A 72,089-nucleotide genomic window follows, 5' to 3' on the forward strand; every position below is an offset into this window, starting at 1 on the left:
CTACCTTTTTATTATTACTAATTTTTTTATAAATATAAAATTAATATCTACATTCTTGAAAATGACATATTAAATAGAAGGGAAAAACAAATATTAGCAGAAAATAATAAAATTATAATCATAGATACAACATGGAATTATCGGAAAGTAAAAAAATAAAAAAAAACTAATTATCCCATAGTTGGATTAAAATTCAAATTATTAGTAAGACTTAAGTTTATTGAAACTAATTATTTGCAAATACTGAAAATTGAAAGAAATAAAAATAAAAACTTGAGTACTAAATCATATTTCTAAAAATTTAAACAATTTAACATTAACTAACCTTGTTTTAATTCATCATGTCCTAATACTTGTTTGCAAACTAATTCATGTTATAACTGAAATTAACTACATGATTCGGATTAACTTATCGTTGATGAAAAACCTTCTGCATAAGGAACTTAGTTAATTTTTTGCCAAACTGATTCAATAACGCCATTTTTACGTTATTTCTTCTATTTTTTTATTAAACAGTTTTAATTAATAATCAGGCTTAAATATATTTCCTAATAATCTGGTAAAGGCGTTATTTAATATGTCGCTATAATATGCCTAGTTATGCCGATGACAGTGATTTACAGAATAATAATACATGAATAACCTAAATACAATACAAAAATTAAATTAAACTAAATTAAAAATTTAACACTCCATTCTTCATTTCAGCTTACAAAATGCCAAAATTACAGTTGTGTACCTGATATTGTCAATATAAGAAGAAGAAAGTCAGCAACGTAATACGTAACACAGCAACAGCAACAATAACCAGCAATAACCAGTCAACGAAAATCCCAGTGACAGCTTTGAAACCAAGGGAAATTTTCAGATTTTTGAAAGGCTATTTAATCTTCAACCCTTAATTTCTACACCTGTATACCAGAATATTTATCAGATGTGTACTACTTTCTCTTCTAATTTTCAACTTTTTTTTTATTTTTTCTCTTTGTATGTTTTTCTTTTCTTGAGAGTTTGAATGTTTTTTCGGAATAAATGTTCAGCTCCTTTTTTTTTTTTTCTCTTTTTTTTTTCTCTGTCTGTATTTCTTCTTATGTTCAAGACTTCACATATATATATCCCATCCCATAAATCAATTCAAATCAATCCCTTTCTCTACCAAACCCATTATCTTCCCACTCATCCCCATTACATTAAATAAATATATCACACCACCCCATTATATTTTGTCCCCCATGCTTTATTTAAAATAATGCAAGATTCCCCTTTAATTTAAATCTTGTCCCCCCTTTATATTAAATAATCATATCACAACCCACCCCATTTCATTTTGTCCCCCATGCTTCAAATAAACAATTTCAAAATGTACAATTCCTAAACTACCCCTTCCAACCTTACTGAAATTACCAAACTACCCCTGATCGTATTACAAATTTACCAAACTACCCATCAGCTATAACACATCATTTAATCAAACATAACCAAAATATAGTCAATATGATCAATTTCTAACAATGTTCAAACAACAATATGAACATGGATGAACATCATAACAACAATATCACATGAACATGATTTTAACAACATTTCAACAACAAATCATATGAACATAAATTGAACAACCAAGAACAACCAAAATTTGATTGAACAATATTTTTGGCAACAACAAACCTATTTTTCGGATTTAAACAACAACAACAATCAAACAAGTATATTCAGATTCTTAAATTCAATAATATTGAACTTAACATCAACTCTAACAACATTACAACAAACAATTCTTATATTAAACTTTAAACAAGATTATGAGAACAATTCAAGCAATAATCATAAATGGTAAACAAGAAATCAAACTATATAAAATTCGGATTCAAGATCATCCAAACAAAGTAGGAACATGAATGAATCTACTTTAACAACAATAACAAACAAGCTTTATTCAACTTCGAATTAAACTTAAACAAAACAAATAAACATATTCAAATTACTAATCTTCAAATAATCAATTAATCTTTTTTAAATTAAATCCAACAAAATTATAACAAATATGCATGATCCAAAAATTAAAACCAAAACATAACTTCACATTAAATCACTGAATTAAAAACGAACTTCAAACAAGATGAAACACGAATTAAATCTATATTAACAACAATCAACGGATTTAAACGATTTAAGCTAACACTTTTCTATATTAAAACTAAATCTTCTCAAACTGAAAAAATAATTTAATTGAATCTTCAATTCAAATCTATCAACAATATAATTAAACTAACCATTTTTATCTAAAAATAAATATGAAAAATGAAACAAACTTATACTAATTTCAAATCTGAAAATATCAAACAAATTATGGATGAAAATAAACTTAGAACAACTAACCGTAAATGACCAATGACGAACATCGAACGAACTCTAAACGAAACCAACGAAACTTGGACATAAACGGACTTGAAGACGACGAAGCAACAAGCATCAGTGAAAGATGAAGAAAACGCAGCAGCGACGAGCAAGCTCGTCCATGGTCAGCCGCGATGGAGCAGCTGCGAAGAAGAAAACGGGCAGCAGTGGCAGCAGCAGCGGCAACACGGCATCGGCAGCAGCAATCCGGCAGCGAAGGCAGCAACACGTCGCGGACAGCCATGGACGACGACATGGTCGACGTCGAAGCTCGTCCATGGCTGTGTTCGTTTGGTCATTTGATTGAAACAGAAGCAGCAGCATCGACAGCAGCACGATGGAGGGAGTAGCTGCGACAACCGGCGACGAAGAGAAGACGCAGTCGCGACAGCAGCCATGGCAACGAGCGGAGCTGTAGCGGCGACAAGGCATCGACTGCGTAGTTGTCCAGGAACTAAAGCACGGCCATGGCAATCACTGAAGCAGCAGATGTGTCGAGAAAAGGGTGCAGCAACAGTAAAAAAACGACGCGACACGGCGAGAAGGATGAAGTCGCGTTGGTGGTTTTTGAGGTCGTTCATGGTTTCTGAGGTTGTTCATGGGAGGGCAGCTTGGAGACGACATGTGTGTGTGTGCAGTGAGGAGGATGGAAGGGAAGCCATTGATGCTAGGGAGAAACTTGGAGAAGAAGAAGCAAAGGTGGGGGGGCGGATGACTTAGGTCTTTTAGGGTTTTCTTCTCTTATTTTTTTTTTGTTTTGTTTTTGTTTTGTAAAAATGAAAGACAAATGGGGTTTGAGTCTTTTGGGTTATGGACTGGGTCGACCCAGTTCGAAATGGACTGGGTCGTAGGGAAGATTGGGCCATTTTTTGGGCTTGTGGCTTGAAATTGAAGAAGAGGCCTAATTCCGACTTTCTTTATATTTTTGCTTTCTTTTCTTCTTTTATTTCTCTAAAACTAAATTATAAAAATACTTAAACTATTATTAAGAATTAAATTAAGTTATAAAAGCGCAAATTAACTCCCAATAACAATTAACGCACAATTAAGTATTAATTAAGCATAAAATTGTATATTTGGACATTAAATGCTAAAAATGCAAACGATGCTTATTTTTTGTAATTTTTAAATTTTTGTAAAACAAATTTAATTACTAACAACTATAGAATTAAATCCTACATGCAAAATGCGACATATTTTTGTATTTTTTATTAATTTATCAAATAAACACGCACAGACAAATACAAATAATTATTCAAAATGTCACAAAATATCACAAAATGGCACACCAAGAAAAATCATTTTATTTTTGAATTTTTTGGGAGTAATTCTCATATAGGGCAAAAATCACGTGCTTACATTTGTCCTTTGGCATAACAAGATCTATATATTCCTGAGCAGCTGCAATCGGCTGGGCTGGAGGTTCCCCCGGTATCTGAAGTCCCTGAACAACCTGCTCAGGTGTACGAGCGGCGGGAGTCTGAGTGCCTCCCCCGGCCTGAGAAGTAGCTACGACTATAGTAATTGAGACCTCCTGAGCCAGGACAGTGCACACTGATAGAATCTGAGTTAGGGCCTCCTGAAGGCCTGGGATAATAATAGGCACAGCTGGTGCCTAAGCTGGTTCTGCTGGAGCATCCACAACTGGGACCTGATCATGAACTGGGGTAGCTGGTGGATCTGCAGGTGCTGACCTAACTTTGTGCGGGCTACACCTCTGCCCCTACCACGGCCTCGATCGTGACCTCGGCCTCTCGCGGCCCCAATTGGTGGTACTGGTGGTTGTCCATTCTGATCGGTAGCATGTGTCCTCACCATCTGTAAGAGAATAGAATAACAGAAGTTTAGTTACCAGAATCAACAGATTTGCACGACAAGAATTCAAGAATGTGAAATTTTCCTAAAGGTTCTGTAGCCTCTCGAAGATAAGTACATAAGTCTCTCTACCGATCCGCAAGACTCTACTAAACCCGCTCATGACCCATGAGACCTATGTAACCTAGACTCTGATACCAACTTGTCACGACCCAAATCTGCCATGTTGTGATGGCGCCTAACGTGAAACTAGGCAAGCCGACTCTTTACCAAAACAACCCATTAATCCAAAATAAATATTTCTTAAAGCTATTAATTAATAAAACTTCATAAGATAAGTCTGAATAACAAGGTGTGGAATGATAAGCCCGACATCGGGATGTTACAAATCATGAGCATATACTAAGAAATAGTCCGACAAAAACTAAGACTAATACAGTCTGGGAAAAACTAGTAATAATAGTTAAAGGAAGATAGGAGGGAGAAGAGCAGGGCTGCGATCGCCATGCAGCTACCCTGCTAACTCTACAAATCCACGACAGATGAATATCGACAATCACTAGCACATCCAGCAACCCCTGGATCTGCGCACAAGGTGTAGGGAGTAATGTGAGTATGCCAACTTAGTAAGTAATAAAGGTAAATAAAGACTGAGCAATAGAAAACACATAAAATCCATGTCATGAAATCTCATTAAGTACAATATGCTTTCTAATCAGTATATGAGTCAAATCATCTCGTTTAAAATCCAGTTTCGGTAAAAATCATTGAAGATATTTTTCAACAATTTCAATAGAGGTTTTATGCAATTTAGAATAAAAGTGATGAAAATCATAAACAACCCCTCGGGCAAGCATGAATCATAACCGCCCCTTGGGCATAACATCACTCAGAATCAGCCCCTCGGGCAACCCTCACAATCATTCATAAACAGCCCTTCGGGCACCACATGAATCAAGAATAGCCCCTCGAGCAAAACATCATATCACTCTCTCAAGGTACTCGTGCTCACTGGGGGAGTTCAGACTCCGGAGGGGCTCCTACAGCCCAAGCGCTATAGCAAGCCACCTCGTGGCATAAATCAATCCGGCCCCCGGCCTCTCATAATCATAGATTAGTAGCATTATTTTGTGTCGCGCAGCTCGATCCCATAATATCCTCATAACATAGGCCCTCTGCCTCACTCAGTCAGAAACCTCTCAAGCCACTCGGACTATCAGTAAAATAGGGTGCTCAACCCAAAATATCATTTATGGGGTAATAAAGACTGAGTTATGAAATCAGTAAACATAGCATGACTGAGTATAGATTTTAGATCAAAACGGTGAGAGGATAATAAGAAAAGGCCCCTAAGGGTCCAAACAACTTTGGCACGAGGTTCAAATATGACATTCAGCCCAAATTTATAGGAATTTTTCTAAAACACAGAAATATCATATAGTTTCAGTCAAATACGCAACTTAATAGTTGCTACGAGGCGTACCAAGTCACAATCCCCAACGGTGCATGCCCACACGTTTGTCACCTAACTTGTGCATCACCTCACAATTGTAAAATGATACAAAATTCGAGGTTTCATACCCTCAGGACTAGATTTACAATCATTACTTACCTCAAACCGGTTAAATCCCTACTCCGCGATGCCCTTGCCTCTGGAATCGTCCTCCAAACATCCTGAATCTAACCAAAAGCAATACAATGTGATCAACATAGGCCAAGGGGTCAATTCCTTATGAAAAACTATCAATTTATACCAAAATCCCGAAATTCACCCAAACCCGGCCCCCGAGCCCAAGTCTCGAAATCCGACATGATACGATAAAATACAGTTTAGAAACACATAGGGAAGAAAAAATGGGGAAACAGGGCTATAATTCACGAAACGACCGGCCGACTCGTTATATCCTCCCCCTCTTGAACAAACGTTCGTTATCGAACGAGTTTAGAAACATACCTGAAGCCTCAAATAGGTGTGGATATCTACTCTGCATCTCCCACTCGGTCTCCCAAGTAGCCTCATCCACGGGCCGACCTCTCCACTGTGCTTTTACTAATGCTATATCCTTTGATCTCAACTTTCGAACCTGCCGCTCCAAAATAGCCACTGGTTCCACATGATAAGTCAAATCACCATCTAACTGAACCGTGATGAAATCCAAAACATGAAACGGATCGCCAACATACTTTCAGAGCATAGAAATATGAAATAACGGATGCACCCCCGACAAGCTAGGTGGCAAAGCAAGCTTATAAGCCACTTCCCCAATCCTCCGAATCACCTCGAAAGGCCTAATGAACCGAGGGCTCAACTACCCTTCTTCCCAAATCTCATAACACCCTTCATGGGTGAAAACTTTAGTAGAACCTTCTGCCCAACCATGTAAGACACATCACGAACCTTTCTGTCAGTATAACTTTTTTATCTTGGCTGAGCTGTACGAAGTCGCTCCTGAATCACCTTTACCTATCCAAGCATCCTATACCAAGTCTGTACCCTAAATCCTAGCCTCGCCTGGCTCAAACCAACCTACTGTAGATCTACACCGTCTCCCATATACAGCCTCATATGGAGCCATCTGAATACTCAACTGATAACTGTTGTTATATGGAAACTCCGCGAGCAGTAGAAACTGGTTCCATGAACCCCCAAAGTCAATAACACAAGCCTGCAACATGTACTCCAATATTTGAATAGTGCGCTCGGACTGTCCGTCCGTCTGAAGGTGAAAATCTATGCTCATCTCATCCTGAGTACCCAGCTTTCGCTGCACAACCCTCCAAAACTGCAATGTAAACTGAGTACCTCTATCTGAAATGATGGAAACTGGGACACCATGCAGACGAACAATCTCTCGGATATAAGTCTTAGCTAACCGCTCTGAAGAATAGGTAGTACACACAAGAATGAAGTGTGCGGACTTGGTCAGCCGATCCACAATCACCCAAATAACATCAAACTTCCTCAAGGTCCGTGGGAGTCCAACTACGAAATCCATGGTGATCCGCTCCCATTTCCACTCTGGAATATCTATCTGCTGAAGCAAGCCACCCGGTCTCTGATGCTTATATTTCACCTGGTGACAATTGAGGCACCGAGCCACAAACCCCACAATATCTTTCTTCATTCTTCTCCACCAATAGTGCTATCTTAAATCTTGGTACTTCTTCGCGACACCCGGATGGATGGAATACCACGAGCTATGAGCCTCCTCCAGAATCAACTCTAGAAGCCCATCTACGTTGGTCACACTTATCCGGCCCTGCATCCTCAATACCTCGTCATCACTAATAGTCACATCTCTGGCATCGTCGTGCTGAACTTTGTCCTTAAGTACAAGCAAATGAGGATCATTATACCAGCGCTCTCTGATATGATCAAACAAGGAAGACCGAGAAACCACACAAGCTAAGATCTGTCTGGGCTCTGAATTATCCAACCTCACAAACCGATTGGCCAAGGCTTAAATATCAACTACAAGAGGTCTTTCTCCAACAGGAATATACGCCAAACTGCCCATACTCACCGCCTTCCTACTCAAGGCATCGACCACTATATTGTCCTTTCTCGGATGGTACAAAATAGTTATATCATAGTCCTTTAGCAGCTCTAATGATAAGTAAACACCTCACAAGACACACCATAGAGATAATGCCTCCAAATCTTCAATGCGTAAACAATGGCAACCAACTCCAAATCGTGAACAGGGTAGTTTTTCTCATGGGGCTTCAACTGACGAGAAGCATAAGCAATCACTCTACCCTCTTGCATCAACACACACCCAACACCAACCCGAGAAGCATCAAAGTATACCATATAAGAATCTGAAGTTGATTGCAAGACTAACACTAGAGCTGTGATCAAGGCAGTCTTGAGCTTCTGAAAGCTCGCCTCACACTCATCCGACCACCTGAAAGGAGCACTCTTTTGGGTCAATTTGGTCAAAAGTGATGCAATAGATGAAAATCCTTGAACGAACTGACGGTAATATCCCACTAAACCAAGAAAGCTACGAATCTTTGTGGTTGAGGACGGTCTGGGCCAAATCTGAACCGCCTCTATCTTCTTCGGATCAACCTGAATACCCTCACTGGACACCACATGCCCCAAGAACGCCACCAAACTGAGCCAAAACTCACACCTCCCTCAACTGCTGAAATACAACTCTCAAATGCTCGGCGTGCTCCTCCTAACTACGCGAGTACACCAGAATATCATCAATGAATACAATAACAAACGAGCCGAGATAAGACTGAAACATGTTGTTCATCAAATGCATGAACATTGCTGGGGAATTGGTTTACCCAAAAGACATCACAAGGAACTCATAATGACCATATCGGGTCCTTAAAGCTGTTTTAAGAATGTTCGAGTCCCTGATCTTCAACTGGTGATACCCTGACCTGATATCAATCTTAGAGAACACTCTCGCTCCCTGAAGCTGGTCAAATAAATCATCAATACGAGACAAATGATACGTCTTCTTGATTGTGACTTTATTCAACTGCCTATAATCAATGCACATCCTCATAGTGTCATTCTTTTTCTTTATAAATAGAACAGGCACACCCATGGCGACACACTAGGCCGAATAAACCCCTTATCAAGGAGTTCCTGAAGTTGCTCCTTCAACTCCTTTAACTTCGCCGGTGCCATACAATACGGTGGAATAGAAATGGCTGAGTGCCTAGCACCAAATCAATACCAAAGTCAATATCCATATCCTGCGGCATGCCCGACAGGTCTGCAGGAAACACATCCGGAAAATCCCTCACTATCGGAACTGAATCAAATAGTAGGAGTCTATGTACTAACATCTCTCACAAAGGCCAAATAAGAAAGGCAACCCTTCCCAACCATCCGCTGGTCCTTCAAAAATAAAATCACTATACAAGGAACATAATCCGTCAAACCTCGCCACTCAATCTGTGGTACCTCCGGCATAGCCAACGTCAGTGTCTTAGCGTGATAGTTCAGAATAGCACGACACGGAGACAACCAATCCATACCCAATATCACATCAAAATCAATTATACTAAGCAACAAAAGGTCCACTTGGGTCTCCAAACCCTTAATAGTCACCACACACGATCGATATAAGCGGTCCACAACAACAGTATCACCCACCGGAGTCGATACACGAACAAATAAAACAAGAGATTCACAGGACGTATCCAAATAATGAGCAAAATATGATGACACATATGTTACACCTCCTTTTTTACTACACCCCCGAAAGGGTGTATAAGGGAATTTTTCCAATTAAAGGACAATCGAAATGAGATTTATTGTTAAAAGATTCAGAGTTGCCACTTGGGAGATTTATAGTGTCCCAAGTCACCTGTTCCAATCCCGAATCGAGAAAAAGATTGACTCTGTTTAACAATCCGCGAACCAGAAATCCGGGTAAGGAATTCTGTTAACCCGAGAGAAGGTGTTAGGCACTCCCGAGTTCTGTGGTTCTAGCACGGTCGCTCAACTGTTATATTCGGCTTAATTATCTGATTTTAGATATTTTGGAACCTATGTGCATTTTTACTTTAACTGCTTTTATTCATTTTTAAAGAAAATTGCAACGTTATTAAAACACGTCTCGAACCTCGTCACATAAATGCACCCGTGGTTTTTGACACATTTTATCTAACGTTGTTGAGATTTGAATTTGGGTCACATAAATGCGCACCCGAGTTTAGGAAAGTAAATTATTAATACAACGCACCTAAAACAACTACGCATTTGCAACTTTGCGAGAGCCATGGAAATTCTACTAAATGGCATGCCTCGATTTCTAAGGACTAAAATATTAATTAAGCGAGGGCCACACATTTTAAGATTTTGCTTGGCTTGGTGCACCCCAAATTTAATAGTTTAATTAGTTAACACTAAATGTAGTTTAAAGATTCCATGTAAACTAACTAAAATAGCTTGTGTGAGGGAAAGCCCATTCATTACACAAAAGGGTTGAGCCAATGCAGGAGAACTGATGGTCCAGCGAAAGCAATGGCCCAGATCTTGTTCGAGGGACTTTCAGAATTGAGCCTCATAATTGGGCCCAAGTTCGAGGCCCTACAGCTGCTGAGCACCAAGCTCAACATTGACTCATTTCACTGCATGAGCAAGCTTGAAGTCGTAGAGAATTCAACAGGACAACAACGAGACCAATACATATGCACGTAGCTTTGGGACAAACTTGTCGATAGCCCATTACGTGACATCCAATAAGGATTTAACCTTGAAGTCAATTATGAGTTCCAATTTTAATAACCAATAGTAGGTAGCAGAATTTAACAGTTTCAACATCATACAGACACGGCTAATCACATTACTTTTGCACAGAAATTACATTAGCAGATAAATTACTAACCCAGACTCCTAAAAGGAAACTTCAAACAAACAACTAAAATTCAGAATAGTAATACGGAATACTGCATATGCAAATGCCTACTAGGAGTGTCCTTGAAAGTCCCTTTATACATATACCCCAATTCAAACCCATAAAATCCAAGTGATTGAGCCATAACTTGTTCCATGTTTCAAACCAAAACTAATTCTAGAACAAAGAGCTTAGCAAGTATTCTCAACACTAAGATAATTACAAATATAGTTATACTCTATTCAACCATAAACAGACTCGACCAAGCTATTCCTGGAATAAATAATACGCATCATGCATGAAATTAAAAAAGATAGAAGTGAGAGTTCAATAGCAACCATCATCCAATTTGTCCATATTTTAGATTTAAGCTTCAAACTACATTTAAATGGTGTCCATAGTGTTTGAGAATACCTGGAAAGCAAAATGGCAGAAAAAGGAAAAAGGTCAGTGATAGCAGGACAGTGACAACAGTAGCACTGGAACAGTAAACTCTCAGTAGTTCAAGATCGGTTTTAAAAAAACCAAAATCAGACCATCTTCAACCCAGATAAGTACTTGTGATCTCTTAGGAATTAAAGCTCAACAGGGAAGCTAAGAAAACTGGGAATCAGGACTCCTAACACAAATTCAGCTCAGAATCAGCTTTCAGAAACCAAATTAAACCAAACTCATCCCCATATGAATCAAAGATTGCTTCAGATATTCAAAAACCTCAAGAATTATGGAAAGAAATCCAATGGAGCAATAGTTTCTATGAAATCCTTAGCCATTTGTCTTTTCTAGATTTTCTGGTTTTTTTTTTCAAAATCTTAACTCTTGGAGTTTATGAAATAGTAAAATTATGCAGCTTCTATATTTCTGGATTTCTAGATCTCAAACTCCGCCTTGAAAGGCAAGAAAATCTGCCTTTATAGGCAAGACACTAGGGCAGCCTAAAGAAATCAGATTTTTCATTTTGACCCTTTTCATATTTTCCTTTTTGCTACTTAGTCCTTCATTTTCTGACTTGCTAACCAAGTAAGTATATTATGCACCTTCTGAGAAGCTTCTTAGGTGGTTATGGCAAGATTTCCCTAAGTATTTTACCCAAACCACCCTTAATTACCCCTGAAATTTCTCTTAAGTCTCAGATGGGTTATGGGTCAAGTTGACCCTGGGCTGACCCATTAGAATGAACCCCATTTTCTCTGGTCTTTGGTTTAATCATCAATCAAATCCAGTCCATTAAAGCCCAAACAAAAAAATTCAGACCAACAAAAAGGGGGACAAACTAAACGGACTTCAAGAATGAAAATAGAACAAAGGGAAAGAGATTTAAAATTCAACATGAGAATTGAAACAACAATCAGAAACTTAACACGTCTTAAATAACAACAAACATGGAAAAATGAGCAAAACAAACAAGCAAAGGAGAAAACTAGCACGGCACGTCATGAATATCAAATAACTAATGAAAGTAAAAGAAAACCTAAATTCAGAGCTTGAACTTTACCTAATTTCATCAGAAGAAAACTTATTGGAGAGGGGAAGAAGAAAGAGAATAGAACCAGATGGTAAGACAATGGGAATACACAAAAAAAGGTGAAGGAAACTTACCGACATAAACTAAAAAACCAGTGGAAACCAGGGATATGACCAAAATAATATTGATCCCTCATTCTTTGTCAAGAACAAAAGATCAATATTGGTTCCGCCAAGTCCGGACTTCAAAGCTCGAAGAGAAAACGGACCCCAAAATCATGCATGTGAACAGGCTTAACAAAACGATTTTGAACTTTAGGAGCCAAACCCGGATTCAATATTCGAAGAGCTTGAAGGTGATTCGAGAGTCAAGAGTTTGAGATTGGGGAAGAGGAGACTATGGGGATTCTGGGGTGTTAGTTTGGTGTGATTTGGGAAAGATTAGATTTTTGGTCTAGTTTTCAATTTAAGATTCAAGACGAACCAGTGGGATTCGAAGGATATAGGTTAGGGATTTGGAAAAAGGAGATGAAGGAGGTCTTGGGGTGTAAGTTTGGAGGCGGTTTGCGGTGGCGCCTCCACTGGCGGTGGAGGATTTGGGGGCAGCTAGCTAGGGTTAGAGGTTGAAGACAATAAGTATAGAGAGAGGGGGTTCTGAAGGGGGTTGGGCTATTTTCGGACAGCTTTATAGTCTAGGGGGCGCAGTTCTCGACCGTCCGATCAAGGAACATCGACGGCCATGATCAAGCTTAGCTAAACGGTGTCGTTTTGATCATGGGGGAGGGGGGATTAGGGCGGGTCCGGGCCAAAAAATTGGGCGGGTTTCAGGGCAAGAATGTTTGGGCCTGGGGTTTGCAGCCCAAGCCAGCCTCTTTATTTGTTTTCTTTTCCTTTCTTTCTTTTTTTCTCTTTTTTCTTTCAATTTTCTTTTAGCTTCCTTTTAAATCAAAATTAAAAATAATCCTAAATTAATCATTAATCAAATTATCCTATTACATTAATTAACTCTAAATAACATTTACCACAAATAATTAACAACCAAATTCAAAGAAAAACTACCAAAATTCGAAATTAAAAATTAAAAGTGCATAATAAACTATATTTTTGTATTTTTCGTTAATTAAATAAAATAAAATGCCACGAAAATCCACAAAAGTGCAAACACCGAAAGAAATTATTTTGTTTTGAATTTCTGGGAGTAATTAATATAGGGCAAAAATCACGTGCTCACAACATACGAAAAAGTGGAACCAGGATCAAATAGTACAGAGGCATCCCTGTGGCAAACTAAGACAATACTTGTGATCACGGCATCTGAAGCAATAACATTTGGTCTGGCTAGGAGTGCATAGAAACGGTCCTGAACGCCACCTGATCGACCTCCCCCTCTGGGGCGGCCCCTAGCTGATTGTCCTCCACCCCTAGCTAACTAAGTGGGTGGTGAAGTAACGGGTGTTAAAGTCGATGCTGACTCCTCTGCTGAGGCGGACTCCTATGACGACGAGCATAGTGCCTCCACATATGCACCAACTCTCCACACTCATAACAACCCCTAGTGCTGGTGACGGGGACTAAAGGGAACCCCTAGCACCGAGATGGCTAGTAGAAGAACCTGACATGGAGGAGCCCTGAACTGATGGAGCACAAGACAAACTCTAGGCTGGGAGGGCACTAAGTAATGAATGTCCCTGGTGAGAACCATGGCCCGATGATGCACCACGGTGAACTGGGCGAGCTGACTGAGCATGTCGAATGGACGACCTCTGCTGTGCTGAAACTCACCCCCATGTGGAGCACCACTGAATCCACCTTGACCACGAGGCCTCTTGGCCTCCCTCTCCTGACCATGAACTATCTTAATTTGTCGAGCAATGTCGACAACCTCATCAAAAGTGGCACCATACACCCTTTCTCTGGTCATAAGCAACCGAAGCTGAAACCCAAGGCCATCTATAAACCTCATGATCCTCTCTCAGTCTGTGAGAACCAACCAGACCATATGAAGAGCCCACTTGAAGAACCACATCTCATACTGTGTAACAGATATATCACTATGGCAAAGCCACTTGAACTGCCTGTGCAGTTCCTCTCTGCGAGACTCAAGTACGAACTTCTCCAAAAAGAGAATGGAGAATTGCTGCCAAGTAAGGGGCGCTGCGCTAACCGGCCTACGCCTCTCCTAAGTATCCCACCAACTAAGTGCAGCCCCAGAGAACTGGAAAGTAGTGAATGAGACCCTACTGGTCTCCAGAATACCTGTGGTCTGAAGCATCCTCTAACACTTGTCCAAGAAACCATGTGCATCCTCACCCTCAGCACCACTAAACGAGGGAGGCTGGAGTCTCCCAGACCTCTCCAATCTGCACTGCTCGTCCTCTGGCATAATAGGAGCTACATAGTCCTGAGCAGTTGCAACCGGCTAGTTGGAGGTGCCCCCGGTGTCTGAAGTCCCTGAACAACCCGCTCAGGTGTGCGAGCGGCGGGAGTCTGAGTGCCTCCCCCGGCCTGAGAAGTAGTCGCGGCTGTAGTAATTGAGACCGCCTGAGCCAGGCCAGTGCACACTGATAGAATCAGAGCTAGAGCCTCCTGAAGGCCTGAGATAACAATAGGCATAGACGGTGCCTAAGCTGGTCCTACTAGAGCATCCACAACTGGGACCTGATTATGAACTGGGGTAGCTGGTGGATCTGCAGGTGCTGCCCTAGCTGCTGTGCGGGCTATACCCCCGCCCCTACCACGGCCTAGACCGCGACCTCGGCCTCTCGAAACCCCAATTGGTGGTACTGGTGGTCGTCCGTCCTGACCGGTAGCACGTGTCCTCACCATCTGTGAGAGAATAGAATAACAGAAGTTTAGTTACCATAATCAACAGATTCGCACGACAAGAATGTGAAGTTTTCCTAAAGGTTCTGCAGCCTCTCGAAGATAAGTATAGACGTCTCCGTACCGATTCGCAAGGCTCTACTAAACCCGCTTATGACCCGTGAGACCTATGTAACCTAGGCTCTGATATCAACTTGTCATGACCCAAATATGCCTTGTTATGATGGCGCCTAACGTGGAGCTAGGCAACCTACTCTTTAACCAAAACAACCCGTTAATCCAAAATAAAGATTTCTTAAAGCTATTAATTAATAAAACTTTATAATATAAGTCTGAGTAACAAGGTGTGGAATGATAAGCCCAACATCGGGATGTCACAAATTATGAGCATATACTAAGAAACCGTCTGATAAAAACTAAAACTAATACAGTCTAGGAAAAACTACTAATAATAGTTAAAGGAAGATAGGAGGGAGAAGAGCAGGGCTGTGATCGCCATGCAACTACCTTGCTAACTCTACAAATCCGCGACGGATGAAAATCGACAATCACTAGCACGTCCAGCAACCCCTGGATCTGCACATAAGGTGTAGGGAGTAATGTGAGTACGCCAACTCAATAAGTAATAATGGTAAATAAAGACTGAGCAATAGAAAATACATAAAATGCTTTTCATTAAATCTCATTAAGTACAACATACTTTCTAATCAGTATATGAGTCAAATCATCTCGTTTAAAATCCAGTTTCGGTAAAAATCATTTGAAGATATTTTTCTACAGTTTCAACAGAGGTTTTATGCAATTTAGAATAAAAGTGATGAAAATCATAAACAGCCCCTCGGGAAAGCATGAATCATAAACCGCCCATCGGGCATAATATCACTCAGAATCAGCCCCTCGGGCAACCCTCACAATCATTCGTAAACAGCCCCTCGGGCATAACATGAATGAAAAACAGCCCCTCGGGCAAAACATCATATCACTCACTCAGGGTACTCACACTCACTGGGGGAGTACAGACTCCGGAGGGGCTCCTACAACCCAAGTGCAATAGCAAGCCACCTCGTGGCATAAATCACTTAGGCCCTCGACCTCTTATAATCATAGATTAATAGCATCATGTTGCGGCGTGCAGCTCGATCCCATAAAATCCTCACAACATAGGCCCTCTGCCTCACTCAACCAGAAACCTCTCAAGCCACTCGGGCTATCAGTAAAACATGGTGCTCATCCCAAAATACCAGTTTATGCATAAAAAACGGGATGATAAAGACTGAGTTATGAAATTAGTAAACATAGCATGACTGAGTATAGATTTTAGATCAAAACAGTGAGAGGATAATAGGAAAAGGCCCTTAAGGGTCTAAACAGCTTTGGCACGAGACTCAAATATGGCATTCAGCCCAAATTTATAGGTATTCTTTCTAAATCATAGAAATATCATATAGTTTCAGTCAAATACACAACTTAATAGTTGCTACGGGGCGCACCAAGTCACAATCCCCAACGGTACATGCCCACACGCTCGTCACCTAACATGTGCATCACCTCACAATAGTAAAACGATACAAAATTTGGGGTTTCATACCCTCAGGACTAGATTTACAATCATTACTCACCTCAAATCGGTCCAATCCCTACTCCGCGATGCCTTTGCCTCTGGAATCGGCCTCCAAACGTCCCGAATCTAACCTAAAGCAATATAATGTGATCAATATAGGCCAAGGGATCAATTCCTTATAAATAACTATCAATTTATAACAAAATCCCGAAATTCACCCAAACCCGGCCCCTGGGCTCACGTCTCAGAATTCGACAAAAATTACAAAACTAGAAACTCCTTTCACTCACGAGTCTATACATACCAATTTCATCAAAATCCGACATCAAATGGTCCCTCAAATCCCCAAATCAAACTCTCCAATTTCAAGCCCTAATCCCCTCAATTTCATCCCTAATTTCTTTTAATTACTTGTTTAAATAACTGAAAATCACCATAATCACGAGTATTTAGTTCAGGTAGCTTACCTCCACGAAAATCCCTTTGATTCCCTCTTCAAAACCCTCCAAAAACTTCAAAACGGGATGAAAAATGGCGAAGAATGGCCAAAATTCGCGAAGGGTTCCTTATATATTTTCTGCCCAAGCATCTCGCACCTGCGGCCCAGCTTCTCGCATCTGCGTGACCGCATTTGCGGTCCAAGTTCCGCACCTACGGTTTTCACTTAACTGCCCAGATCCCGCTTCTGTGGTCCTTTCCCCGGCACCTGCGGTCTCGTAGGTGCGCACCATCCACTGCACCTACGGTTCCTGCCTAGCCTTCCAAACCTCCGCATCTGCGGTTCCTTTCCCCTTTTGCGGCCGTCTCACCTGCGATCCCCACTCCGTAGGTGCGGTTATGACAGCTGAAGAAAATCTTCAGCATTTCCTCAAATCCCATCCTTGATCCGTCCATCACTCGAAATCAACCCGAGGCCCTCGGGACCTCTACCAAACATACCAACAAGTCATATATCAATATACAAACTTAGTCGAACCTATGGAACACTCAAAATAACATCAGAACACTCAAATACTCCCGGATTCAAGCCTAAGGATTGTCAAAATTTCAAATTCCACAAACGATGTCGAAACCTACTAAATCACCTCCGAATGACTTGAAATTTTTCACAGGCGTCACAAATGACATTACTGGCCTATTCCAATTTACGAAAATTCTATTCCGACCCCGATATCAAAATTTCCACTGCCTACCGAGAATCGCCAAATTTTTAATTTCGCTAATTCAAGCCAAAATCTACCACATACCTCCAAATTACATTTCGAACACGCTCCTAAGTCCAAAATCACCTAACGGAGCTAACCGAACCATCAGAATTCATATCCGAGATCATTTACACATAAGTCAACATCGGGTTGACTTTTCCAACTTAAGCTTCTAAATAAGATACTAAGTGTCTCATTCCACTCCAAAACCACTCCCGCCCCGAACCAACCAACATGATACGGTGAAATACAGTTGAGAAACACATAGGGAAGCAGAAATGGTGAAATGGGGCTATAATTCACGAAACGACCGGTTGGATCGTTATAATATCCTTCGGGATTATGTTAGGACTATGTAATGTTTTTGTTTAAGTAATATAAACTTCCTTTATGCTAAAAAAACATATATAACAATCAAAAAAATAATTTTATGCGCACAAAATTAGATGTTAAATTTAGAAAATTCAACAATATTATAGAATTATTACTAAGTAGTGTATATATTCTAACTCCTTAATTTCCTACATCATTTCTATTTTTTTTTTGTTGATTTGAAGAGAATCGCAAGTTGAAATTCTTTCGCAGGATGTTTTATTGCAAAACTTAATCTTTTAAAAAGAAAAGGGAAGAAGTTTACTAATGCTTTACGTTTAAACTTTAAACACCAACAAACAAAATCAAGTTACGCAGTAAAATGTAACTTTTAGGATTTTACAATTGTCGGATCTTTACCAATGCCTACCTTTTTAATTTTTTTTATTACAAGCAATAATGTACATAGAGGCAGAGCCAAAATTTAAATTTTATAAGTTTTTATAGCGAATCAAGTTAATTGTTAGTAATATATAATAATAATTGGGTTACCGATCAAATATTCATAAATATTAGTAAGTGATTTCATGGGCGAAAATTATTAGGTTTATGTAAACTCATATATTATAGTCTAGATCCGCCTCCAAATATACACAAAATTTCAGATAAATGATCTCGGCTTATTTTCGCAATTCTTTTTAGCAAAAATTGTGTTTCAGTATTACCTAAGGTTTCTTTCTATTATATCTTGTTTATTTTAATCTTGAGATTTTGGAATGTTCTTTCCTTTGCGCATTAATTAAAGTAAACTGTTTTTGATAACAAAATTATAGTTTCGAATTATTTTCCTCTTATTTGAGCAATTTCATGATATAGAGTCTGGTAATAATTTCTTCTTGATTTAATACCAACTCAAATTCAGATATCTTATTAAAATTGGTATGATAATGTATATGTCGTTATTTTATGGATTTATTAGGAAAAATAAATTTAATGAAGTGATTAAAAATATATATTTTAGAAGAATAGGACCAATTTCCGTAATCATAGATTTCAACAACATTATGCGCCGTTTACCTAATAAAGTCAAAAAATGAATCATTAGATATAATTATTTTCGTGTCCGTTTAGTGACTATCACCATAACTAATGTTTCCAAGTGTCTCACCCTCTTTGCCTAAAGTTTATAAAGTAGCCATCAAATTTCCCACGATTTGGTTTTAAAAATTGCATCATATCAATTGTGCCCAACCCCAATAAAAAACACCCCGGTGCATAAAGTATATCGCATCATGTAAAATTCGCAAAAGAGTTGCACTCCGAAAGGGTGCAACGAATGCAGTTTACCCTAATACAAGCATCAGGTGTATAAAGCATTTCACGTTCACGTAAGATCTGCAAAAAGGCTGCATCCTGAGAGGGTGTGATGTAGGAAGTCTACCCTAATGCAAGCGTCAGGAGTATAATACTTTTTGTATTCACATTAGATCCGCGAAAGGGCGGAACCCCGAGAGAGTGCGATTTAGAAAGTCTACCCTAATACAAGTGTTAAATATATAAAGCATTTCGTGTTTACATAAGATCCACGAAAGGGTGCGATATAGACAGTCTACCCTAATGCAAGCATCGGTTACTAACTCCACCGCTCAAACGCGTAATTTATATGTCACACTGAAATAACTTTATCCTATATCCAAGCCCAATACAAAAAAAGTAAAAATAAAAAGCACAACATTTATGTCAAATTGTCACATAATTTCACATTGCTTGCTAAAAGGAGGGACATTAAAGTAATTTCATAGAATGTTGCCTCTATAAAAATCACACTTCAACAAATTCCAAAGTACTATAAACTCAAGAAAAAATGTATCCAAAATTTCTTGTTTTGCTACTCACTAACTTCTACATTTTTTGCTTACTAGCCTTAGCCTCAGACCCTGACCCTATCCAAGATTTTTGCATACCTAACACAAGAAAATCAAGGTACAATTTTTTACCATGCAAAAATTCTAAGTTACTAACACCTGATGATTTTATATTTCCCGGCGTAAAATCGCCGGGAAATTTCTCCGATACCGGACTCGCGGCCGTGTCGGTGAGCCCTACAATATTTCCAGGACTTAACACGTTAGGAATGTCATTTGTACGTGCTGATTTGAATATTGGTGGTATAAATCCTCCTCATTTTCACCCTAGAGCTACAGAAATTGCATACATTTTACGTGGAAAAATTTATTCAGGTTTTATCGATTCGAATAATCGAGTTTTTTCGAAGGTAATTGAACAAGGAGATGTCATGGTTTTTCCTAGAGGATTAGTACATTTTCAGATGAACGTTGGAAAAATTCCAGCGACGATTTTCGGGTGTTTTAATAGTCAAAATCCAGGCAATATGAAAATTCCAGCAACTATTTTTGGTTCTGGAATTAATGATGAGCTTTTGGAGAAGGCTTTTGGATTAAGTCTTAAGCAAATTGCTATAATTAGAAGGAAGTTTTTTCCTAAAAAGGCAAGGTAAAGTGTGAAGGACTTTATTGGCCTTTATTGGAATTTAAAGAGAAAATTGTTTAAGCAGTTGGTTGAGCGATTATTTAGGTTAATTCTTCTTATAATTACTCGGGATCGCCATTGAGTATGGAATTTCTTGAGAAATGGTGGAAATGAAGGATAAATTTCCCTTTTTGTTATTTTTTGTAATTTGTTTTCGATTACCTTTTATTCTTTTTTGGCTTATGAATTATTTTTGTTTGTTATTGTCCTTAAAAAGAACTATAGTGAAATGATTTATGACACAATGTTTGTGTTAGTGTAATATAACTAGGCCTTTTATACAATATTCATACTATTGAATCATTTTTCTCTATTTCTCTGCATGTTATTCTTCGATTTCTAGTATTACCTGTTGTTAGTTGTTACCCTTGCTTTAATTGTCTTATTTCTTTGCTTTTTTACTGTTGTTACCGGTCTTGTTTTCATTAGTCTCAATGTGGCTTCTTCACTACTGCTTTTCTTTTTCAAAATTGTTGAGAAATGTTTTTCTTGAGCCGAGGATATTCCGGAAACAGCTTCTCTACCTTCACAAGGTAAGGTTTGTGTACACCAAAGGCGGATACACATGTTACGTTGAGAGGTCACTGACATTACAAATGTCTTCAAAAAATAGTCAGATATTAGCATAGGCCTCCTGTACCAATCTTTATGAGCAGTGATAAATTTATATTGAGTATCACGGTGTCCCGCAACAGCCAAATCCCGGATCCGCCTCTGGCATACACACTATTCTCCACCGACCTCACATTGTGGGAATACACTAGTTTTTTGTTGTTGTTCTCTTTTCTTGAAGCTCAAATACTTCTGTATGCAAGTCATTTTATGTCCTATAATCAACACTGCTTATTTTTTGAAGACATGCCACATCACCATTCACCATATAAAAGCATATTCATTCACTAACAAAAAATTTGCACTATAAGTGTAACATTACTATTGAAGGATAGCATTGGAGCAACGGTCAAGTTGTCTCCATGTGACCTATAGGTCACGGGTTCAAGCCATAGAATCAGACACTAATTGCTTGCATCAGGGTAGGCTGCCTATAATACATTCCTTTGGGGTGCGACCCTACCTCGAACCTTGCGTGAACGCAGAATACTTTGTGCATCGGGCTTCCCTTTAGTGTAATATAACTGCTATAACAAGTTATTGATTTACCTGAATTATTTATAAGACTTGTTATGAAATGCAATATATTGTTACACCATGTTTTTCCCCATATCCCATCAAAAGTAGGGAAACATATGAAAGGCAAAAGATGTTTAATATTCACTATCATTGATTACAAAGGAGCAAACAATGGTAATACAAAATATTCTCTAAGTCAAAACTTTGACATCAATATATGAAACTGAAACGAGCGATAAAAGCACAAGATATATAGGCAAATAAGACACTTCACGACGGGCAGGATGAAACCTCGCGCAACAATAAGAATGATCAGTCTACCCGGTTAAAAGCGCCTTGATGACTTTGACTCCCATTCCGTCAAGCATAGGGACCAAATGACCAGAACCTGGAATTTCATGATATTTGATCCACGGTAACTGCTGTGCGATATACCTTTGTAGTAAGACAGGTGAGAGCTTATCCTCGTCGCCTTGCCACAAGTGAACGGAACCTTCATTGTTAGGAAATGGGTTCTCAAGATCCATCGGGTCGAATTCCCATGTCCCGAAGCTAATCATCAAGTCTCGGTGGAGGGACTCGTATTCTCCTTGTTGTCTTATCTGTGCCTGAAGTGTCATCGGAGAATGAGTAACAGAAACAGTGCAATTTAAAGTAGTTTGATAAGCGCGCGAAAATGAAAACTCTACAAAACCACAAAGAGAAAGACCAGAACAAAACAAATTACAAAATTGCACACATGTTTGGCCATTAAGCCTAATCTCAAACAGTTGCTGCACTTGACAGCATAGTTATAGAAAACGAGAACCAAACATGAGAAAATGAGCAGAAACAAGCAACTAACCACTTGATTTTAATCTTCTATATACAACTTGAAAGTTCAAACAACAGTAGGCCATAATTAGAATAGACTATGATTTGAAATTGGCTAAAGCTCAATGACTTTGGTATGATTATGTAATAATCCTTCACCATTACTACCAAGCTAATGAAATGGCATCCCAATAATGTTACCAGCCAAAATGGTGTTGTCTGTTGCATATTTCCCTTCTGCAGAGAGTCACCCTAAGGCCCGTTATCCTATACATCATATCTTCTTAATTCAGGATCCTATGCACATTGACTAATTCACTGGGTACCTGCTACTTCCCATCAACGCACGCATCAGCAGATGAGAAGAAATCACTTAGTTTTTTTGTATCACTGATGGAATTTGAACCCTGGTCTCCCAAGATTTTTATTCACTTTTCCATACACAACAAGCTTATTAGGCCTCATTTCTTGTTGAAGGTCTCGACACTTAATAGCGAAACTTGGAGGTTTCAACAAATGCGGTTCCTCACCGAAACCCTACCTAGACATATATTCAATTAATAATCAAATCATACTGACCTAAATTAGCTATAATGCTTTATTTCGAAGGGGGTAGTCTAGTGGTCGAAGAACTGGAGTAACGTATCCTAGAAGACGCAACACTAATTCTTTTTTTTCCTATTTAGTCTAAGTATTGGTGGTTAGAGTTACTCAATACATTTACCGAAGAAAAATAACAAGTACCCGTAGATTAATCAAGGTGCACAATCTGGTCAGCACACCATTGTCATTAAAAAGAAAAGAAAGTTTAACCGTTATGCCTTACTATGTCTATTTCTTAAATGCCGATCAATCCTTATAAAGTATTACGATTAACCTCAATGTACTTTTACATATCAATGCTCCACTTTCGATGCTCGGATACAAAAATTTATTCTTCACGAACCTAAGCTGCAATTAGAGTTGTAGATTAGTCAACTTGTGTGGGAACAAATCTTGATTCAACTTCTATAATCACGAACCTGTTACATTTTGGATGCAAATTTATTATGTAAACTTCAATTGCAATAATCACAAACAGGAGGTTCTTATTCTTTAAGACATGAGAATTTACCTTTGGCTAGACATATGAAATCCTATAATCTAGGTAATGGTTGACCTCACAATTCATTGAGTTTTCCTTCAAACCTGTTCATTATGTAAAACATTTTTGGATAATGCTTAACCTGTCTAAATACTTCTAGTACTCTTCGCCTTTTGCAGAATTAGACGAAAAATCAAAATAAGCAGATAGTTATAGTGGTCGATAACTATTACAGTTGATTCCAGAATTTCATTTTGGATAGATGAAAATAGGAGAAATTAATAATCTCATGCGCACACTGAGCTCGAGCTTGAGATCGGTAAATATTTCGTTAGCCAAGTTTGAGCTGGTTTCCAAACTCAACTAATATACAATCCAGGCTCAAGCTCAACTCGAATAATTGCCAAGCCCAAACTTATAAATCTAGCTGCAATACTGTCCTTTCTAACATATTCTCTTCTCTGTTCAAGCCCCAAGACTTTAAACCTATAGGTACTAGTGACAACTGTTTACACTCTGCAAGTAATAAGCACAAACAAATTCTGTTCAAAAGAAAGAGGTAGGCCTCTTTTTGGCACACTTACACCAGCATGGATCTAACAACGTCCAATATGGGGATAGCTATTTTTTCATTTTTGGTAAATTAACATTTTCCATCGATGCGCAGCATGTCAGTGTTAGCTATACAAAGGTAGACTGTACAAGGATGCTTTACGACTCCCAAAAATCTAGCCAACTACCCATAGTCCCGGTCCATCATTTGATTGGAACTTCTTGTTTGATCCATCTATTTACATTTATATATACCATTTAGACCATGAAAAAGGAATCATTATTGACATGCACAACATGACTCCGAAAAGGTTAGATCGAGAAGTTGAAACCTTGGTACCTAGTCATTTAAAGAAAATTATCACAGCATCAGAACATTTTGAACTGTCATTTCATGCCCTAGGTTTGGAATTCTGTAAATGCAAGTCGTCTACCCTAGAAATGAAGATGATAAAGATGAATATAAAGATCCTTATATGATTGGAAAACTGGTAGCACAAGTGCAATTGATCACCTGGTCAAATGATATTTTTTCGCAAAAATTAAACTAGGCCATCCATACTTGCATCATTACAACAAATGGATACGAAAGGACAGAGCTCTTACACGATAATCCTGGGACTCCTGGTTCGAATGACGCTTGGAAATTAGCTCTAAGTCTTGTGAAGAGAAAACGGCAGGGTTGCGACCTGCAGCACTGCATGCAGGAAAGAACTTCTGACTGTTCCACCAATAGGTAAGCCACGGAAAGTAATGAGCAATGCGAAGTGTCCATTGGTCTTGAGGAAGCCGAAGGTTGAATGCTTCTTGGGATAAATTTGCAGGGAACCTAGGCCACCAATAGTTGACGACTGGTGCAATAAGAGCTGCACCTGCCAATCTGTTACAGGAAATGGATGTGATTCTTGAATCTTGATATTTATTTCAAATTACTTAAATGAAACCAAAAAAATTTATACAAGAAAAATTTCAAGCTTCTCTATTACAACAACTAATGAATCTACACAAATTCCTTATGACGTCTAACTCTCTCCTAATGTACATAAATGAAAATGCGATTACCTGTGAGGAATGTATCTGAGACAGGTCCATACAGCTTGTCCCCCCATTGAATATCCCATAACATAGAATTTGGATCCTAGACCTAATTGATCGGCAAGCTCCTGTACATCAAACGCCAAGCTCTTGACTGTTCGTTTTGGATTAGGATCACTTTCTCCATAACCAGGTCTGTCAAAGGAAACAATATATACTCCTAAACTTTCGATAACATCCTGCAAAAGAAGAAAAAATCTTGTTCAGAATACAGAGTTGGTCTGTATAAGAATACGAGCAAAAGGATCAAGTGACACTTTACTTGAGAGAGGGTGCCGGCAATTGGAACATCATGTCGGCAACCATCGTACCCATGGATATACACAATCTTATACTTTGCATTCTCTTTAGGTACACCAATCTCCTTGTAAGCCAAGTGTCTTCCATCACTAAGTTTGATTCTAGGTGCAGTGACGGGAGGACCATCGGGGGATCCACAGGTCTTCGGTGGAGGTGGCCGTGTTGCCTGATAAGCCCACGCCAAGAACCCCATGAAAAGAACCAGAAGAATTTTCCCAAACATCCCTGAAATGTTCTCATTTGAGTTGCAAGATAATCCCAAAAATCAAATAACTTTGAAGAACAAAACAACAGAGCAATCTCATTCCAGCATCTAATAATAATAACTAAAGAATGGAGATTGTGTAGAGAAACATTTGCACACTCAAGCAACCTAAATCAAGTTAAACCGAAATTTCCGCTTCTAAGAGAAGACAAATTGGTTCTATTTACAGTTTAAACTTGTATAAACAAAATGATATAACCAATTCCAAGATTGATGAAGAGCATCTCATTTAATACAAGTCGAACAAAAAAAAGGAAATTTTGTAATAGAAGCATTTGTAAACTCAAGCAACTTAAGGCAAGTTAAACATTTTTTTTGCAAATCTAACTAAAAACCAATTTAAAGAGAACTTGTATAACTAATAAGTAAGATATATCCAATTCCAAATATTGATTTAAGTTATATACACTGACAATGTAAAGATCTTTTTAAACCATCAGTAAATTTTAACATTGTGATAGCAGGTTAATTACCGTTTTTACCAAGATATCAATTAATGCATATCAAGAAATTTCGACCTGATTGTGTAAATAGTTTTTATACCAACCAAGACTCACCGAAAGGACTTACTATCTATAGTAATAGGTGTGTATGTGAGAGCAAATCAAAATCAAAACTTTCACACTAAATGTAATAAAGTTATCAACTTTACATAATTAAGATTCAATTCATCACTATATCGTTTACAGTGTAAAGATCTTTCTACACTATCAGTAATTTAACCTATCATAGCATGCTAGTTACCATTTTTACCAAGATACCAATATCAAGATAACACGTAATTACTTGACAAATGACCTGATTGTGTAAATATTTTTTACATCGTTAGCGCATAGGCAAGTGCATGCCCCAATAAACTCATTCAGAAGTGAGAGAAAATCAAAATCAAAATCAAAACTTTCCACCAAATGTAACAAAGTTATCAACTTTACATAATAAAGATTCAGTTTTTCATCACTATATATTCTAACATATGATAAAACTGAAAATTCTACCCCAAAAGAGAGAAACTCAAAATCAAAATCAAAATCAGAACTTTCTCCACCAAATATAACAGATTTATGAACTTTACATAATCAAGATTCAGTTTTTCATCACTATATATTCTACATATGATACATTTGAAAATTCATATTACCAAAAAAAAAAAGAGGAAAAAGAAAAATGAAAACCCACCTGAAGAAAAAGGAAAAGAAGTTTTTTGTTTAGCTTTACGAGTGTGAGCTCTGGCTGAAGCTGCTGAAATTTTCCTTGTAACCCCAGCTGCCATTTTTTCTGTTTTTTTTTTTCCTAGTAAATTCTTGATTTTGAATTTATTAGCTCTGTATTGTTGTATAAGTGTAGATTTATTCACAGATTTAAACTCAATTCAGTTACAAACGAAGACAGAGAGATCTGAGTCTGAGCTCTCTGATCTAATAATAGTTACACCTTTTGAACATATGATGTATCGATGGTAAGGACAACTTTTGACCCAAGCATCTTTTATTTTTCTTTTTTTATTTCTTTCCTTTTTTTATATTTTTTGGTAAATGGAAATTCCTATTTACATTTACACCTACTATGTGGAAAATTCTTACCATAGTCTGATAGCAATAGATTATAAGATTTGATGCTTGTTTTTTTTTGGTTGCTAATTAAGTAAGATTTTTTTGTATGTATAAAAGCTTTTATTATTACTCCTTCCATATTATATTAAGGCAAATGAATATAATATGGAAGGCAAATGAAGCCATTGCCTTAGGCCCCCAATTTTAAGTATTATGTGTCACATATATTTTATGTAATTGCTATTAATAAAATATTTTAAAAGTTTTAATTAAATTTATACAGCTGAGTGATAAATAAGGATAAATTTTTCTCTCATTCAATTAAATGATGAATGCTATCAAATCTATTTTTTTTTTATGTTTCTAATTATTTCACTTTCTAATTTTAACTCAATTTCTCTAAGTTGGCTATTTCTTTTCACCATAGTATATTGATTCATCCATTAGAAAGCAATTATTTTGTGTTTATCTTTTTAAGAGAAATCCCCAAATGCAATGGGGCGCAAGGTTCCAAAGACAGATTATCGACGTGTCCCTCTACCTTCTTCCACTTAATTAATGCCACATTTTCATTTAAAATAGAGTTCCAACAGCGACGTGCACCTAATTCACACATCACGCGTTGTACAATTACCACTAGGCCAAAGTCCTTGGAGTTTGCTTTGTATCTCATTATTATATAAATTTTACAAAAGAAATTTAAGGGCCTTTTAATATGTTTTGGATTTAGGCCACAAAATCCGTTGAGTCATCCCTACATACGATTTGAAACTCGACGAATATTAGGATCATTCCTTTACCCTTCTTCACTTAAATACCATTATTTTGTTTGCTGGAAGGTTCAAACTCGTGGCATGCCTGATGCCCTTAATCCATATATCTGGTTTTACCACTAGACCAGAGCCTAGAGGCTAGGCGGCGTGATTATAGTACTCATATTGTGCCTAACACGCAATTCATATTGCGTTGGAATCTATTTCATGACACGAGCATGGAGGATCCATGGGAGTGGACGTCAAGATAAGCAGAGGCAGGGCTAGCCTATTAGGTACATGTTCGACTGAACATAGTTACTTAGCTTAAACATTGTATTTATATTAAAAAATATATTAATTATGTATAAATATCTATTGCGAACCCAATAACCAAGATGAGCTACTAGTTCTGTGGCTAATTCATAACCATAAAATTCAAATTCTGGCTTCGCCTCTAAAGACAGGGGCTCGGCATAACATCCTGAGACTTCAGTCTTATGTCCTCCACAAAGGCTTGGAATGGTTCCACCCTTAAATCCCCTCTACCATCTTTAATGAAACTCAAGTGGTTCTAACAATTTCTTGATAACAATTAGAAAACAAAAACTTCTATACCATATGAATTTGGCTTTAAATTAAGGAGCAAAAACACCAAGTTCTCACACAATAGACCACAAAATAGTCTCTAAATGCCAATTCTGTTATTAAAAACTATGACAAGCCGTATGGAATATACTCAAAGTACAAGCTAGGTAGCGAAAATGATAAGCATGATATAACATGTCAAAAGATCTAGTGTATGTAACTCTTAAGAAACATTTTTATCGCCATGTAAAAGAGCGTTGACGATCTTGTCTGCCATGCCATCAACCACCGGAAACATGTGACCAGCACCAGGAATTTCATGATATTGAATCCATGGTTGTCGTTGTGCAATATATCGTTGTAGAGTTACAGGTACGAGCTTATCCTCGTCCCCTTGCCATAAGTGAACTGAACCTTCATTGTTAGGAAATGGATTTTCCAAATCCACAGGGTCGAACTCCCATGTCCCGAAGCCAATCATTAAGTCACGGTGTAGTGACTCGTGTTGTCCCTGTTGTCTCACCTGAGCCTGAGATACCATGGAGTTCAGAATAATAGTCAGGTACTAATAAGATAAGAATATCAAAGCTATGCAATACACAAAAAGACACTAACAAACAGCAGCATTCTCGCGGATCCATGAGTTGTCGAATTTTGATTGGAATGAGGGTCTGTAATTGCATATATAAGTGGAGAAAGCTCTACTTCCTCATTTGACCAACAACAAAAGAAGCAGTATGTTAATGTGTTAAAGATGTGGAACAGTGTCCACGGGAATGCTCGCGTTTGAACCATTTTAGAGAGCCTAGCTAATAAGAGGTCCTCTGTATTCAGAGATGTTATTAGCGATGTGAGTGTTACACCGAGTTAGCATGAAATTGACTGACTAAAACACTTGTTCAACGGGAAGAACTCAATGACCGAGCCAAATGTTATCCAATACAATTGGATGATCAGTGATAGTCTAATCTCATGCAAATAGAGACATTAAGTAAAAGCGCAATGGAGTTTGATATTGATCAAAACAACCTTTACGTGTGCACTTGTAGTATGTTAGACTGCTATATATCCTGTTTATTCTCCGCTCAAGTCTGCAATTTTTAGCCTAACTGTTGCTATTCGCTAGATTCATACAGCAGATTAATTATCAGAAGCCGAAAGATATCACACTGAGTTACTTTTCTTTCCTTAAGCCTGTTAGACACTATATATGATCGCATCATAAGTAAAAATGCCCAGCAGTTTGACTGATACATGCATTGCTTAGAGTTAATACTGTGCAAAAGTTGCCCTATTTCTTCTAATGAATTAGATAGATGCACCTCAGCAATAAAAATGCCCCGTTTTCACTCTTCAGATGAACAAATCGTCTCCCTTTATCCGGAGTAAACTACTACCACTCGTGTGTGCACGTCTAGCCAAGACCTTATTGCTAAGCTAAAACTTTATCACTGTTAGGTTATCTTACTCTACTAACCTCAAACTTTTGGCTTGTAAGGATAAACAAACTTGATATCTCCAAAAAACAAATTAAATGTATGCCACATATTGAAGTTCTTCCAATATCGCTATAAGTAGAGACAAATATTCTCTTCCAACTGAAATTATTCGTGTCAAAATGTGGTTTGTTGTAGCCGTTAATCACATGATGTTTAGTGATATTCGAAGGCACAGTAAATCTGTAGAAAAATTAGAAGAGCAACTTACATAAAGGTCTTTTCTGGCACGATACGCGGGCATTAATTCTAAGTCTTGGGAAGAAAGAGCGCCAGGGTTGTAAGAAGCAGCACTACAAGCTGGAAAAAATTTCTGGGTGTTCCACCAGTTGGTAAGCCATGGAAGGTAGTGAGCGACACGAAGATTCCATCTATCCTGAGGAAGCTGATGGCCGAATGCTTCGTTGGATAAGTTCGCGGGGAAATTAGGCCACCAGTAGTTGGTTACTGGTGCTAGAAGAGCCGCTCCTGCCAATCTGTTACATTTCACACGAGTAAAGCTTATAAGATGGATGAAACCGATCTATATTAAAACATTTACTAAATATGTATAAACATTCAATTCAGAACCCAGTTACTAACACCTTATATCGCTATTCTAATTCAATTTAGAACCCATAAAGTTCAAATCCTGGCTCCGCCTCTACGCTTTCCTATATGGCCGATTCTCTGGCTAGTATATAAAGGAATAGTATAAGTACCTGTGAGGAATATATTTGAGCAATGTCCAAACAGCTTGTCCGCCCATGGAAAAACCAACGACATAGAATTTGGATCCAAGTCCTAATTGATCAGCAAGTTCTTGTACATCAAAAGCCAAGCTTTTCACTGTTCGTTTCGGATTAGGATCACTTTCTCCATAACCAGGTCTATCAATGGAAACAATGTACACTCCCAAGCTTTCAGTAACCTCCTGCCAAAAAACACGTTTCGATACCACAAGTATAAGACCTTAGAAGGGTATAAGCAACAGAAATGACGACAACAATGTACAACTGCAGGGTGAACGGATGAGAGTTACCTTAGAGAGGCCGGTTGCAACAACAGCATCATGTCTATTCGAATCATACCCGTGAATGAACACAATCTTATGCTTTGCTTGATCTCTAGGTACGCCATGCTCCTTGTACGCCAAGTGCCGCCCGTCACTTAGTTTTATTCTAGGTGATGTGATAGGAGGGCCATCAGGGGTGCCACAAATCTTTGGAGGAGGAGGCTGCATTGCCTTATAAGCATATGCCAAGAACCCCACAAAGAGAACCACTAGCATTTTCCCAAACATCCCTGAAAATTTTCCCATTTTTTGCTATCAATAGAATCTTAAAACCAAGAAAACAAGAACAATCTCTTCTTTCCAAGGGTCAAAATCACAACAAAAACAAAAAATGCTCGGTGATTTCTTCCTATTGGGACTTGAACCTATGACTTAAAGCAATTTTTGAACTCCTTCGCCACCACAATTGAATCTTCCTTTATATCAAGGGGATTCAACAGTTTATATATAACTAAGAAAAGTTCCATTTTTACAATACAATATAATTTTTCGGAAAACGGGATTCAATTGAACCCCCTTACCTGAATCTCGCTATGCCGCTACCCTGAGAGGCGCGCAAGCTTGCCTAGACACCTCTTTTATAAAAAAAACAAGAAAAAAGCTAGCTTGCAGGCACATCTTTAGCAACTCAAACAAATTTCAACCAACTTTTTCAAACTCTACATTTCAAGGTATGCAAAATTTACCCAGCAAATTCCCATAAAAAGAAAAAAGTCATTTACCATTGATACATCTTTTCTGACCATCTTGTCTATTAGATTATAACCTTCCTGAGTTCTTAGTCTCAAGCAGAGGCGGATAGAGCCTTTGTTTAAAGGGTCAATTGAACCCTGTATTTTTGACACGGATATATATGTGAAAAACTACTATAAATTCAATAAATACACATTTTCTGCGCCTCAAAAACTGCTTCTGCGTATACTCAAAAAGTTTTTTTTCCTTCTAAAGCTTGGCCAAAATTCTAAGTAAATGGCATTGTAATAACAAAAATGAAAGGCAGGCTAATCAAGATATCTCCAACAACAACAACAAACCCAATGAATTCCCACAAGTAGGTCTGGGACGCCTTACCCCTACCCTGGGAGCAGGGACAGAGCTAGAGGGTGAGTTACAGGTTCGGCCGAACCAGTAACTTTGGTTCAAACCCGGTATTTATTAGATGAAATTCATTAAACATGTACAAATTAGTAATTTAGAATTCAGTAACTTAAAAATAATTAGAATTCCGAATCCATAAACTTTAAATCCTGGCTCCGTCTCTGCCTGGAAGTAGAGAAAGATTGTTTCCGATATACCCTCCACAAATTCTCCCAAAAAAAGGAGCTAGTAAAAGATTTAGCACCTGAAGGAAGAGGAATGGAACTCTTTTGCTTAGGCTTTCTAGTATGAGACCTGGCTGATGCTGCTGAAATTTTTCTGCTCATTTTTGCTGCCATTTTTCTTACCCAAACTTCCTCATATGAATTCAAAGCACAATTTTATAAATTATTAAAAGGTCTAGATTTGGTGAAGTTTGACCAATAGGCATTGTCAGTACTATTTCTTGATGTTATCAACTAATCATTGTTTGTTTTATAGCAGTATTTATGTTTGCTTCGCATGCAAATATTTGTAAATTAATGTGGTACACAATTTGGTGCATTATTTTAATTAAAATAGAGAATTTGAAGTCTTAAAAATTGGTTTGAAGAGTATTTCAAGTGAATAATGGTTTACTTATTAAAAAAAATCGTGAAGTTCATGTTCGAAACATAATTCAAATATTTTTATTGGTCAAGCTTCTACGATCAGCTTATTTTTTTAAAAAAGAAAATTCTCAAAAGTACTTTTAAAAAAATATTTTTTGTGAAAAGTAATTTTTATTTGATTAATTAATTTAACAATATTTTGATCAACATTTAGTGGTTGATCAAGTTTTTAAAAAGTGATTATAAGTGTATTTTTCTTAAAATGTTTTTTCACATCTCAAAAACTACTTCTGCTTAGAAACTAACATTGTATAGGCGTTGTAAAAATAATAGCCGAAATATGTATAAAATTTATAATTTTTTTGTGTATATATACATTCTGTATATTATATACAAAAATTATATAAATTTTATACACTTTTTCGGCTACCAGATATAAATAGTTTCTGACGCGAGCTAAAAGTGATAATACCCCTTCTGCTTCTATTCAAAAGTATTTATTTTTCCTCTAAAAGTTTGGTCAAACTTTTTTAAAAAAAAACTTTTGGCAAGATAACTTTTATTATTATATTTTTAATAGAAGAGAAAGTAGAACATGAAAAATCAAAAGTTGTTCAAAAAAGAAAAAGAAAAGAAGATGTAGTCAACCTGGGGTTGTTGAACAACATTTTCAAGATTGCATAAGTTAAAAAAAAAAATACATTTTCTAGATTGAAAATTCTAGCCAACCACCACGTTTTTGACAATTTCAACTTTCCAAATTTATAAATACAATTATTTTATTCATCTTTAGCAGAAATATTTAATCAGTATTTAGTAATTCTCTTTCCTTGAATTTTCACTACAAATAAATCCCACTAGTGCTTTGTCAAGTAGATCTTGGCAAGCTCAGTTGCATTACTCGCAGTGTTGCTAAAGGCGCGCTTAAAGCGTACTTAAGCCCTGAAGCAAAGCGCAAAATATATCGAACGCTTTTCCTGGCTTAACGATTGTTTCAGTGTCATTATCAAAACTCTAAGGCATATTTTCCTTGTCAATGAACTTAATCCTTAATAGGCGATATTAAACAATTGATATTGTACTTTATCGGGGAAAAAAATTCAATCTCATGGTTAATATATTTGTTATCATGCTTACAATTACTAGTCTTGGACTACACAAACATATTTATATTTTTTCTTCATTTGCTTCTTTCTTCGGTAAAGTTGGTGTTTTATTTGCGCTTTGAGCTTAAAGCTCCAACAGACCTTAGATTTTTTTTTTCACTTGTCGCCTCCGATAACACAAATTATATGGATACATTTATTAAATTTATAAAATAAAGCTAACAAAATAAAAACTATTCATACCGTAATATACTTTGTGCCTTAACGAAAAAACAAAAGAAAAAGAAGTATAATTTATGAAATGTTGAAATGGCCACCATGAGTTGTCCTTAGTTGACAGAAAGGTTTAATATATTGTAAAGCTATTTGAAAATCGGAATCAGATTTCTGACCTCAGTTATTATGTAATTGAATGAGAGATTGAAAACGCATACAAAAAGAAAGAAAGCTATCAAAATTTCAACTCTATATATACTGTAATTATGAGCTATGTGCGGACTCTTTAAAATGCTAATGCGTGCGACGATACATCGACTTATAAATCTCATTTACAAGTTGCTACTTATATAGCGCATTTAATGCGATTTATAAAACGCATTTAGAAATCACGACTAATAAAGTTTATTCAGTAAATGCGACTTATAAAATTTTTACATTTAGGAAATAGGAAAAACAGTCACAACATCGCCGTTAAAACAACAATAAAATGTGGTTAATACTATTACTTTTAGTCATTTACCGATAACAATAAGAATAACCCAGTAGAAATCTACTAATGGGATCTGGGAAGGGTAGAGTGTACGCAGACCTTACCCCTACCTCGGAGGGGTAGAGAGAATATTTTCGGGAGACTCTCGTCTCATAGACAAAAGATCTGTAACACCAACAGAAACTAGAAAAATAATATCAGTACCGTAAGAGATCAAATAAATGGAAGGGCAATAATAATAATAATAATAATAACAAAAGTGTGAAATACAACAAAAACCGTTAGCAGTCCTAGATACAACACTATCACACTAGCCGGTACAACGAGGAAAAACGCTCGACTACCCCTAACCTATAAAAATATAACCTATAAAAATATATTGTACTTTTGGTCCCTTGATTATTAGTAGTAATTTTGACTTTAGTGCTTGTAATATCTAATTAATAGTATTTAATTTTTAATTAATTGATATGTGCACTTTTTATCCTTTTGCCTATGAATATTCATAAATTTACTGATTTATTAACCACTCTACTGGTTAATTGCTCATGTATTACGTTGAGTTTTTATCGGTACTTCATATTTGAGGATGATCTAGTTCTAAATAGCCCCAATATAATAAATTTTCTACATAAAAGGACCAAAAATGTACATTTTAATTAATTAAAGGTTAAATGTGTTAGTCATATATAACAAGGACCTAAATCACAATTTACCAATAATTAAGGGATCAAGATATAAAAATTGCAGCAGTTTTCACAAGATAAATGTGTGAATAATTGACGAAGTCTCATGAGTTATCCTTAGTTGACGGGAAAAAAAGTTTAGTATATTTGAAAGCTAGTTGAAAATGGAGCCAAAATTGTGACTTATTTATTATTTAAATGAAAATAGTAATACCAAACATCAATTTTCCCTCATGAGTTAAATGATTTTATTCTATGGAGTTAGAATTCTAGAAATTGCACTACTAAGTGTTAAGTGCTATAAAGCATTTTTTTTAATGCAAGTAATGTTTAACATTGCCAATAATTATATATAATTATGTGTAATATATGGATCATATTTTCTTATATGGCCAACTTAACACTGTATTTATGTATGTAAAAATTATTTTTTTCTACTTCCTCAAACTAAATATTTAAATATTTTATATGAGATTTATGCTAAAATTATTTTTCTCATCCCTACGATCAAATAGCCCCTGATATTTCCTTACCAAGGACACTTTTGGTCCTCGATAGTATTGTCAGTAGAGAGAGGTACAACCTTATCTCTTAGTAGTGGTCCCGTAGGGAATATTCCTCTATATAGTTGTAATTCTCTGCATTTTGGCAAATTTATCAATTGAAATCATATTAGTTAACCCTAGCATAACTTTAGCTTAGTATTTCTCTTGATTTCTTCCAATATTTCTCTACTGTTCTATTGCCTTTGGCATCATTTGGTATCAGAGCACTTTCTTGAGCTCTGTGGGTGATAACAATGGCAAATATGGATGAGATTAAGTCTATGTTTGAGAGGATGACAGTTGAGATAGCAAATTCTTGGTTAGGCAAACACAGCTCGAGAATCAACATGAAAGGGCTTTTGCTGAGTTGAAAGAGTCCATTGATGTTGTGAAGAGGTATAACCAAGGAAAAAGCATAGAAGACATGGATGAAGGAGGCGAGATCTACGCAACCAGCAAGCAGTTAGCCTTCCTTTACAAGGAATGGAAATGTGGATGAATCTATATCAAATATAGGATTGTTATTGTACACGATCTCCATTTTAGTAGTCCTAGGGTATGATACCTTATAGCTTCACAGTTACAAGTCATTTTCTCATTACTTTGGGTCTCTCATTTTCTATTTTTATTGGCATTACTATAGTGGGATTTCAAAAAAAAATGGGCTTCATTTTTTAAGCTTCTTATTACTGCAGGAGTCCCACTGCCATTAGCACCTTTTTTAGTACTCCTTGAGCTAATCCCTTATTATTTTCGAGCATTAAGCTCATGAATACGTTTATTTGCTAATATGATGGCCGGTCATAGTTCAGTAAAGATTTTAAGTGGGTTCGCTTGGACTATGCTATGTATGAATGATCTTTTATATTTCATAGGGGATTTTGGTCCTTTATTTATAGTTCTTGCATTAACCGGTCTGGAATTAGGTGTAGCTATATCACAAGCTCATTTTTCTACGATATTAATTTGTATTTACTTGAATGATGCTATAAATCTTCATCAAAGTGCTTATTTTTCCTCTTCGATCGTCTCCGACTCCCTAAAAAATAAGAGTACTTGGCGACCTAGATGGTCAGGGTCTTTCCTTACCTTAGCTGAGCCTTATGTCCCTTCAACATTCCTATTCATCTTGCCTTGTCTTGAACACCACAGTGGACTGATTATCCTATATATAATATCTACTCTAAAGATTAAGAGGATAGAGGGTCTCCCTTCCATAGATTCGATTGGGATTGATTCTCAGGATCGAGCCCTTATCAGAGGCGTGCCTACCGACACCTGTCAAAGTCTTCGGCTTGCACGACGTCTCCTTCCATTTGCTCCAGCTATGAAAGAAAAGAATGGGCGCAACACTTTATTCTCTTCTACCGCTCTTTGTTTACTTCTGGCCTTCCCGAACTCCTACACGGGCGGAGTCAGATCTTGGAGTAAGCTCCTTTCCATGGGCAATCTACTCAAGAGTTTAGGCCCCTAATTCGGTCTATGTCTGGGCTGCTGCCGTACTCAAAGGCGAGGGGCTCCAAAAGCGGATGCGATCGGCCTCAGAGGAGAGGGGAGGCAACTTGGGATTCTAGGCAAAGTGCTTTTTTTGTATATAGGCCTTCGTATAGGATAGGATTTTCATTCCTCCCGCCAAAGCTAGAAAAGAAAGGAGCTCTCTCTTTTTTCCAGCCTTCTTTTTATTTTAAAGGCATATAGTGCGTTCTCGCTTTCAGGGGGAATTCAAGTCAAAATCTAGTACAAGGAGGAAGCGAAAGGCTAGCTACCAGGTACGAAACAGAGTATGACTATAATAAATCATAGAGCAGTGGGGAGCATGCCAATCCCATTAGATATCATTTGAGCTTCCCCTTTCCTAAGATCATGGATGTGGTACTGACGCATGAACTTGGTTACTGGTTTGACCGCTTTGTTGGCAAGTCAAGTAAGCAATACTGCTACGTGGGTACATGGTGGTATTACCACATCTCAGTTTTCTCCAGTTGCCTACCATTTGGGGTTTGGGCCCATGCCTCAGTTTCAATGTCCAAGAGGGGTTGCTTCCCCTCACAAACCAACTTTTACAGCTCCTACTCAAGGGCATTCTACTACTGGTAGTAACAATGGAGGTGGCCTTGCTCAAGGACAACCCTCAGCTGGACAGAATGGGGGTGGTGAACCTGCACCTACAGCTCAGAATTCAAAAACTACATCACCAAGAGGAACAAATCTGACCAGGATGACCAAGCTGGAGTTCCCTCGCTTCAATGGCTTCAATCTTAGGGCTTGGCTCTGTAAGGTAGAACAATTTTTCTCACTAGATGAAGTTGAGTATAACCAAAGGGTTAAGGTCTCACTTAACCTTATCCTAGCTGGGAAGAATATGTGTATGCTCTCATAGATAGATTTGGGGCTGAATATGCTGACCCTATGTCTGAGCTTAAGTTAGTAAGGCAAGTGGGAATGGTGGAGGATTATCAGAAGGAGTTTGATAGGACCATGACCAAGCTGCACATCCTTCTGGAGTATGCTATTAGTGCTTTCATCACTGGTCTCAAACCAAAAATTGGGTTTATAGTGATGAAACATCGACCCTTTTCCTTACCACAAGCTTACCAGTTGGCTAGGAACACTGAAGCTCAAGTGAATGCTCAGTTGAAGAGGACTAAGTCCACACTGTACAGTGGAGGGTCATCTCATACTAGGGGCAACACTTATGGATCTACTATAAAAGGAGGGTTCCCTAAGAAGGAGGGAAACATGCTTAAAAAAGAGGTTGCTGCTAACTGGAACAAAGGAAATACAAGGAAGCTGACTACAGCTTAAATGAATGAGAAGAGGCAGAAGGGATTATGTTTTTTCTGTGATGAGAAATTATTCCCTGGTCATAAGTGTAGTGGCTCCAAACAGCTGTACTTGTTGGAGGTGGAAGAAGAAGGGCAAGAGGAAGAAGAAACAGGAGACTTAGTATTGGTAGAGGAGCCTGCAGAGATAACTGAAGAAGTAGGAGAAGAGGTGAAGGGAGAAGTGTGTGAAATATCAGTCAATGCTCTACATGGAGTGCCAACATTCCACAATTTGAGAGTGACTGGTTATTGCCAGAAAAGGCCACTAAGTATATTGGTCGACCCTGGTAGAACACATAATTTCATTGATGATGATGTAGCAAGAAGCCTAGGAATTGCTACCTTGAAGATTAATCCTCAAACCATCAATGTGGTAGATGGGAACAATAGGCAGACACATGAGCTTTGTAAAGACTTGACTTGGCTACTGCAAGGGGTCACTTATACAGCAAATTTTCTATTGTTACCATTGGGCTCTTGTGACTTGATATTAGGAGTGCAGTGGTTGCTTCCATTAGGAGATCTTAAGCTGAACTTTAAGGAGCTTACCTTGGGGTACAATTACCAATAAAAGGAGTGTGCATTGAAGGGGGGAGTGGATAAGATTAAAACTGTGGAGGCTAAGAAGTTGGATAAACTAGCTAACAATGGGGGACAACTATTTATGTTGAGTGTGCTACCTAGGGAGGAGGAGCAGACAGAGGTTACCATCAACATACCGTCACAGATGCAGTCATTACTTGAGGAGTACCATCAGCTATTCACTGATCCTAAGGAGTTACCTCCCTTTAGAGGACCATTTGATCACAAGATACCATTGCAGGCAGGATGTAATCCTATAAACCTCAGACTTTACAAGTATTCTTTATCACAGAAAGATAACATTGAGAGGTTAGTGCAGGATATACTTGATCAGGGAATTGTGCAGCCAAGTTCCAGCCCTTATGTTTCCCCAGTAGTCTTAGTGGGAAAGAAGGATGGAAGTTTGAGGCTATGTGTTGATTATAGGGCTTAAACAAGGCTACCATCAAAGATAAGTTCCTTATTCCAATCATAGAAGAACTTCTGGATGAATTGGGTGGTTCACAGATCTACTCCAAGATAGATCTTAGGTCTCGGTACCACCATATCAGGATGACAACAGAAGATATATCCAATATAGCATTCAGAACTCATTCAGGTCATTATGAGTATTTGGTAATGTCTTTTGGACTTACCAATACCCCCTCTTGCTTCCAGAGTTTGATGAATAATGTGTTCAAGGAGCATCTCATGAAATTTATCTTGGTATTCTTTGATGATATCCTAGTATTCAGCAAGAACATGTCTGAACACTTGGTACATCTTTGGATGACCTTTGAGTTGTTAGTGAAACATAAGTTGTTTGCAAGGAAATCAAAATGTTCTTTTGGGGCTAGTAGGATTTAATATTTAGGGCACATCATATATGCTAAAGGGGTAGCTACTTACCTAAGAAGATTATAGCAGTACAACCATGACTTTCACCAAAGAATGTCAGGGAGCTAAGGGGCTTCTTGGGGCTGGCAGGCTACTATAGGAGGTTCATCAAGCATTATGGAGTGATCAGTAGGCCTTTGACAGAGCTGCTCAAAAAAGATGGGTTCCAATGGTCTAATAAGGCAGAAGAAGCATTCAACAAGTTAAAGGCAGCCCTCACATCAGCACCTATGTTGGCACTCCCAAACAATCAGCTTATGTTTGTAGTGGAAACTGATACCTGTGACTATGGTGTTGGGGCTGTGTTGATGCAAGATGGCCACCCTATAGCCTACCTCAGCAAAGGTCTATCAGGGAGGCACCAAGCTTTGTCAGTTTATGACAAAGAACTTTTAGCCCTTGTCATGGCTGTTACGAAATGGGCACAGTATCTCATGGGAAGACATTTTGTGGTAAGAACTGACTAGAAGGCATTGAAGTTCTTGCTAGACAAGAAGCTTCACACTAGGTCACAGATGAAATGGATAGTTAAACTCATGCAATTTGATTTTGTGATAGAATACAAGAAAGGGAGAGAAAACAAGGCATCTGATTCCCTATCCAGGGTTCCATCAAGGGAATTGGCAATGATTCTGCTCACCCTAACTAACCATGAGCTCTTCCAGAGAATCAAGGACAGCTGGGTAAAGGACAAGGAAGCTGCAGAGATTATAGGTCACATCCAGGAGCAGGGGGAGGAGCAGAAGGGGTACACATTTGTGAACCAACAGCTGAGAAGGAAGGGACAAGCTAGTAGTGGGCAATGATAGTTCTTTGAAGCAAGAAATCCTTCAGATATGGCATGATAAACCTACAGGTGGCCATTCTGGAATGGAAAACACCTACAAAAGGTTATCTAATCTTTTCTACTGGAAGGGGCTCAAGAAAGATGCGGCAAACTATGTGAGACAATATGCAACATGCCAAAGGAGAAAGTATGAGAATAGTGCCTATCCTGGATTGCTACAGCCATTACAGATTCCTAACACACCTTGGGCCAGTATTAGCATGGATTTTATTGATGGGCTCCCTAAGTCCAAGGGCAAAACAACTATACTAGTAATGGTGGACAGATTCACCAAGTATGGTTATTTTCTTGCTATCAGCCATCCTTACACTGCCACTTCTGTGGCCCAGGTGTTCTTAGACCATGTTTACAAATTACATGGTATGCCAGAAAATATAATCAGTGACAGGGATCCAATATTTGTTAGCAAGATTTGGCAGGATCTTTTTGCCATGCAAGGTGTAATTCTCAGCACATCCGCATCATATCATCCTCAAACCGATGGTCAAACTAAGGTGCTCAATAGGACTGTGGAGACTTATTTAAGGTGTTTCTGTGTTGATAGCCAACAATATTGGGCTTCTTATTTGTCACTGGCAGAATGGTGGTATAACACCACCTTCTATTCAGCCATTCAGACCACACATTATGAAGCCCTCTATGGTCAACCTCCTCCTACCCATATCTACCTGGTGATGCTGGTGATGAAGAAGTAGATCGAAGCCTCACTACTAGGGAGTTGAAGGTTCAGTTGCTAAAGTTCCACATTCACAGAGCACAACAAAGGATGTCAAGCTTGGCCAACAAGCATAGGACTGATAGGAACTTCAATGAAGGAGATTGGGTTTATTTCAAGCATCAGCCTTATCGACAGATTACACTTTCAAACCATTCATTTTCTAAGCCTTCTGCCAAGTATTATGGTCTATACTAGATCCTACAGATCATTGGTCCAGTTGCCTACAAACTTTCACTCCCTTCTCATGTTGCTATCCATCTCACTTTTCATGTTTCATAACTCAAGCCCTGTTACACCATACCAGATAGAGTCAATCATCCTCCAGTGATTGATGTTACTAGTCCCTACTGCGTGGAACCTCAAGAGATCTTGGACAGAAGGATGATCAAACGAGAAAACAAGGCAGTCCCTCAAATTCTGGTTCAGTGGTCCCAAATGACGAAGGAACAAGCTACTTGGAAAAACTATGCAGTGATGAAGTTGAAGTTTCCTTCATTCCTTCCTTGAGGACAAGGAAGATTTTCAAGGGAAGGGCAATGATGCAAGAATGGATTATACTGGGTTGGGGAAAGTAGTACATGTCGCTTGCAGAGTTGTACTTGACCGTTATAGTTAGTTGGAGTCAATTAAAAAAGAAAGTTTCAGTTGTTACACTTTAGTCCTCTTAAGTTTTAAGTTTATGTTTACAGTATTAGCAATTAAGTCTGTAATTTCTTTACCAAGGACACTTTTGGTCCTTGATAGTACTGTCAGTAGAGAGAGGTACAACCTTATCTCTTGGTAGTGGTCCCATAGGGAATATTCCTCTATATAGTTGTAATTCTCTGCATTTTGGCAGATTTATCAATTGAAATCATATTAGTTAACCCTAGAATAGCTTTAGCTTAGTATTTCTCTTCATTTCTTCCGATATTTCTCTACTGTTCTATTGCATTTGGCATCATTTTATCCACAGAACAATTAGAAAACCCTACTTACAGACAAACTTCAAACTCTAATTGTAAGTGAAGTAATGAAACAAACTCCACTTAAGTAAAATAACCTAGAGAGAAACTCAATTCATGTCCACTCATAATTCATAAGAAGCCAGAGACGACTGCCATTAGCTATAGACAGTTCTATCATTATATGTACAACTTCTTATGTAATAGTGTAGTAACAAGTTTATATACATAGGGGTAAAAGTATAAATATAAACATACTTATCGGGTTTACGGTTTATCCGATAAGAAAATTGAGTAATCCACCCCCTAACCGTTAATCCGTTAATTCTAAAATCTCAATCCGCTCACTATCCATTACCTCGATAATTCGATACCAATAAACCAATAAGTCATCGATTCAATTTGATTAACGATTTTGGTTCGATTTTTAACAGCCCTAGAGGATGGGGTGAAATTAAAAAATAGACAGATTTACAACTGATCGTTTAAAAATAGCCCAGTTTTAAAAGTAATCGAAATTTAGCCACTTTTCATGTAAAGATAAATCTGAGCGAAAACACTGTTCAAAACCCGAAAAATACGCCAGTATATTATGATGGAGTTCCAGCATAAGTATACTTGAACTCCAGCATATTATACTGGAGTTCCATGATAAGTATGTTGGAACTCCAGTATAATATGATGGAGTTTCAACATAAGTACACTAGAACTCCAGCATAATATACTGGAGTTCCAACAAGTATATCGGTCCAATATAATATGATGGAGTTCATATACAGGTGCACCGAACTCCAGTATATTATGCTGAACCGGTCTCTATTGCAGCAAAATAGTAACTATTTTTCATTAACTTGGTAAACGCTGACTATTTTTAAATGACCAGTCCGAAAACTGGCTATACCGTGCTATTTTCACATAGGACGGTACTCTAACCGATTGAATAACAAACCTATGAAAATTAGGTGTATAACACAATATCATCTTTATCTTTATAAATCATAAAAGATTCCGTTGAATATGTAATTTAGTCCTGGGGCCACCACTCATTTTCATTGAACCACCCACCCCTTATGGCCTTATCATATTTTAGGTGAATTATAATCACTCACGTTATTTGTCCATATGCTATATCCCAATCAATTCAATCTTTTTTAATGGGCCTACTTCACCTAATTCGATTTCTTTCAGTTGTCCCAACACCTAAAGAAATAGTAAAGAATTATTCCTTTAAGCCAAGTGATGACAATTGTCCCAACACATAACAAGGGTTAAGCACACGTCACGAGTTTAAATTTTATCGCAAACAAAAGCCTGATATTTAACCGGAGTAGGATAAAAAATACGATCCATCGAGTTTCTAACCGTGTGTCTACAACAACAACGACTCAATTCCAAATAAGTTACGTCAAAATTTAAGTTGTCAAGTGCCATTATGTGAAAGTAAGTCAAATGGTGATCTTCCAACTGCAACACATTCTAGTGGCAACAACAACAACAATGACAACTCAACTATAGGCAAGTTGATATCAGTTATATGATTTTCACCTTCTTTGTTGCTCCATTTAAGCTCGTATTCAATTCAATATTACAGAAATTTAGTTTATTTGGCACTAGAAGCAGTGGCGGAACCACCTTATACCAAGGGATTTCAATTGACACCTATTCGTCGGGAAATGTGACTAAGAGGTCACGACTTCGCGCCGTGAAAATAGCCTCTTGCAGAAATGCAGGGTAAGGCTGCGTTCCGTACAATAGACCCACGTGGTCCGGCCCTTCCTCGAACCCCGCACATAGTCGAAGTTTAGTGCACTGGACTGCCCTTTTATTCAATGCCATTGAATCCAATACTATTAAACAACTTAAATATAGCATTTAGCTATTAAAAAATATTCAAATATGTTCAATGACAAAAAAGTCATTGAATACAATAATAAACCAGCCCCATACATCTTTATAGCACAAAGGGCTCTCCAAGTAAGAATGTTTTCATGATTTTATCTCCCATTCCTTCAGCCCATGGAAACATATGACCTCCACCTTTCATTTCATGATAATGAACCCATGGTAGTTTCTGCGCGACGTATCGTTGTAGAATGACAGGTACATGACCATCTTCATCACCTTGCCAAATATGAACAGAGCCTTCGCCGTCTGGGAAAGGGTTCTCGAGTTCCATTGGATCGAATTCCCATGTCCCGAAACCTATCATTATATCCCGGTGGATCGTCTCGTACTCCCCTTGTTGTCTTACCAGGTCCTAACATCATCAGGAAACTAACCAAAGTTAATGGAGTAATATCACAGAACATAATACAGAGGTTTAGTCCTTGAAAATTGCAAGCAGACTCAAGTATGCATTAGGCAAGAAAATGTGCAGGAAACAGTAGCTCTAAGTATATGCTAATCAAACTGTGATCCTCTCTTATGTCAATGGCCATTAACCTGTTTTTCTGTCCAAATTGTCTTTTATGGTTAAATCTTGATTTGGAAGTAGTAGTTCAAATCCATGTTGTGCAGACTCTCCAAAATGTTGCCGCACCCGTGCTGGATCCTCCAACAATGTACTACTTTTGGAGGATTCGATATGCACGCGGCAACATTTTCGGAGAGTTCGAGCAACATAGCTTCAAATTTACATGTAATGAAATGAGGATATGCTAAGAAGCTAAACAAGTAAATTCTCCATATTATAGCTTTATAGCAAATGAGTCACCTTCACATCAAAAGTAACATATATCATTACTGCACCAGAAACAATAATAAGAGTTTTAGCACATAACCATTCATTACTTGAATAAAGCAACTCAACAATAATTTGATAATATTGACAAATATTCAAATTTGTACAATAACAAAGAGTCTGAATCCAATACTAAACAAGCCCCATAGTATAGCTTTATAGAACAAAGGGTGTATGTTGCACCGACTCCCAAAATATTGCCGCATTTGTGTCGGACCCTCCAAAAATGCACTACTTTTGGAGGATTCGACATGCACGCGATATTTTTGGAGAGTCCGAGCAACATAGCAAAGGGCTCTCCAAGTATGTTTTCATGACTTTATATGTCATAGACAACTTAATTGGTATATACTTGTTAATAAATATTCAAATGTTCAACGACAGAGTCGCTGAGTTCAATACTAAACCAGCCCATAGTATAGTTTTATAGAACAAAGGGCTCTCCAAGTAAGAAAGTCTTCATAATTTTATCTCCCATTCCTTCAGCCCATGGAAACATATGACCTCCGCCTTTCATTTCATGATAATGAACCCATGGTAGTTTCTGTGCGACGTAACGTTGTAGAATGTAAGGTACATGACCATCTTCATCACCTTGCCAAATATGAACAGAGCCTTCACCATTAGGGAAAGGGTTTTCGAGTTCCATAGGGTCGAATTCCCATGTCCCGAAACCTATCATTAGGTCGCGGTGGATTGATTCATACTCCCCTTGTTGTCTTACCAGGTCCTAATCTCATCAAGGAAATTACCAAGGTTAATTGAGAAATGTAACAAAACTCAGGATTTTTTACACTATCAGCGTAATTTTACTGGCTGTAGCAAGTGATCACTCTATCTTCTAGGTGACAAATATCGAACTTGATATCAGGAGTTGCCTATTTTTCGCATCGATGTGAAAAAACTATACACTGTCAGTGGACATAAAACTCAATGATTTTTATGTTAAAACATTACCATACAACGAGATAAAAGCAGAGTTAGTAACGATAATCCAATATTACATTATTTAGACTAATGATATCAAATTGCCAATGACCACTTTCACAACTAACCTATTTTTCTCTGCAGATTGTCTATTATGGTAAAATCTTGAGCAGTGACAGATCTAAAATTTATAACTGCTGGTTTTGAGCTAAAAGAGCGAGTTATGCAATGTATATTTAACTCTATTTATACTTATTTTTCACGCATATATATAGGGTTCAAAGGCGAAGCACTAACGAACCCATTGTTGAATCCGTCAGTGATTCTTGAGTACAACAAAAACAACTACGTCTCAGTCCCAATTAACATGTTGGGGCCGGCCATATGAATTCTCACTAACCATGTTCTCCATTTAAATTCAAATTAGTGTGTTATGAAATGAGGATATGCTAAGAGACTAAACAAGTGCTCACCCGATATTTACTCTGATAGGAATCAAAGATAGGCATTAGTACTCGGTCTTGTTCGAAAAGAATATCTTCACTGCAAGATGCAACACTAGAAGATGGAAATAACTTTTGAGTGTTCCACCAATATGTCAACCATGGGAGATAGTGAGCAATCCGAAGTGTCCATTGATCTTGTACAAGCTGCTCATAGTATGCTTGTTTTGTCAAATTTGCAGGAAAGCTTTTCCACCAGTAGTTAGTCACTGGAGTAAGAAGAATTGCTCCAGCCAATCTGTTACATATTTCAAAAGTCACATAGTTAAGCTGGAATGTATTCAGATGAACCATATTATCAACTGGAGTAAGAAACAGCAGCTTTTTTTTTTCAACTGCGTCGATTGGTTGTCAATCTTTCAGTTTTGCGACTTTACTGATATAAATTTTTAGTCCAGTGACTAGATATAACTGCAATTCCTAAGGCAGACACAGCTTACGCGCCTTGGAATTTTTGCAGATTTAGCATGCCAATGTAGTTATTTGAGTTTAACTTATATACATCGAAAGTATGAACATCCAAAAGATACCTACAAGTAACACTATAAAAAGCGAGATCTGTAATCTTGAAAATAAGGCAGGTTATCTGTTAACGATAGTTAAAAATAACCTGATAATAAAAAAATCGCTTTACATTGTCGGTGTATTTTAAATGACAAGAATTTGTTTTAAGACTTTAGTACCTGTGAGGAATATACTTAAGAAGGCCCCAAACAGCTTGTCCACCCATAGAAAATCCCATAACATAGAATTTAGATCCCAATTCCAATTGATCAGCTAACTCTTCTATATCAAGAGCTAAGGTTTTTGGTGTTCTTTTGGGATGAGGATCACTTTCTCCATAACCAGGTCTATCAATTGACACAATATATATTCCCAAACTTTGCATAACTTCCTGGCACCACAACAAAATTATATCCATATTAAAACTCAAAAAAAAAAAACATTAAAACTATTGCAAGAAATAAAAACATGTAACATGATATGAACAACAACAGTAACAACAACATATCCAGTATAATCCCACAAGTTAGTGGCGGAGCCAGATTTTTACCAAGGGGATTCGGAATATTAAAAAGTAAACACACGAACATGCCAATGTGATTCAACATATACTATTTATGCATAAAAATCAATTTTGACCTTATATAAGGTGTAATTTTTCGGCCAATGGGGTTCGGATAAACCCCTTCCGCTCCCTAGCTCAGCCCTTATATAAGTGGGATCTGGGGAGGATGGGGTGTACATAGATCTTATCCCTACCTTCAACATCTACTATTTATGCATAAAATAATTTCAATCTTATATATGCAGTGTAATTTTTCAGCGAATGGGGTTCGGATAAACCCCTTCCGCCCCTAGCCCCGACCACAAGTGAGGTCTGGGGAGGGTGGGGTGTACGTACACCTTATCCCTACCTTCAACATCTACATTTTATGCATAAAAAATAATTTTGAACTAAATAATTTTGGTCTTATATATACAGTGTAATTTTTCGGCAGAGGATTTCATCAGATGAATCCCTTCCGCCACCCTAGCTCCGCCCCTGCTACAAGTAAGATCTGGGAGGGCAAGGTGCACGTAGACCTCACCCCTATCCTATGTGAGGTAGAGAGGTTATTTCCGATAAAACCTCAGCTCAAAGAAAAGCATTTTCAACACAGGTTTGAAAAAATACAGTAGTAAAAAAACTATGATGAAAATACTGAAGAGAACATACAGGAGAAATAGTGGTGAGCAGAGCAACATCATGTCTAACACAATCAAATCCATGGATGAAAACAAATTTATGTTTTGCTTGGTCTCTAGGAACACCATTTTCTTTATAAGCCAAATATCTGCCATCAGAAAGCTTGACTCTTGGTGCTGTAATTGGTGGTCCATTAGGTGAGCCACAAATCTTGGGAGGTGGTGGCATAATTGCCTTATAAATTAATGCTAATATCACTATACCAAAAAGGGCTATCATTTTTCTGGTCATTCCTGCAAAATTGTTTCCAGATTAGCCACTAAAAGAAAACTCACAATTCAAGAATCAAGAAAACAAGAAAATTACCTTATAAAAATGTGCTGATAAAATCTTGAGAGCCTCCTAACTAACTTGAAAAAGTAGTTGGACAATTCAAGAAAACAAATAAATATATAAAATTATAAAGATATGAAGGGAATGGTCACAACTTTTGCTGCAGAGTGTAGTGTGTTTTAAGTGTTGTGTTCTTCCTCAGTGCTCTACCTTTCCCCTATTATATATATAGGCCTACCTCATACAAAAAAAATTAAAGGAAAAAAAAAATACTTTGTAAGCAACCAAAAAATAAAAATTTGAAAAGTCCTATTTAATTTATTTTTTTTAAATTATTCTAACCCTTAGGGATGACCCCCACTTATATATTAGGATAAAATATTGTACTTCATTAGTTGAGGTTGGTGCTTAGCTTTAGATGGTCCACATAAGAAATAATGGAGTCTATACCTATTGTTTAGGTTAAATCATGTACAATTATCTCGTTTAAGTAACAAATTGACATATATATATATATATATCAATTAATATTTTATTAAAAAAATTACAAAAAAATACACATGACACCATAGCATAACAAAAAATGGCCAATGTTTTTAGGTTTTAACTGACCTAGTCCATATTGTACATATTTTGAAAGCACTAGCAAATTCAAAATCTGTGTTCTTACAACCATTGCTTCTAAAAATTATGGAATTAAATATATGTTCTCACAATCATTGCTTTCACTCTCTCTTCTTCCAGCATCTTCTACATATGCTTCAAGGAGTCGTCCGCCATTACTGCTTCTCCCCTTATGTCATCTGGTTGCAATGTAAGAAAATCGAAGAGTAGAAGTCCACTATTGAAGGCTATTCAAAGCTTTATTTTCGAAAATATGATTTGAGTTTGTTAGTTGTTTGGATTGGGTGTTGTTCCAATTGATTGAAAATATCAAAAGGAGCTCAAAATTTAAATTTGAAGTGATTTGGAGTAGATTTGAGTTAAATTTCAAAAAAGACGCAAGGAAGAAGACAAAGTCAGTCTTTTGTATAATTTTGTATAATTTTGTATAATAGTGTATAAACACTTCTTATACACTTTTATACACCTTTATACACTTTTATACACCTTTATACAAGCATCTGTAGACGAACTTCTTCCACGATTTTCGGTTGCAATTCTTGTTCAAAACCAGTCCAAATCTCCATTAAATGACTTTAAATTTTATATACAACCTCTTTATACTATTTCTAACAAGCCTAAATAACACTCACTCCAAATTTCTCACAAAATCAAATTTGGAATTTAAATCAACATATTTAAGCCTGTTAAAAATCTAATTTTCACCACCAAAATGGATTTGGTTTGTTGAACTAATATTTGAGTCACAGTCACTGATTCAAAAATTAACTTAAAAGCTTGAACAATATTTTTAAAAATTAAATAGTAATTTCGAGAACAGAATTGAATATTGAGTATTAGCCTATTATTTTTGGGCTAGTTGGTTGTAAATTGAAATATGGGTTATAAAATTTAAAAGTAGGGAGCACGGTGGTTCTTATGTGAAATTTTCTCTATTTTATTGATAATAAGGTATGTATAGAGTCGGTGTATATCCAATGTGAAAAAGTATTTTAAGCTATATAGAAGACTTCTTTGATGGGAACTACCGCAACAATAATAATATATCCAGTGTAATTCCACAAGTTAAGTTTGAAGAGGATAAAGAGTATGCAAACTTATCCTTACCTTATACAGATAGAGAGGATGTTTCCAGTAAACCCTCGGTTCATGCAATAATGAAATAGTTAAAAAAGCAATATTAATAGCAAGAAAATAGTAAACTCAAAACAAAAGCAAGCAGGTAATAATAAAAATTTAAGAATATGAAAATACAAAAATAATACTATCACACTAAATTATCACACAAAGTATACTGATCCAGCATAATATGCTGGAGTTCATACACAGGTGCACCGAACTCCAATATATTATGCTGGACCGGTCTCTGTTGCAGAAAAATAGTGGCTATTTTTCATTGACTTCGTAAACGCTGGCTATTTTTGAATGACCAGTCCGAAAACTAACTATACCGTGCTATTTTTACCATATTTTTGGCCGGTCGACCAAAAATAATTATATTCGCTAGTTAATTATACGAAAAATATACATTAATTATAATATATATTTCCCTTCTTTCTAGGCCCAATACATCGAATAACATCCTACTTTATAGAAATGTGCATGTTCATCATAATCTAGTACATGTTATTTTGGAATACTTTATAGAACGACAATTTTTTTTAGTAAAGAGTATTTTTTCTTTAATAATGGTTAATAAATTTGGAAAACTGAATGAATAAGAGAGAGAAAAGACATCTTTAATTTTGGGATTATAATGTTACAATAATCAAACAAGATATATATATATATATATATATATATATATATATATATATACACACAACAACAACAACAACGACCCAGTATAATCCCACAAGTGGGGTCTGGGGAGGGTAATATGTACGCAGACCTTACCCCTACCCCGAAGGGTAGAGAGGCTGTTTCCAGGAGACCCTCGGCTCAAAAAAGCAATAGGAGATGATATATTAGTACCATAAAAATGCGTAATAAAAATAACAACAATATATAAGAGATATGAAATATGAAATACAGGATACGAAATACGAAATAGATGACTGGTATATTACAACTAGAAGGTAAAGCCCTGCATCAATAGACGACCAATGACATTCCTAGTCTAACTCCTAACTGGATAGTCACCCTCTATTGTGCTGTAGAAATATTCACACTCTCCCCTAACCTACAACCTTAATGCTCGACCTCCATAATTCCCTATCAAGAGCCATGTCCTCAGTAATCCTAAGTCGCGTCATGTCCTGTCTGTATATATATATATATATATATATATATATATATATATATATAAAATCCCAAATTTTATATTGGGATTAGATAACCAAATGACCCTTAATTCTCTTGCTTTGCTTTGAGGAAAATTCCACTAAGAATGACAACTAATTTGATGTGCTAACAAAAGGAATGCTCATTATCTCATTTTGGCGTCGTAATCATACCCACTTAGACCTACTTAATAAAAAATATATACTCTGCTCAATTTGAAAGTTTTTAAACAATAAATAACGTTTTAAGAAATAGTTCAGAATTATTTTCTTTAGTAGGAGACGATTTGTGATATTTAAAAAATATAAAGTTACAATTTAATAATTGGGATCCTAACTTACCAAATTTTGATTCTCAGGAAATATTTAAAATATCTGTATAGGACGAAAAGTAAAGGAAAGTTCCAAAAAGAAAACAATGATAGCAATTCCAAGCTACAACTCATCTTTGTAGTTGGATTTTCTTTTTATAATTGTGTTGTCCGGGCTAGCTTGCGCGCATCTTGATTTGTTCTACTGAATATCTGATATCTCCCACTAACAACAGATACCAAATAACTCTATCTATCAAGACTTGAACAAACGGGAAGAAATTACCTTATATAAGTAGACTTAGATAGCCTTATGTACTTGAGTTGATCCTTGTTTCCGTAGGAGAACTAGGATTTAAACTTTATAATTCTAAATTTTAAAATAGCGATATTATGTGTTAGTAATTAATTTTTTATTATTATTTATTGAAGGTTTTAATACAAATATAAGATTTGAACGATAATCACAAAACTTCAAAACTCCAATCCGTATTTTTCTCTTTTTTGAAAATAGAATAAAAAATCTTATACATGTCTGAAGGAAAATTTTAATTTCCAACAATGTCAAAAAACAACCAGGACAATTTTAAACAACTACAATGACGTAAATAGACAAACTCCTAGGCAATTAAAAAAAAGGACTTTAACATTATGGTAGTAGCTCGGTGCGTAAAATATTGTGTATTCACGCAAGATTCAGAAAAAAATCGTAATCTAGAGATGTAATATAGACAATATATATCAATGCAAATATTAGTGGCGGGTTACAGTTAATCCAAGATTTTCCTTCCTTTAATATTAATAGTATTATTTTAATATATCATTATTAATTTCGAAAAAGAGAAAATAAAAGAAGTAATCGTCAATTCCAAGTAATATTCATGATTAGCATGCCTTACTTTACGAGTTTGCGTTGTCTTCAAGTTAATGAAAGAAAGTGGGTAGTTTGCAGCAGGTGTGAAACATGCATGCATTTTTATTTCTTTATTATTATTATTATTATTATTATTATTATTATTATTATTATTATTATTATTATTATTATTATTATTATTATTATTATTATTATTAATCAGTTCGAACTTTCTCTTACTTTATCATGTTTGCCTATGTTTATGACTTTTTGACACTATATAATTGTTTATTAGTCAATAAAAGCTGCTACGTGAAAACAAAAAAAATATCTCGATTTACTGTAAAAGATTTTGGTAATTCTTTCCTTTTCATAATTAAAGGGTATGTAAGGATTAAAATTCAAAATTGTAATATTACCAGTTCATTTTTAGATTCAAGAAAAAGAAGTCGTTCTTGAGCAGGTTGTCTTCGACTGGATCAATACATGTTTAAACCCTAAAAAACTCCCGAAGGTCTACCAATAGATCGATTAATTTATTAATCCGATAATCCGAATCAAACCGATAAAAAAAAAAGTCGATTATGATTGGTTTGATTTAATTTGATGTTGGAAGAAAAAACACGACCATAATTGGTTTGGTTTGGTTTGGTTTTTTCTATTATATAGAAGAGAGAAGAGGAGGTCGACCAAGGGCATCATGGTCATTTCCTATTCAACTTAACTATCTTTTGTTTGAAAGCAGACTACCTGACACCCTTAATTTCTTTTTTCAATTAGTACTTTTAACTAAAAAATTATCTGTTTGGTAATTTTATATTTCAACATTTATTTGATTAAAAACATACAATGGTTACATTTATTTATATACGGCAATTCTATTATCTTCTTAAGAAATATTATTTCATTTGTTTTATTTATCGACTATTTTAGGTAAAGACTATTTTTTAAAAAGTGGTAATAAATTATGCAGATTTTTATTTTGTATTAGTATCAATTGATATAATTTTAAACAAGTTCTCATTAAATTACAATTTTAATTGGAATATTTTATAAATTAGCAAAAAAAGTATTTAAGAATAAAATAGAGTTTCAACTTCCTTTTTATTATAGAATATTAAATATTGTTCAAATTGTATAAAAATGATTCCCTCTATAAAATATTATTTGAGAATAATCTAAACAAAAGATTAAGACAACTAATTTGGTTTTTTTTTTTTTTTTGCTTTATTATATATCGGGCAACATAAGAAGTATCATTCTGCAGGATTATATTTTTCCCTCTATGATTAAAGTTAGTTAGTTGGGTACTTCCTCTATGTTCAATAAATAATACAACATTATATAAATTTCAAAATACATAAATATAAATTAACTATTTATAAAAAAGCCCAACAAATAATTATGGTAAAGAAACTTGTATTAAACCATAGAGTATCTCAATCATAACAAATGAAACTAGAAAAATATTGTAATGCTTCAATTTATGGCCAATCTGATTAGTATTTAGAGTGATTGATAAATTAATTTATTTTTAATAAATTATTCAGATATGTCATTAAACTAGAATAAAATACAAATTTTATGGTAAAAAATTCCGAATCATTAAAAATTACAATTATTATTTGAAGGAACAAAAAAAAAGTTTTTTCGTCAACTTTTTGGAAATAAAATGACTATATTTTATTATTCAAATTTTGATTAATATAAAAAGAAAAATAATGCATTAACACAATTGAAAATACAAAATAGTAAAACTATATATATTCAATTTAAACAACGAGAAAATACATCACAGCTTATTTTTCAATTGACTTTTCAATCATTTTTTTTATAATAAATTTTAAGTTTGGTGGTGCAGATCTATTTTTTTAAAATAAAAATGTAGAACCTATGTAGAAATATTCTATATTGCACTTGAAGTATTATATAATCTTTGTATAATAAAGTATCAGACTTCAACAAGTATTACAAAGTGATTGGTATAGTAATATGATTTTAGAAAAATTAAAATACACATAACGCAAAAGATTTAAAAAAACAATATAGGCAAATGTGGTTCTATACATTATTACACAAATGCCTATATTCTTTTTCTTTCCCTAAGGACGAATAAAGTGTGTAATTAGCAATAGACCAAGAAATATTAAAAGGAAGAAAATAAGAAAAAAGAGCAACAATTGGGCCTATGCATCGCACAAGTACGTCATCTAGTAACTAAAAAAAGTCAAACCAAAACTAAACCGACATGACATTATATGTATAGAAGTCTTAAACATGTTTAATACATAAAAATATTTATTGTAGTGTAGTTTATAAATATTTTCTTAAACTTTTTCATAGTTTTATCTTTTAACGTATTATTTCAAGCTTGGACTTATAATTTTTGGATGCTCCAATAAGTTTTGTAGTCCATAAATGGTAGTAACTCAAATAAATCCTAAACCAAAATCAAATCAATATTAATACTAATAAAAGACATTCAATTCAATAGTACTATAAATGAAAATGGTATTGGATATCTATTTTTCAGTTTTCTTATGGTTTAGATAAAATGCATAACTTATTTTTCTGTTAGTGTTTAGTCATGTAAATAATAGTACTTATTAGTCGTACTTATTTTAACAACTTAGTAATTTTAAATTATGTTTTTTTTCATTATGGCTTATTAATTATTTATTTTATGCGATTTTATTATCTAATATTTTTGTACAATGTCATGACTCATCTCATATTTATATTATTTTATTGCAAAACACCTTTTAATAGTACATCCCAACAGGGGACGACCATACTTGTTCAATTTATCTCTTCCAACTTGGATCCCATGAGGCGGACCTTGGAAAGTTTTAACATAAGCAGGAGGGATTCGCAGATCTTCCTATATAGTTCTATCTTACTAGGATTAGAGATATATTTGGCGTACAAATTCTATGTTTTGTGCTATGAAGACTTTATGAAGAAAAAAAAAACTCGAAAAAAACCCGAAAAACCGAAAAATCCGAGATTTAAAAACCCGACTTTTACTGGTTTGGTTTGGTCTTTAGATTTAATAGTCCTACACAATTAGTTTGGTTTGATAATTGAAAAATGTAAACCGACCCGACCTATGTACACCCCTACATGTAGATACGAAAGAAAAAAAAATTAATTTGATGAAGCAAGATTGTTATAGAGCAAACCTTGTTATGATTAATATTAAAGCAAAATGAGGTAATTGGAAAATATCTATCTCAATGATTTAGTTCGCTTTCATGGTCAAACTTTGGGCACATTGACAATGACCATAGTGATGCTCCATCGTACTAAATCAACACCACTTCAACTAACCTTAATAATTTAAACTATTTAATCTTAATAATTAAAAATTAAAGTGATATGACATGTTCATATAAAAACACATCTCATATTGATTGATTTAGTGTAAAATCAGATGATGACAACTTCTTTAACCGATCCTACAATCCTTTCAACTTTGTCAAGAGAAAATACAAGAATCATAAAATTTTAATGTTTGAAGGGAAACCTTGGAATAATAGTAGATTTATCTATGTGACCTATAGGTCACGGGTTCAAGTCGTGGAATAAATCAATCATGCTTGCATCAGGGTAGGTTGTCTATATCACATCCTCTTAGGGTGCGGTCCTTCCCCGAATCCTGCGTGAACACGGGATGCTTCGTGCACTGGACTGCTCCTTTATAGAGGGAAGTATTGGAACAATAGTAGAGTTGTCTCTATATAACCTATAGATTACAAATTCAAACTGTGGAATCATTCGTTGATGCTTGCATCAGGATAGGCTGCTTACATCACAGCCCATCAGGGTGCAGTCCTTCGCCGAACGTGTTATTTGTGCATAATGATCCTTTACAATTTACAATTTAAGAAAATAATATTTTTAGATCTCTTATATGTAAAAGACTGGTCTCTTACATGTAAAAGTAAATCTTGCACGTGTAAAAAAAATGTATGGTCATAAAATTAAAAACAAGTTTGTAAAAAGCCACAAAACCAATTGACCGTCTCCGAACCCTGTTTGAGTGCGAGATACTTCGGGCATCAGGCCGTTCCCTTATAAAATTTTTATGTTTCAAGATATTAAAAATTCTTAAATAAATAAAAGGGAATATTTCACATTAGAACAACTGGGCTCCCTACTTTTCAATTTTATAGCTCATATTTCAATTTACAACCAACTAGTCCAAAAATAATAGGCTAATATTCAACATTCAACTCCAATAAGTTCTCAAAATTACTATTTAATTTTTAAAAAAGATTGCTCAAGCTTTTAAGTTAATTTTTGAATCAGTAACCGTGACTCAATTATTACTTCAACTAATCAAATCCATTTGGGTGGTGAAAAATAGATTTTTAACAAGCTTAAATATGTTGATTTAAATTTCGAATTTGATTTTGTGAAAAATTTGAAATGGGTGTTATTTAGGCTTTTAGAAATAAGGAGGTTGTATATAAAATTTGAAGTCATTTAATGGAGATTTGGACTGGTTTTGAAAAGAATTGCAGCTGAAAATCGTGAAAGAAGTTCGTCTACAGACGCTTTGTATAATAGTGTATAAGATGTGCTTATACACTCATATACACTATTATACAAGATTATACATAATTATACAAAAAACTGACTTCGTCTTCTTCCTTGCGTCTTCTCTGAAATTTAACTCAAATCTACTTCAAATCACTTCAAATTTAAATTTTGAACTCCTTTTGATATTTTCAATCAATTGGAACAACATCCAATCCAAACAACTAACAAACTCAAAAAAATCCTATTTTCGAAAGCAAAGCTTTGAATGGCCTTCAATGGTGGACTCTTACTTTTCAATTTTCTTACATTGCAATCCGGTGACACAGGGAGAGAAGCAGTAATGGCAGACGACCCTTGAAGCATATGTAGAAGATGTGAGAAGAAGAAAGAGTGAAAGCACTGGTTTTGAGAATGCAGATTTAACTCCATAACTTTTAGAAACAATGATTGTAAAAACACAGATTGTAAATTTGCTAGTGCTTTCGAAATATATACAATATGGGATAGGTCAGGTAAAACTTAAATATATGGACTATTTTTTTATGGTGTGAAGTCACGTGTATTTTCTTGTAAAACTCGTTTATCCTCGTAAGACTAAATAGCACTATTAGTTTTGGGAAAAAGAAATGAAATCTTTCTCCAAAACGGAGAAACTACCTAGATATCTTAGAGCAATAATATTTGTCGGACTCATATTTGATTGCTTATCAATAACGTGAAGCATTAAATGATTGGGACATTTTTTGGCAATATTTAAGCAACAAATTTCATGACATGTGAAAATGATTTTGTCCAAATTACTTGTCAGAGTGGAGAAAGTGATTCAAGGAATCTTTTTCCATTGGACATAAATAATTCATGGAATCTAATTGAATAATTTTGTGACGTCCATGACGAAGGGCGGGTCGATAAGGGGCCAAGCAGAATTGACAGATTTTTAGGTCGGTAAACTTTTGAAAAATGGTGTACATGTTACCTCAATCCAATATCGGAAGAAAAAAGTGAAGAGCTTAGTAAGACAGTGCAAATTTACATGAATGCACAGGCTCGATGGCTTAGCCCAAAGGACAAATCTGTAAGGCCTATTAAGCTAAAGGGGGCAATATACATCTCATGGATTTGGATTGTGACAATTTCCTAGGTCAAATCGAATTTTTCACAAGACAAGAGAAGATTACTCGAGTGGTAAGTACCTTCCATTGGTGTTTTAAAAGGTCAAATCGAAGATTGCAAATGAAAGGTTAAATCGAATTTTTCATAAGACAGACAATTAGTTCTGTGAGGCTTACTCCCCAAGTGCCCGATTACGCGCCCGAAATATGCCTAGCGCTCAAAATTCGGGGCTCACCTAGTAGTTCTTAATACAAATTATGCATCTAATTGCCTAATTAGCCCTGCTGACCTTCAAAAAATTTTAATAAATGAATGATTAAAGTTTTATTCATCTATAAAAATATGAAGATGAAAGTAACTCAAAATAATGAATCATAGTATTATATATTAATTAACTGTGAATATTGTATCGGTGAGTATCATTTGAAGATTCAAAATTTATATGTTCACATGCTATAGGTCTTCATATCTTAATTCTATGTCTCTCAAAATTATTAAACTTTTATTATTTTGTTATTTGAAAATAATCTTATATTTACTCATAAGGAGTAATATTTTAAATTACATTTTTGATGAATTTAATAGTTTGATAATATTTTTAAAAATATTATATTTTTTAATTGTTTGAAAGATAAGACGTTTTAGTTGATTTTTATCTCATAGTAACTTTAATAATGTTTCATTATTTATGTTTATAAAAAATTCTAAATATTTTATTTTTATGAGTTTTTTAATTCCTTACAATTTTCTTAAACTTTTAATGTATTTTATATATTTTGTGAAATTATTTTGTTATTTTATTAATTTATAAATAAAAAAATTTAAAGATTCATAGGGCTTACACCTCATGTCTCGAGGTTTATACCTCGCTTCATATAAAATAAAACGCCCGGCCTTACACCCTCGCCTTTTAAAATACTATCCTCTATCTTCAATCACGTTCGAATCACTAAGGAAGCAAGGTGGGAAACTTCTAAAGTGGTGTATTAAAAAAATGTGGACGAATATTCCTTTGTTTGGATTGTGCTATTATTAATTCACATAAGTGGAAAAAATATTGTGGTCAACGTATGTTTTGGATTGCAAAAAATATATAATTTTCAGATTTGAGATGTAGCATTGGTCTTTGTAGCTAACATTAATGAGTTTTTCAGTGAGACTGCTTAGATTGAAATTGTTTAATTTGGGTCGTGGGAGATTATAATTTTCACATTTAAGATGTAGCATTGGTCGTTGTAGCTAACATTAATGAGGTTTAATGTTTAATTAATCTACAAACATTATTAAAGAAAATGTATGACATTGAAAAAGTTATACATGTTCCTCACATGCAAGAATGAATAGTGAACCTAGTGTTTTAGTACCCTCACTCTCCAATAAAAATAAATAATAAATATTAAAGCTCCTTGACATTACAAATTTGGTCAATTTAATTTCCTTTTCATAAAATGAAATCACTTTCTTTTGTTATTTATGTTCGATCCAATTCGTTCTGATAAAGGGTCATTGTTTCGGTGTGATTTATAGGTTATGAGTTTGAGTCATGAAAACAGTCATTAATGCTTGTACTAAGGTAGACTATTTATATCACATCTTGAGGTACGGTCTTTCCCCAGACTCTATATGAATGCATGATGTTTAGTGCACCGGATTACCCATTTAAATGGGTCCTTGTCTCCGTGTCACCTATAAATCTTTTGTTCGAGCCATAGAAGCATCCGTATTAATGCATGCATTAGGATATGATGTCTATATCACACCCCTTGGAGGCGGCCTTTTTCCAGATCTTGCATGAACACGAAATGCTTTGTGCACCGGGTTTTTCTATAAAATGTATCTTTGTCTCCGTGCTGCCTATAGGTCACGGATTCTAACAGTGGAAGCAGCCACTAACACTTGCATAGAATTGATTGTCTATATTATATTTCTTGAAGTACGACCCTTCTGCGCATCCTGCATAAATACGAAATATTTTGTGTACGTGTATTAATATTCCGGGGTCCATTTCAACCAAGTTTGTTCGGAGATATTTTGTAGTAATAGTAGATGATTTTAGAGCCACATGAACATTTTTATGAAGTACAAAAAATGCAATACCTTTAATAGCCTAAAGGCCTTTATTTCTTCAGTGGACAACTAAATTTTACCTAAAAATCACGTTTGTAAGATATTCTAATCCATTCGGTTAAGTTTCTTTTTTGGTTAAAATTATTTTTTTCCAAAGTAAAATTATTCGGCCTTCGGTAATTCCGTAATTTGCTAGCAGGACTTCGTCATATTCTCGTGTGCTGCCTTGGACTTATTTGTCTAAATATACTATCTTGATTTTACTTATTATCGGTACTATAATAATAATAATAATAATAATAATAATAATAATAATAAAGAGAATAGAAAAGGCTTTATTCCAGCGAGTAGAAGATATTCTCCTCAGCATATTTTCGGAAAGAACATAAAATAATAGAAGATCCAGGCAATTTTTCTTTTTATCTCATTCATTTATTTTAAGTGTTGAAGGAGATTGGAAAATTTGTCTTTTGGGCCATAATTCCACAAAAGAATGACGAAGTAGGATTAGATTTGGGCTACTAGGGTAGTGTGCAGTAGAAATGACTCTAGTAGCCACTTTAAAGGGTCATTATTTAGAAATTAGCCAATGCGTTCTGAATTTTAGTTTTTCAGTTCAATTTTTCAGGATAAAAATATCATGAATTGTCCTGAAGTTAAAATTTTTTGTTTAAAATTCAAGATAAAATAAATACTGGCTAATCTTTAAATAGCATCACTCAGAATGACTATATGTGTACTTGCCCCTAGTATGTAGAGGATATTGGGTTAGGATTAAGTTTTGGGCTTGGTGATGAAAGATAGATGAAACTATAGAGTGGGCCGCGGGCTGTGTGGTTGGGTTTCCTTGTAGAAATGGCTGCTATATAAAGAAAAATTGATATCCTATAACAACACATGACAGGAATTGACAATTTTTTAGCCTTATATTAGGTTTGACAAAGATAGCCCAAACAATTGGCATTATATAGCCAAATCTTAAAAAATCTACTCTCTTTTATATTCTCTCTCTCAAAAAAAAAAAAAAAAAACTACACGCTTATTTTGGCTTCCCTCCCCCTTTCTCTCCTTGTATTTCTTCTTCAATCTCTTCTCTTTAGCTCTCAGAGTTTAGCAAAAATTCTTGCAAACTATGCAAAAAAAATCAGTGGGATGAAAAGGTAAGGTTGATCTCACATAAGAGAAAATCAAAATCAAAAACTAAGATAGAGAAAATATATTTCAACTTTGTTTTTCTTTTCTCTTCTTTTGTTTTGGTTGGATTGAATGTGTGCGTGTGATTGAAATTGGTTGAAAATACCTAAACGAGGCTATATATAAAATTTGAGCAAGATTAGCAAAAACTAAAAGAGAAAAAATATATTTCAACTTTGTTTTTCTTCTCTCTTCCTTTTTTTTTGGTTTGATTGAATAAGTGGGTATGTTTGAAATTGGTTGAAAATACCTAAACGAGGATATATACAAATTTGAGCAAGATTAAAAGTGATTTAGACTGGTTTCGGGTAAAAAATCAGACCTGAAAATTCAACTGTGGCATGTATATATCACGTTGTATATCATGTACATCAATGTATATCACACACAAGTTTTTAAGGACGACTGTGTATATCACTTTGTGTATCGTGTATACAACACAATTTTTTATGGATGCCCATGTATATCACATTGTATATTAACACAAATTTTCATGGATATACACATATACATATAATATACATGAGATATCACTGATGTACATAGAGATATACACGGGTTACAATAAGGGATACACATGTGGAGTCGTCTTGAACTTGAGTTTTCAATCTGAAATGTGTTATACAAAGAAGAAAAATAAAATTATAATAATTTTTTTTGATATACACATTATTATTATGTTATACACTGTGATATACAAATGATATAATAATTACTTATTGATCAAAAAAGGAAAATAATTTTTTGATATAGCATGTTTAAGCAAGTTTAAAAATATAAATAATAAATATAATTGTGGGAGTAAATAATATTTTGGTATACAAAGAAAATTAATTTTTGATATACACAAAGAAGAAAAATAAACTTATGATATCTATTTTGGTATACACATGTCCGATGTGCTATACACTGTGATATACAAATAATACGATATTTTTATTGTGATATACATTGATATAAATACAACAATAACTATATATATAATTTTATATTACCGATATACAAAAAGTAATATTACTTATATATAAAGAATGAAAATAAAATTTTAATATACATGTTAGATGTAGACAAAGCAAAAAAAAAGTTGTGACATACATATTTATTGTGATATACTTTTATTGGCTATTTGATGCTAATATCTATAACTAGGGCTATTTCTGGCAATTATATGGATATGTTCTTATACCATGCCAAAAGCCAGTATGTCTTTAATTGCAATTTTCAGTTTAATTTTTCAGGACATAAAATCCTGAAGTTAATATTTTTAATTCAAATTTCAGAACAAAATAAATACTGGCTAATCCTTGAATAGCATCCCTAAAAATAGCTATTTGTGTACTCCTCCGGTTTCCTTAGCCTTTGCTATTTTGATATTTGACTACACAACAACAACAACGACCCAGTATAATCCCACAAATGGGGTTTGGGGAGGGTAATATGTACGCAGACCTTACCCCTACCCCGAAGGGTAGAGAGGCTGTTTTCAGGAGACCCTCGGCAAATATTTTGATATTTGACTGTTAAAAATAAATTACGATAAACACGAGGGTCAAACTTAAATATCACAAAGCACCTGCTTTTAATTTTTTTTAAAAAAACACTTTTTCTAAAGTAAAAATAGAATTTGTAAGCAAAAAAAAAAAAATCCTTATTTTGAAAAAATAAATAAATTATTTTCATCTCTCAAGGTTAATCCCAAAAACTACTTCCTAAATGTTTTTCTCCAAACCAAATTCCCGAAAATAAACTAAAACCAAATCTAATCTCACACTTGTCACTTTCATGAAAATTTAAGCACAATTGTGACCCCAAATAGTAAACTCAAATAATTTGACATGACTGGGTTTTTCAATATTCAAATGTTTTTTTCATATGCACTCAATCTTATTATTTTGGAAACGTATAGCTAAATTAAATTTATATATTATTACTTAAGGGTCGCCGGCCGGGCTGCTTCATGCTCTTCTTTAGCCAAGTATTCCACGTCACTGCGAGTAGGGGTTCATAAAAGCCCGAAAAGTCGAACCAAACCAAACAAAAAAATCGATACTTTTTTGTTTGGTTTTGGTTTTAAATTTTGAAAACCGATCAAAATTTGTTTGGTTTTGATTTTAATAAAAAAATAGAAAAAATCGAACCAAACCGACTATAAAAGTAGTCATTTCAAATTTATTATTACATCTCTCTCTCTCTCTCTCTCTCTCTCTCTCTCTATATATATATATATATATATATATATATATATATATATATATATATATATATATATATATATATATATAGTTTCTAAAATTTTATAGTACATGTTAATCGTTTGTACTTTTAGTACAGTTCTTTGCCTTTACATTCTAGTTTGATTGGTAGTTTTTTTTTTTTTGCTAAATATAATAATCCATTTCATGTTAAAAATAATCTATTTTTAATTGAATCCTTAAATTATTTATCATTATTTGATTCACTTATCATCAATAAATCTTGGTGAATGATAAATTTCTTAAAGAGCAATTGATTTGATAATGTTACATTGAAAATGTAGTAGCCGGAATATGTGTTTGGTAGTGTATGTCTCATATTTAAGAAAAAACCGATAAATATCCGAAAAAACCGAAAAACCGATAAAATCCGACATAAACCGAATCGATAAAAAACCGACTTAATTGATTTGGTTTGGTTCTAATATTTGAAAAACCAACTTATTTGGTTTGATTTCTTTTTAAGAAAAAATCGATCCAACCGAACCATGAACACCCCTAACTACGAGAATACATATTACTTAACTATATACAATTTTTAATTAGATATACAATATCTAAAACTCATATGTTCCGACTTATTTAGATTCGTGTTCAATAGCCGGTAAAGTAAAGCGCTTTCTATCAAGAGATTATTGTATATATTTTCAAAGCTCGATTGCAAATTACAACCATTCCTGACGTCGAAAAACTTAAGTATCTCTGTGATTTTTGAAAAATTCCTTTAATGAAGTATTTATCTAATCAAAGATGGATTAATAACGTTACTTTTGATATGTAGAAGTTTCAGTTATTTTAATGAAGTCTTATCAAATGAGCTTTCTTCTTGGACTATATCGTGTTGTATTAAATAAATGATTCTATCAAATAAGTTATTTTTACTTAAAGGTCAAAGTTGATTTATCGGCCCACTACGTAATTTGGGGGTGGGGAATATACAATATATTCCCACAAATAGGGTATGTGATATAGAAGGGTGAGGTGTATACAAATCTTACTTCTAGTTTGTGTGAAGTAAAAATGTTATTTTCGATAAACCCAGAGTTTTCTAATTTACTGCTGTTGCCCTCCCTCCAGAGTTCCCAAACCAAAAAAAATAGTAAGCATAAACGTGACGTAGCCAACTTGGGATTTCCTGCGAGATTTACTTGGGGGGGGGGGGGAGGGGGGTTTAGGCAGAGCAGTGTGTACAGATCTTACTTCTACCTTGTGAAGGTAAAGAGACTATTTCAAACCCAGAGTTTTCTAATTTACTGCTATTGCTCTTCCTTCTAGAGTTCCCAAACCGAAAAAATAGTAAGCATAAACGTGACGTAGCCAACTTGGGATTTCCTGCGAGATTTACTTGGGGGGGGGGGTTTGGGCAGAGCAGTGTGTACAGATCTTACTTCTACCTTGTGAAGGTAAAGAGACTGTTTCAGACCCAGGGTTTTCTAATTTACTGCTATTGCCCTCCTTCCAGAGTTCCCAAACCAAAAAAATAGTAAGCATAAACGTGACGTAGCCAACTTGGGATTTCCTGCGAGATTTGTTTTGGGGGGGGGGGGGTAGGCAGAGCAGTGTGTACATATCTTACTTCTACCTTGTGAAGGTAAAGAGACTGTTTCAAACCCAGGGTTTTCTAATTTATTGCTATTGCCCTTCCTTCCAGAGTTCCCAAACGAAAAAATAGTAAGCATAAACGTGACGTAGCCAACTTGGGATTTTCTGCGAGATTTGTTAAACCGCCGAACAACGCAACTATTGCAAAAATCGGGATTTTAGTAGTAGGCGGCATCCTCTCTTAGTTTTGAGTAGGCGGAACCATTCTGTTTTGGTTCTTCTCCAGGCTTCAGGCGATTGGAGCAACCTTTGAAGGCCATTTGTTCGATAAAAAATGCGAGTCTGTTTTGTCCACTTTCTACGACCCCCGGGACAAAATAAGTTACAATTTTAAAGACATGAGCATGTAGCATGCCGTTTGAGGTTGTTCTCTAGAGTCTTATGACTGTTGGGACAACAAAAAAATGTGATGTGGGGAAATTAATTATTAGATTTGATGAAATAATTCACTGTATTATTGATAAATAAAACGGATTTTTTCTGGTAGAACTGACCGAATGGCATTCTCCTCGTTGTTTTCCCTCATTGAAGTTGTTCACAATTTCACATACTAATTATACAAAGATTAAATAAAAGAATTACTTATGCATTGATCAATCATAATGGACGGGTGTGATAACTTAATTATCATGTAGGAATTAATTACTCTACATTACTTTTGCAGAGATTTTCTTCCTCATGTACAGGGGCAGATGTAGAGTTCCGTCGCCGGTTCATCTAAACTCAGTATTTCCAACGTAGCCTATTAAGTTATGTATAAAAATACACTAAAATTGCAATAATCGATAGGTCGTAACCTATAATTTTAAAAGCATAATAGGTATTTCTAAGAACCTTAAAACGTTGAACCCATAGACTTTATATCATTGATCCGCCTCTGCTCATGTAGCCAATCAAACTCCGCAGTAATTACACAACAATAAAATTTGATGCAGTGCTAACATAAATGAACAGAGTCTATCTGCAAATTGGAAAAAAACAAAAACACTACTCCCTTCGTCTCAAATCATCTATCGTGCTTTCTAAAAATAGTTATCTCAAATTATTTGTCATTTTAAAAGTTCAAACAAAATAAATTATATTTTTTCCATCTTACCCTTAATAATAATTGTTCTTGAAGATGGAGATAACACTTAAATAGAATAAATATTTAAATAAAGCGAGATTATATCTTAAGACATAAATAAGGGTAAAGTAGTCCAAACCCCCTCCTAATTAAGGGACGTGTAAAAGAGAAACATGACTGATAATTTGAGCCAGAGGGAGTATACAACAAGAACAACAATAACAAGGCCATATTGATGATAAATATGTATTAATTTCAGCTAAGACAAAGCCCAAAGTGCCATTATACAAAGCATATAAATGCATAAAATGCAGCAATTGGAACCTTAGTATAAGCATTATAGAACAAAGTTTTCCCCAAGTAGGAATGTCTTAATAATCTTATCTCCCATTCCATCTGCATAAGGAAACAAGTGACCTCCACCTTTAAGTTCATGGTATTGAATCCATGGCAGTCGTTCTGCAACGTATCGTTGCAGAATGACAGGTACAAGCCCGTCCTCATCGCCTTGCCATAGATGAACGGAACCTTCACCATGAGGGAACGGATTTTTTAGTTCCATCGGATCAAATTCCCATGTTCCAAAACCAACCATTGCATCGCGATGAAGTGATTCAAATTCCCCTTGTTGTCTAATTTGTGCCTGAGATCATACACAAACAAATAGGTATAATAAACAACCTAACGAAAGCCACAAATTTGTAACGAAAAATGCAAAAATCACTTCATAGCAGAGCGTAAAATGCATCAAAGTGCAAAGCACGGCGAATATCTAAACTAAAGGCAGCAGCAAAATACAAAGTTAACAACAACAACATACTCAGTATATTCCCACAGTGTGGGATCTGGGGAGGATAATGTATACGCATACCTTACCCCTACCTTGTGGAGATAGAGAGGCACAGCAAAATACCAAGTTCTTACCCGATATTGTTCTTGAGAGGCAGCAAACTTGGGTCCGAGTTGTCTGTCTTGAGTGAAAAAGATATCAGGGCTGTGAGCTGCAACACTAGAAGAAGGGAAATATTTCTGAGTGTTCCACCAGTAAGTTAGCCATGGAAGATAGTGAGCAACCCGAAGTGTCCATTGATCGGGGAGAAGTTGATCGTAGTATGATTTTCGAGATAAATTTGCAGGGAAACTAGGCCACCAGTAGTTAACCACAGGTGTTAGAAGAGCCGCTCCTGCCAATCTGTTACAGATTTGCCAAAATGATAAAAAATCAATCATAAAGTATATTCAAGACATAATCAAATAAACAAAAGCATGCTCTTTGACAGACGATCATATATTTCAACATGGTATTAGAGCGGGCAGAGGTCCCGAGTTCGAGTTTCACTCTGCCGCCATCCTTCAACAGCAGTTTAAACAGCAGCAAATGGTAGTAAAAAGTATTGAACAATACCTATGAGGAATATATTTGAGACAGCCCCAAACTGCTTGACCACCCATGGAAAATCCAACAACATAAAATTTGGATCCCAATTTCAATTGATCAGCTAACTCCTCAACATCAAGAGCTAAACTCTTAGGCGTTCGTTGTGGATGCGGATCGCTTTCGCCATAACCAGGTCTATCAAATGACACAATATATATTCCCAAACTCTCAATAACATCCTGCACAAGAATACATTATTGCAGCCATTATTATATCGAATTTTTTTGGAAAATTTCTAGGGAAACTGGCAGCTCGCAAACCATACAGGAGATGTAAACCGCACTGGGGAAGCCCAGTGCGACGAGCTTTGCGTGAAGAGGCTGCTGGTGAGGAGAATCGATCCAGTGTCTCATCCAACCAACTCATCCAACCCTTACGGGCATTATTGCATCGAATTAAAACCATAAAATTGCAAGAAAAAGAGGAAAGGTAAAACTACATACAGGAGAAAGGGTGCTGGCAACAACAACATCATGTTTGCAACAATCAAAACCATGGATAAACACTATCTTGTATTTTGCTTGTTCTTTTGGAACTCCTTGCTCTTTATAAGCCAAATGCCTTCCATCAGAAAGCTTTATTCTTGGTGCAGTAACTGGAGGACCATTTTGCGAACCACAAATTTTCGGAGGAGGTGGCCGAATTGCTTGATAAGCCAATGCTAAGAACCCAATGAAGAGAATAACAAGTACTTTCCCAGTTATACCTGAAATGTTCACACATGGTCACAATCTGCAGAAATATATCAGAAAGAGAAAAATTGTGCATTTACAACAAACTTGAGAGGTAAAAGATAGTTGATTGCTCAAGAACTCCATGAAGTATTCCAACATCTTACTGATTTTTTATTGTACAATGGTAATATTTGGTCAACTTGGACGCACCTCGACACCTGCTACCTCCCATATACCAGCATAGATACTGAATAACTCTGCCCAAGGCTTATACAGATGGAAGAAATTGGCTTAACGTGTTTTGTCTAGCTCGAATTTTAACGTGATTTCTTATTATTTTCACCTATTTCATTGACCGCTAGGCTCGTACAAATTGAGGGATGCAACACAAGACCTTCCTCATACTAATTTAAACAAATCCAACCAACAAGAGAAGCTAAAATTTGAGTATCAGCTTCACTTTGGTAGACTGACAGAAGCATCTGCATATACTATAATATGTACTCAAATTCTTTAACTTTCAGCACTTTAGGACAGCCCCCAGAACCTATCTCATCAAAAAGCAACAGCTACAACAACAACAAACACATTGGAATTCCATAAGTGGGGTCTGGGGAAAATAGTATGTACGCATACCTTACCTCTACGAACGTAAATAGGCTGTTCCTGATAGACCCTCGACATATCTCATTAAAAAAACAGAACTAAAACAACAACAACAACAATTAATCCAGAGGAATTCATAAGGAGAGTCTGATAAGGGTAGTATATACGTCAGACCCTACCCTTACTAAGATACAGAAGTTGTTTGCGATAGACCCTCGGCATATCTCATTAAAAAGCAAAACTAAAAACAAGAACCACAACATTCCACAAAAATAAAAATCAAGCCATTCAAACTCTTAAACTACTTTAGACTAATCAAGTAAAGACACAAAGTTCTCTACATTTATCTTCAACAGCTAAGGGAAGAAAAAAGAGAGAGAAAAGGAAACCTGAGTTAGCATGGGACTCTGCCATCTTTGTGAAACAATATTTGTGATTCTTGTTTATGTCTTTTTTATACTATTATCTTAAGTTCCCAAGATTTGGCTTCACTCTACTTTTATAATAATTACTCATAAAAGATCTAGAAACTAACAAGTACAATGAGAGGTTGTTTGTTACCCCATGTGCACTGTGTCCTTGTTGGGCAGATTATCCCAATGTACACTCCTATTACTCTCTCTATCTCAATTGTATGATGTATATTTTTTTTTGTAGTATGATCCAAAAAGAATAATATTTTTTATATTCAGGAATAATTTAATTTTAAAATTATTATTTTGTACTTAATGAGATTATTTATAACTACATAACTATTAATGGCTTATTTCAATTCTTTTTTAAAAATTTGTCCCTTTTTTAAGATTTTTTGTCTTCTGGTCCACTTTAATTAATTTTTTAGTTGATTTCACATATATTTGAAAATTCATCTTTTTTGTATTAATTAATAATAAAATTGACCATATTAACCTTAATTTGTTCATTGGAATACAATAAATACTTCTAGGTTTTTTATTCTAAGGACAATTTTAAAAAAGGGCAGCCCGGTGCACTAAGCTCCCGCTATGTGCGGGATCCGGAGAAGGGCCGGACCACAAGTGTCTATTGTATGCAGTCTTACCCTGTATTTCTGCAAGAGACTGTTTCCACAGCTCAAACCCATTAACCTCCTGATCACATGACAGTAATTTTACTAGTTACGCCAAAATTTTCCTTCTCTAAGGACAATTTAAAAAAAATATTAATTCTTTTTAAATATCTGAAAAAATTAAATATCGTGGACCGTAAAATTTTTAAAAACCAATAAAAATGAAGCGGCGTAATTGCTACCTGTAACGATTTTCTGGAGCGCTGACATTGGAATAGGAATACTATCATTTGGCATTTGGGCCCCCTCACTTAGCCTGTAAAAGTCTAGACTGGTCAACTTAATAAATTCTCTGGTACAAATTGAGTTATTACTGAATATATAAATGAAATGAAATCTAGATGTCTAATATTAATATACCTCAATCTAGAATTAGTGTAGATTATATGAATCTTTTGTATTTATTTTCATTCATTTCATTGTAATATCGAATTATTTTTAAAATAAATAAAGGTTTGTTTAAAATTAAAGTTATTTATAAATCTCATACTTATCCTTGTACAAACTTACAAACTGCTAAGGGGTCGTTTGGTAGGATGTATTAGGAAAAATTATATATATATATATATTAGCTTTGGTACCTTATTTGATAGTATTTTTCAACCTATTATAACTAATACGTATATTAGTTATACAACAGATTGAATATTATTCGTATGCATAGCAAACTATGGATTAGTAATATCATAGCTTTTAATACATGAATAAGAAAGTATAAAGACATAACTGTTATATTTAGTATTATTCTTATATATAGCTAAAGAATATGGAGAGTATTTTTGTAAACAAATAACTCTTTTAAAAAATTATACAATGCATGTTATTTTTAATACATCAAATCAAAGAGTCGATAAGAAATAATCTCAGTATTACTAATACACCCTATTTAGTTATCATTTTTATACACCCTACCAAACGACCCCTAACAGAATAAAAAGGACTCCTAGCTAGTACGCGTCGTGCTTAATGTACATGTAATGAACACAACTAGTTTTTTAATGTTGAATATGTGAACAAAGTCCGGCATTAAATATTAATAAAAAAAAGTTATATATAAGGTGTTATAATATTCTTATCATATCATATTAAGAGTATTATATTAAGAGTATTTGTCGCTTGGCTTAGCCACACAAACTATTATACGAACCAATAGAGCAGCTAAATAAGTATGGAAATGACGGAGTGATGGCGTGAGACAAAGGACAATATTACATAGTTTGACTAGTTAATTACCACCAAACAACGTAAAGAATGTGTTTGGAGATGGCTAAAATTAATGTTAGGAAGCACTTCTGTTTTACAAATTCAAATTAATTGGATCAGTAAAAATTACTTCGTGCATTTCATGTTATTTGTCTTACTTTTTTGGTCTATTTTAATAAGAATATCACCTTATTATATTTACTAAGTTTTTAATTATGATATTAGTATTTCTTGCACATCTCAAATAGTCAAATTAGGACACGAAATATAAAAAT

At 35.6% G+C, this 72,089-nt stretch overlaps 6 protein-coding genes across 10 annotated transcripts; 2 read left to right on the forward strand and 4 right to left on the reverse strand.

The window, feature by feature from the left end:
• Positions 1-19,802: 19,802 nt before the first annotated feature.
• LOC104219834 (germin-like protein subfamily 3 member 2) lies at positions 19,803-20,827 on the forward strand. Its single transcript, XM_009770582.2, has one exon. It carries the CDS (start codon positions 19,813-19,815, stop codon positions 20,464-20,466), a length of 654 nt encoding a protein of 217 aa, XP_009768884.1. The 5' UTR covers positions 19,803-19,812; the 3' UTR covers positions 20,467-20,827.
• Positions 20,828-21,746: 919 nt separating this feature from the next.
• Positions 21,747-27,196, reverse strand: LOC138868071 (uncharacterized). Its single transcript, XM_009770579.2, has 5 exons — positions 26,915-27,196; positions 25,436-25,698; positions 25,141-25,352; positions 24,685-24,958; positions 21,747-22,237 (listed from the first exon to the last, which is right to left on the reverse strand). Exons 1-5 carry the CDS (start codon positions 27,006-27,008, stop codon positions 21,947-21,949), a joined length of 1,134 nt encoding a protein of 377 aa, XP_009768881.1. The 5' UTR covers positions 27,009-27,196; the 3' UTR covers positions 21,747-21,946.
• Positions 27,197-28,722: 1,526 nt separating this feature from the next.
• On the reverse strand, positions 28,723-32,736 carry LOC104219833 (uncharacterized). 3 transcript variants are annotated; one of them, XM_009770577.2, is made up of 5 exons: positions 32,521-32,736; positions 31,146-31,408; positions 30,826-31,037; positions 30,336-30,600; positions 28,723-29,157 (listed from the first exon to the last, which is right to left on the reverse strand). In XM_009770577.2, exons 1-5 carry the CDS (start codon positions 32,612-32,614, stop codon positions 28,852-28,854), a joined length of 1,140 nt encoding a protein of 379 aa, XP_009768879.1. In that variant the 5' UTR covers positions 32,615-32,736; the 3' UTR covers positions 28,723-28,851. The 3 variants fall into 3 exon arrangements, with proteins under 3 accessions (XP_009768879.1, XP_009768880.1, XP_009768883.1); XM_009770578.2 differs by having other exon boundaries at positions 30,826-31,034; positions 32,521-32,697; XM_009770581.2 differs by lacking the exon at positions 32,521-32,736 and adding an exon at positions 31,901-31,988.
• Positions 32,737-38,717: 5,981 nt separating this feature from the next.
• On the forward strand, positions 38,718-40,662 carry LOC138874144 (uncharacterized). The gene is made up of 3 exons (XM_070152651.1): positions 38,718-39,292; positions 39,422-39,720; positions 40,286-40,662. Exons 1-3 carry the CDS (start codon positions 38,718-38,720, stop codon positions 40,660-40,662), a joined length of 1,251 nt encoding a protein of 416 aa, XP_070008752.1.
• A 3,892-nt stretch (positions 40,663-44,554) lies between these two features.
• On the reverse strand, positions 44,555-49,097 carry LOC104219832 (uncharacterized). 2 transcript variants are annotated; one of them, XM_009770576.2, is made up of 5 exons: positions 48,931-49,097; positions 48,595-48,857; positions 47,558-47,769; positions 46,845-47,112; positions 44,555-44,961 (listed from the first exon to the last, which is right to left on the reverse strand). In XM_009770576.2, exons 2-5 carry the CDS (start codon positions 48,853-48,855, stop codon positions 44,656-44,658), a joined length of 1,047 nt encoding a protein of 348 aa, XP_009768878.1. In that variant the 5' UTR covers positions 48,856-48,857; positions 48,931-49,097; the 3' UTR covers positions 44,555-44,655. The 2 variants fall into 2 exon arrangements, with proteins under 2 accessions (XP_009768878.1, XP_009768876.1); XM_009770574.2 differs by lacking the exon at positions 44,555-44,961 and adding an exon at positions 45,495-46,174.
• Positions 49,098-67,038: 17,941 nt separating this feature from the next.
• LOC104219831 (uncharacterized) lies at positions 67,039-70,026 on the reverse strand. Of its 2 annotated transcripts, none has more exons than XM_009770573.2 (5): positions 69,914-70,026; positions 68,688-68,950; positions 68,212-68,423; positions 67,731-67,998; positions 67,039-67,449 (listed from the first exon to the last, which is right to left on the reverse strand). In XM_009770573.2, the coding sequence occupies exons 1-5, from the start codon at positions 69,936-69,938 to the stop codon at positions 67,144-67,146; spliced, it is 1,074 nt and encodes a 357-aa protein (XP_009768875.1). In that variant the 5' UTR covers positions 69,939-70,026; the 3' UTR covers positions 67,039-67,143. The 2 variants fall into 2 exon arrangements, with proteins under 2 accessions (XP_009768875.1, XP_070007168.1); XM_070151067.1 differs by lacking the exon at positions 69,914-70,026 and adding an exon at positions 69,560-69,815.
• Positions 70,027-72,089: the final 2,063 nt, after the last annotated feature.

This window comes from Nicotiana sylvestris, chromosome 7 (genome assembly GCF_000393655.2).
Source record: "Nicotiana sylvestris chromosome 7, ASM39365v2, whole genome shotgun sequence".
Lineage (NCBI taxonomy): Eukaryota > Viridiplantae > Streptophyta > Magnoliopsida > Solanales > Solanaceae > Nicotiana > Nicotiana sylvestris.

What these genes read in the sequence shown, in the direction of transcription:
- LOC104219834 (XM_009770582.2), top strand. Translation starts at nt 19,813, where the DNA reads ATGTATCCAAAATTTCTTGTTTTGCTACTCACTAACTTCTACATTTTT.
- LOC104219831 (XM_070151067.1), bottom strand. Translation starts at nt 69,602, where the DNA reads ATGTCGAGGGTCTATCAGGAACAGCCTATTTACGTTCGTAGAG. An exon ending in GCCTATTTACGTTCGTAGAG is followed by an intron (nt 68,951 to 69,559) that starts GTAAGGTATGCG and finishes TGAACATTTCAG; the next exon opens with GTATAACTGGGAAAGTACTT. An exon ending in CTCAAATATATTCCTCATAG is followed by an intron (nt 67,999 to 68,211) that starts GTATTGTTCAAT and finishes AATCTGTAACAG; the next exon opens with ATTGGCAGGAGCGGCTCTTC.
- LOC138868071 (XM_009770579.2), bottom strand. Translation starts at nt 27,008, where the DNA reads ATGGCAGCTGGGGTTACAAGGAAAATTTCAGCAGCTTCAGCCAGAGCT. An exon ending in TTCTTTTCCTTTTTCTTCAG is followed by an intron (nt 25,699 to 26,914) that starts GTGGGTTTTCAT and finishes AGAACATTTCAG; the next exon opens with GGATGTTTGGGAAAATTCTT. An exon ending in TTGCCGGCACCCTCTCTCAA is followed by an intron (nt 25,353 to 25,435) that starts GTAAAGTGTCAC and finishes CTTCTTTTGCAG; the next exon opens with GATGTTATCGAAAGTTTAGG.
- LOC104219833 (XM_009770577.2), bottom strand. Translation starts at nt 32,614, where the DNA reads ATGGCAGCAAAAATGAGCAGAAAAATTTCAGCAGCATCAGCCAGGTCT. An exon ending in TTGCAACCGGCCTCTCTAAG is followed by an intron (nt 31,038 to 31,145) that starts GTAACTCTCATC and finishes GTTTTTTGGCAG; the next exon opens with GAGGTTACTGAAAGCTTGGG. An exon ending in GTGCCAGAAAAGACCTTTAT is followed by an intron (nt 29,158 to 30,335) that starts GTAAGTTGCTCT and finishes ATGGTATCTCAG; the next exon opens with GCTCAGGTGAGACAACAGGG.
- LOC104219832 (XM_009770576.2), bottom strand. Translation starts at nt 48,855, where the DNA reads ATGACCAGAAAAATGATAGCCCTTTTTGGTATAGTGATATTAGCATTA. An exon ending in TGCTCACCACTATTTCTCCT is followed by an intron (nt 47,770 to 48,594) that starts GTATGTTCTCTT and finishes TTGTGGTGCCAG; the next exon opens with GAAGTTATGCAAAGTTTGGG. An exon ending in CTTAAGTATATTCCTCACAG is followed by an intron (nt 47,113 to 47,557) that starts GTACTAAAGTCT and finishes AATATGTAACAG; the next exon opens with ATTGGCTGGAGCAATTCTTC.
- LOC138874144 (XM_070152651.1), top strand. Translation starts at nt 38,718, where the DNA reads ATGAATGAGAAGAGGCAGAAGGGATTATGTTTTTTCTGTGATGAGAAA. An exon ending in TTTAAGGAGCTTACCTTGGG is followed by an intron (nt 39,293 to 39,421) that starts GTACAATTACCA and finishes TGTGCTACCTAG; the next exon opens with GGAGGAGGAGCAGACAGAGG. An exon ending in AGTGGGAAAGAAGGATGGAA is followed by an intron (nt 39,721 to 40,285) that starts GTTTGAGGCTAT and finishes TGGGGCTGGCAG; the next exon opens with GCTACTATAGGAGGTTCATC.